General features: G+C 34.8%; 2 protein-coding genes across 2 annotated transcripts; both read left to right on the top strand.

Moving 5' to 3' along the window:
• Positions 1 to 9,918: 9,918 nt before the first annotated feature.
• LOC121206005 (uncharacterized) lies at positions 9,919 to 11,122 on the top strand. Its single transcript, XM_041076158.1, has 2 exons — positions 9,919 to 10,261; positions 11,082 to 11,122. The coding sequence occupies exons 1-2, from the start codon at positions 9,919 to 9,921 to the stop codon at positions 11,120 to 11,122; spliced, it is 384 nt and encodes a 127-aa protein (XP_040932092.1).
• A 5,994-nt stretch (positions 11,123 to 17,116) lies between these two features.
• On the top strand, positions 17,117 to 34,990 carry LOC107888860 (5'-nucleotidase SurE). The gene is made up of 10 exons (XM_016813109.2): positions 17,117 to 17,574; positions 17,692 to 17,786; positions 17,879 to 17,943; positions 18,016 to 18,059; positions 18,202 to 18,279; positions 19,006 to 19,047; positions 20,286 to 20,419; positions 33,817 to 33,926; positions 34,334 to 34,393; positions 34,550 to 34,990. Exons 1-7 carry the CDS (start codon positions 17,423 to 17,425, stop codon positions 20,344 to 20,346), a joined length of 537 nt encoding a protein of 178 aa, XP_016668598.2. The 5' UTR covers positions 17,117 to 17,422; the 3' UTR covers positions 20,347 to 20,419; positions 33,817 to 33,926; positions 34,334 to 34,393; positions 34,550 to 34,990.
• Positions 34,991 to 72,089: the final 37,099 nt, after the last annotated feature.

The raw sequence follows: 72,089 nt of genomic DNA on the forward strand, positions 1-72,089 counted from the left end.
GATGCTCGGAGGAGAGAGTTTCTAAATCTGACTCGGGGGGATAAATTAGTGGCTGAATATGAGGCTAAATTTTTGCGATTAAGCTGTTATGTGCAAGGGATGGTGGCAACCGAGTACGAGTAGTGTGTTCATTTCGAGGAAGGCCTTAGGGATAGTCTATGGGTTCTGATAGCTCCACAGAGGGAATGATATTTTGCTACATTAGTTGATAAGGCAAAGATCGTTGAAGAGGTGAAGCGCGTTGAGCGCCAGAACTGTGAGAATAAGAGAAGTAGGAACAAGAGTGATTTAGAGCCCTTAAGTTCCTTTCTGAGGCCTAAGAAAAAGGCCAGAGTTGATGGGCCAATTAAAGTTGGAAGCCCTGTTGCTGCTATTGGACCGCAGCCCTGTACTTATTGTGGGAAACGCCATCAGGGCGAGTGCTGGAAAAGGACTGGGGCATGTTTGAGATGCGGATCATTGGAGCATCATATCAGAAATTGCCAACAGAGGCCCGATCAGGTGCAAGCTATGAGTATGGGTACTACACAGTCGCCTAGTGGTGTTCAGTAGCCACTGAGAGGCCGGGGTCAGGCTAGAGGTGGCAATGGTTTGGGTCGTGGTCAGAGGGCATCAGGCAGAGGTGTTGGTCATACTGAGGCAAGGCAGCCAGCTCTAGTTTATGCTGCACGTCGTCGAGAGGATAGAGATGCCCTAGATGTTATCACGGGCACGTTCTTTATCTGTAGTGTACCTTATACTTCACTGATAGATATAGGATCTACTCATTCCCGTATAGCTTGTAACGTGTCTAAGACTTTGGATATCTTGGTTGAGAGTACTACGAGTGAAGTTACTATACAGAGTCCTTTGGGGCAGTCGGTGAAGGTAAATAAACAGTTCTGAGATATTCCTTTGGAGGTTCAAGGGGTTATCATTTTGGCGGATTTGATGGAACTTCCTTTTAGATAATTTGATTTAATATTGGGAATGGATTGGTTGGTGAAACATCGAGTGAGCTTGGATTGTGCTAGTAAACAGATGGTATTGAGAACTCCGGAGGATGAAGAGGTAGTTGTAATTAGGGAGTGTCGGAACTACTTGTCGAATGTGATATTTGCATTAAGGGCTGAGAAGTTGGTTTGTAAAGGTTGTGAGGCATACCTAGCCTACATTACTATTTCAGATTTTAGGGTTTCTTCTGTTAAAGCTATCAGAATGGTTAAGGACTTTCTGAATTATTTCCTGATGAGCTACCTGGGTTACCTCCAAACTGTAAAATTGAGTTTGGCATTGAGCTCCTGCCTAGTATAGCTCCGGTGTCCACCGCCCCTTATAGAATGGCACCAAATAAGCTGGTAGAGCTTAAAGCTCAGATTCAAGAATTATTGGATCATAGGTTCATTTGCCCTTGTGTGTCTCCGTGGGAAACACCAGTTTTGTTTGTGAAAAAGAAGGACTGATCCATGTGTATGTGCATCAATTACCGATAATTGAATAAATTGACCATTAAGAATAAGTACCCCCTACCGAGGATAGATGATCTGTTCGACCAGTTTCTTGGAGCTTCGATTTTCTCTAAGATTGATCTCTGATCGGGGTACCATCAATTGAGGGTTAAAGAGACTAATATACAGAAGACAACGTTTAGGACTCGTTATGGTCACTATTAGTTCCTAGTGATGCTATTTCGACTGACTAATGCACCAGCGGCTTTTATGGATATGATGAACCAAGTGTTCCATCCCTATCTGGATCAGTTTGTTGTGGTTTTTATTGATGACATTCTGGTGTATTCGAGGACTGAGAATGAACATGATAAACATCTCAGAGTGGTTCTGTAGATTCTGAGGGAGAAACAACTGTGCGCTAAGTTAAGTAAGTGTGAGTTCTGGTTACGAGAGGTAACATTTATTGGCCATGTGGTATCTGCTGAGAGGATTAGGGTTGATCATCAAAAATTGAAGCTGTTCTGGATTGGAAGCCACCTAAGACTGTATCTAAGATCCGCAGTTTTCTGGGACTGGTAGGATATTATCGGTGATTTGTTAAGGGATTTTCATTGATTGCTGCACCTTTGACTAAGTTGTTGCGTAAAAGGGTGTTGTTTAACTCGATTGATACGAAGCAGAAGAGCTTCGAGAAGCTCAAGAAAGTTCTGACTGAGGCCCCTGTCTTGATACAGCCAGAGTCTTGGAAAGAGTTCACTGTCTACAGTGATGCATCACATGTTGGGTTGGGATGTGTGTTAATGCAAGATGGTAAGGTCATGGCATATGCGTCTCGTCAACTTAAGACTCATGAGGTGAGTTATCCGACACATGACTTGGATTTGGCTGCGGTGGTATTCACACTAAAATTTTGGAGGAATTATTTGTACGGTGAGAAGTGTATCATTTGCACTGATCGCAAGAGCCTCAAGTATCTCCTCACTCAGAAGGAGTTGAATCTTAGGCAGCGTAGATAGATTGAGCTACTAAAAAACTATGACTGTATGATTGAATACCATCCTGGGTAGGCCAATGTGGTGGCAGACGCACTGAGTCGTAGAGCTATGACTGGTCTGAGGGTGATGTTTGCTCGCCTCAGTTTATTTGATGATGGTAGCTTGTTTTCTGAGCTCCAAGTTAAACCGACGTGGATGGGTCAAATTAAGGGTAAACAATTGGAGGATGAGTCACTGGGTCTTCGTTTTTGACAGGTTGAGAGTGGGGATACTGTGGATTTTGGACTGAATAGTGAAGGGGTGCTCTGTTTCTGTGAGAGAATCTGTGTATCGAAGGATACCAATTTAAGGCAGCCTATACTGCGAGAGGCGCATAATAGCCCTTATGCTATGCATCCTGGTGGAAATAAGATGTACCGATACCTTCGTGAGTTATATTGGTGGTCGGGCCTTCAGGGTTGCTTCAACCAGTTAAAATTCCACTTTGGAAGTGGGAGAGAGTAATTATGGACTTCGTTAGTGGGCTGTCCCTAACGCATACTAAGAAGGATTCAGTATGGATCACCGTGGATCAATTGACCAAATCTACCCATTTCATACCAGTTCGTGCTGATTACTCTTTGTAGAAGCTGGCTAAACTGTATATGTATGAAATAGTGAGACTACATGAGGTACTAGTTTCCATAATATCTGATAGGGATCATCGCTTCACTTCTCGAATTTGGAAGAAGTTGCATGAACCACTGGGTACAAGGTCGGTCTTCAGTACTGCGTTCCATCCTCAGACAGATGGTCAGTCAGAGAGGGTGATTCAGATATTGAAGGACATGTTAAGGTGATTGATTTCCGAGGCAGTTGGGAGGATTACTTACCGCTAGCAGAGTTTGCTTATAACAATAGCTATCAGTCTAGCATACAGATGGCAGCTTACAAGGAATTATATGGTCGCAGGTGTCGTACTCCTTCGTGTTGGACTAAGTTGGGTGAGCGGCGTGTTTTTGGGCCCTGAAGTAGTTTCTGATACCGAAGATAAAGTTAGACTAATTCGGGATTAACTGAAGGCGGCATTAGACAGACAGAAGTCATATGTGAATTTGAAGCGTAAAGAGATTGAGTATTCTGTGGGGGACTTCGTTTTTCTCAAGGTCTCGCCCTGGAAGAAGGTACTGATGTTTGGACAGAAGGGCAAGTTGAGCCCTAGGTTCATTAGGCCTTACCGCATACTAAAACGTGTAGGACCGATTGCCTATCAGCTATAGTTACCTCCAAAGTTAGATCAGATTCACGATGTGTTCCACATCTCTATGTTGAGGCACTACCGCTCTGATCCCATGCATGTTATTTCGGTTGAGAAGATTGAGGTTAGACCAAATCTGACTTTTGAGGAAGAGTCGGTTCAAATATTATATTGTGATGTAAAGGTTTTAAGGAGGAAGTCTATCCTATTGGTTAAGGTTCTTTGGCATAATCACAGCTCTAAGGAGGCCACGTGGGAACCTGAGGAAGCGATGCGACAATAATACCCTAATCTGTTCTGATCAGGTAAATTTGAGGTCAAAATTTTCTTTTAAGGGGTAGAGTTGTAACTACCCAAAATCCTTAAGTTTATTTTCTTATGTTTTTGTTACACAAATGCATGTATGCTTCAGTGGTTAAGTGTCCTGGTAAGAGTCTGAGAAGTCTTGGGTTCAAGCCTTGGCTTGTGCAAAAGTTCTGTTTTTGATATGAATAAATCCTGTCTCTAGTTAGTAGGCTTTTAAATAAATAGGGGTAAAGCATGTCAGAAAGGGCCTGCTGGTCTAGGGGATAGGTGGCGTGTTGTTGTTCCATGAGGTCTGAGGTTCGAGTCCTACTTTGAGCAGTGGGAGTGTTTTATTTTACTGCTAATGTCGTGTGGGAGTTCTAGTCAACCTGAACTACTGAAGAGTTGTGCTGGAATTTGAATTAAGTGGTTAAGGGAGGAGTGGGCGGTATGGAGGGATTTGGGGAGAAAAATATGGGATTTTGAATTAGTGGGAGAGTAGTTCCGAATTTTAACTTTAGCTCAGAGAATTTCGACTGTGATTGGAGAATTTTGAGGAGCCAAGTGAGGGGTGTGTTTTGAGGTCATACCAAATTAGGAGTCTCATTTTGGTCAAGAATCGGTCATAGCTCACCTTTTTACCTTTGGTGCCGAAATTTTGCTTCTTTTTTCTTTTCTCTCTGTTTATCGTTTTATCTTTTTATCTCTTTTTGAGGACGAATATTGCTTTCAGGTATCTTCTCATTTTTATTGTTTATTTCGAATTTGCACTTCTCTCGAGTTCACTTACTGATCGATTACCTTACCTCTAACGGTCGTTCTCTCTGTTTTCTTTGCTTTTGTCGAATATCTCTTCTTCCCTCTTTCCCAATCCGTTTTCCTTTTTGACTGAATACTGCTTCTTCTCCCATCTCTCAATTGGTTTACTTTGGCTGAATATTCTCTCTATTTTCTCTCTCTTGATTCTTTTCTCCTTTCATCTTTTGTTTTGGTCGAAAACTCCATCTCTATCCTTTCGGTTTTGGCAATTATTCTTTGATCAATCAGGTTCAAGTGCACGGTTATTATCTTTTCTGTCTCTTTCTGCCGTAATATTCTTTTACCTAACACCTTTCTTTGCTGTCGAATTTTGCTAGAGGTGTGGTTGGGCTAGCCTTTGCCTTTGTTGTATCGTGTGCTTTCGGCTTTCTTTTGAGGTGTGGGCAGATTGCTTCTTTCTCCTATTCTGAGTTTGGCACCTTAAGTAAGTTGTTATGCGGTTGGTGCAAAATATTGGTGTGATCAATAATGGTTTAGGTTATTAAGTTTCGTTTGTATTGTAGGTTATCTCTAAGGGGTTTGTAATCAGTCTCTTGCAACGGGTTAAGTGTTTGAGCCTCAATCGATCGATCAAGGGAAGTGATAAGTAACATTTTGGATAAGTGATATAAAAAGGGATTGTTTAATCCTGTTATTAAGGGACTGAAGGTCTATCGTGTTTGAATCTAGGTTTGGAGCGCTTCTGGACTATTTGCACACTTTCACAATAAGGTTTGTAAACACAATCTCAACTATGGAAAACGCAAAAAGCCGGAATAAGTAAATCATGACGCTACACAGGCATACGCTCGCTCGTGTGATGGCCCGTGTGACTAAACATGGGTGTTTGATCGTTGAGGCCGGCCATGAGCGATTTCATGGGCCAATGTCATTTTGGGCCATTTCGAGCCGAACTGGGCCGTGTGGGCCTCACCGGTATGTGGGCCCTATACGGGTTAACCATACGGACGTATGGAGAATATTGGGCCAAGCTGTGTAATCCACACGGCCAAAGTCATTTTTAGGCTATGTGGGCCACACGAGCGTGTGGGCTCCCATGGGCCCGCAATATGGGTCGTGGGCCCATTTTTACTGTTTGACTGTTAAGGTTGCACTGGTCACCCGAGACGATTGTGGACCTACTGTTGGGTCGGTAAGTGTACCTAGACCCTCTAGTTGATAAAATGGCTATTATGCCCCTAGTTGATAAAATGACTGTTATGCCCCTATGAGAAGTATGATTATGTTTGAACATGTCATTTTAAACATATTGAATACATGTATGATAGTATGACATGACATGACTTGATGCATGATATGTTGCATGGGGATGGGGTTTATTATGATTGGAGTAAGTATATTGTACTAGCAGCTCTGCTGCTGTGATATCCCGAATTAGGACTTAATCAGAATAGTGGTTTTGGGACCACAAATTTGAGATATAAATAATTATTTTATGATTATTTTGAGGTCTATGATATGATTGCATGATTTTGTGAAAATTTCGTGAAGAAATTCTATGCATAAAGTGCTTAATTTGAAGTTAGGGACTAAATTGTATAAGTTACAAAACTTGCATTCTAGAAGTTTCTAGTACGAAATTGCTTTGAAATATTAATTAGGAGGTCTTAAAATCAATTTGACCAATTTCTAAGTTTATGGACAAAATTGGACATGGATGAAATTTTTTAAAGTTTAATAAGGAAGGGCATTTTGGTCATTTTGATATTAAATGAAATAAAATGGGAAAAATAACACAAAAATGATCATCTTCTCCATAAGTTGCTGCCAAATTTTGCTCTCCACCATAGCTAGGGTTTCAACACTTTTAAGCCTTGATTGTAAGTGATTTCAATGCTCGTTTTTAATGTTCTTTATATTTTTGAAATCCTCGTAGCTCGGTTTACCTATTTCTACCAATATTTTGAGCTAGGGTTTATATTTAAAAATTTACCCATGAATGATATGCATGAATTTTGATGTTTTATGGTAGAATATGAAGCTTGAGATTGTGTTAAACAACTTTTGCTAAGTGATTTTACGTAAAAACGACTAAAATGACATAATCGGTAAAAATACCTAATGTTCATAAGTACATGTTAGAGTGAGAATTGGATGTTGCTATAGAAGGGAAAAATGATCAGAATATCATAAAACATAAGAAAATAGGATGAAGTTCAATTTATGAGATTTGGGGCAAAAGTGTAAATATGTGAAAGTTTAGGGGCAAAATTGTAATTTTACAAAATATGATTTTGGGTTGATTTGAATAATATGAGTCCTAATTAGGCTATATTTGAAATGATAGAGCAAGGAAAATCGAAATTCGGGCTAAAATCGGTAAAATACCAAGTTGTGGACAAAATGGTAAAAATTACCATTTTCGCATACGAGGTAAGTTCATATGTAAATATTGTAATATAACTGTTATTTTAAATCATTTAATACTATTTATACGATATTATGATTGTTATCATGCAATTCTATGCTTTGTGGTCATTGTTGGACAACATGCAAAAATTTTGTGAATTATGTGAAAAATGTGAAAGACTACCGAAGTATCGTCATTGATATTCCAAGGAGAATGGTAAAAGAGTATGAACGAGGAAAGTCCCATTGAACCTTTTGGGCATCCGAACTCGTTGAGTTGAGTCCGAGTTCACTTATGGATGCGAACGCCCGAGCTCGTTGAGTTGAGTCCGAGTTCACTTATGGATGCGAACATCCGAACTCATTGAGTTGAGTCCGAGTTCGTGAAATGTAACTAGGCATCCGAACTTGTTAAGTTGAGTCCGAGTTGAGCCCCAGTTCGCTTATGGGCGGGTTACATGGTAGCTTGGCTATATATGTGGCACTTATGTGCAAACTTTCCATGTATCCGAGTTATATTCCAATGTGTTCAACAGGTAAAATTCTAGTGAAATGGAAGAACACTCAAGATGCAAGTGACATATTGGTAAGTGTTGTGGAATAGGCACTTTGGATAGGTATGTACTTAACGCTCGGGTTGAGACTTGATACGACAACAATAATGTAGTAAGACGATGCATGATGAATAGAAATGTGATATATGTTTTGGTGATATTATGCTAATGTTGGTTGGTATAATTGCTTTGTTAAGTTATTTGTTATTTGCATGTGAACTTACTAAGCATTTATGCTTACTCCTTCCCTTCCATTCCTTATAGTTTTGACAAGCCGGTATGGAGATCAGGACGGTCGGAGGCACGCTCACACTATCAATGGACCATCTCGGTATGGTGGCTTGCATATTTTGGGAATATGGCATGTATAGCATTATAATCCTTTTGTGTATATAATCTTATGATATAGCTCATGGATGGCATGGAAATGTTTGAAAATGATTAGCTATTGGAGTGGCTAATCGAGATTATATTTGATAACACGTATGCTTTATGTGCTAACTAATCTATGGATATCCATAAAATGGTGAAATTGGCTATAAAATAGAATCACACAGCAGCAGTGATGTGAGTTTAAAAAATCACTAAAAATAGTAGAGATAGAATTAGATAATGAATAAAATATTTAATTGAATCTTAATTAATCTATTTTCATGTCGGAGTAACAAAATAGGCAAAAGAGTTGTATTTTATGAAATACTTATGTTTTGGTGAAACAGGGTTAGAGTAATTTCTAAATCCCCTGTTCTAAATTTTAAAATTCACCATAAATTTTACAAAAACAATAGGAGTTTTAACTTACATGTATGAAATCCTTATTGATTCTAGTTTTATGAGAAACAAACGGCATAGTCATTGAAACTCTGGACAAGGATATATCTGATCTGTAATACACAGGGGTCAGAGTAGCCGAACCCTGAAATAGGGGAGATATTAACTAATAAACTGTACTAATTGGCCCAACCAAAAAATATAGAAAAAAATTTATTGAGTGGATATATGAGTCTATTTGCAAGGAAAATTTATGTAATTGGATTTCGAGTTTTGTAACTCGAGATATGAATTTTTTAGTGACTGTGACGCAATTAGCCAGCTTGTCTAGAAATTCTAAAATAAATTGTTTGAGCTATTTAATTAATGAATTAAGTCCGTTAACACCTCGTGCTCGACTCCGGCGATGGTCTCGGGTATGTGGGCGTTACAACTGCAAATATTGTTTAATGCCGCAACTGGTACTACTTGGAGTGTAAAGATGGGTGGGTTGATTACACCACTACATGGAGTGTAGGGTTGGATGGAGATGGAGTGTAGAGGCTGGTTGGGTAGGATTTCTTCATTGCATATATGTACCATTATTGTTACTGAGATGGGCTCAGGCCCAAACTAATACTGATATTGTAATGGGCTAATGCCCTAACTGAAATTGAACCATTACTGAAATGGGCTTAGGCCCAGACTGTATATGCTTACTGTTTGGTTATTTGATATGGGGTTACACACTGAGTTTTCATAAACTCACCCATCTGTTTATCTGTGCAGGTAATCCCCAGTCTTAGGCAGATCGGTTGCTGCGATGGACTCAAAGGTGGCCACACAACCGCACATACTTTCACATTTGATTTTTAAAGTATAAGTAATTTTATTTTGGGTATTTTTATTGTAATAAGGCCTTTATGGATTTTTACTATAATAAGGCATTTATTTTGGGTATTTTTATTTGTTTTGATTTATAACTGCTAGCAATAGAGAAAGACGCGAGTTTTCAAAAAGATAACTATTTTTCAAAAACACCACAGATATGCAACGTGTTTTAAGAGCTTTCGCAAGAAATAATATTTTCAAATACAAATATACTAATGACGTTTTAATATGATTAACCTTTTGACAAACAACTCACATTTTGAATTAAACGAACGTCTTTAAGATCAAACAAGGAGGTTAAATAGAGAATGGGTTTTCATCAAACATTACACTTACAAAAGAACACTTTAATGTGACATCGCTAGATTCGGCCATAACTTTCAAGTCGAGTTTGGGGTGTTACACAGATGGCACCTTATGAGGCACTGTATGGTCGTAAGTGTCGCACTCTTTTATGTTGGACTGAGTTGGGCGAGCGACGTGTTCTAGGTCTTGAGTTAGTATCAAAGACTAAGGATAAGGTTAGACTGATTCAGGATCGTCTGCAAGTGGCATCTGATAGACAAAAATCCTATAAGAATCTAAAGCATCGAGTGATTGAGGATTCCATGGGGGACTTCGTATTTATCAAGGTCTCGCAATGGAAGAAGGTACTAAGGTTTGGTCGTAAAGGCAAGTTGAGCCGTAAGTTTATTGGACCTTATCGTATTCTAAAGCGAGTGGGACCAGTTGCTTATCAATTGGAGCTACCTCCAAGGTTGGACCTGATTCATGACATGTTTCATGTATCTATGTTGAGGTGCTATCGCTCTGATCCTTTTCATATTGTTCCTATTGAAGAGATTGAGGTGAGGCCAAACTTAACCTTTGAGGAGGAGTGGGTTCAGATTCTTGATCGTGAAGTTAAGGTTCTACGAAAGAAGTCTATCCCTCTGGTGAAGGTTTTGTGGCGTAATCATAGTACTAAGGAGGCGACGTGGGAGCCTGAGGATGCGATGCGTCAGCAGTATCCTCATTTGTTTTGATCAAGTAAATTTCGAGGACGAAATTTTCTTTTAGGGGGTAGAGTTGTAACGCCCCAAAATTCTAATTCTTGCTTTCGTGTATGTGTGACACAAAAGTGCATAGCTACTTCAGTGGTTAAGTGTTCTGGGTGTGTGTGTGAGGTCCCAAGTTCAAGTCTTACTTCGACAAATTTTGGTATTTTTATAAATAAAGCATTAACCTTGTGCAAAGGGATTAAGTTTAATTGTTGGTAAGTTTATATCAGAATGGACCTACTGGTCTGGTGGTTAAGTAGAGTGTTGGAGTGTTGGAGTGTTGGAGGTCCTGTGTTCAATTCTTTGTGATGGCGTGGAGATAGTATTTTACTTCAATTTCGACTAAGAGTTGTGTTGGGGAAAAATTCTGAGTAGTTGTGTTTTAATGGGTTAATAGGGAGTGATTTTAGGAGATAATTAGAGAGGTTATCAGAAAATAATCTGATTTATCTTTTTGTTGCAAAAAAAAAATAGAGTTTCGATTTTCTCTCTAATTTCCCAAACTATTTCTGACGTTTTTTTGTTCTTCTTCTTCTTTTCTCTTGTTTGCCGATTCTTTCCCCTAATTGCTGCCGAAATTTCCATTATTTTTCCCATTTTGTTTCTTTCTTATTTTTTCCAATTGATTTGGTTGTTCATCGTTGGTTGCTCGTGTTCAGTAATTAAGGTTTTGTTTATTGTTAATCGTTCTTGGTTAATCTCTAATAGGGGGATTCTTTTTTGGTGTTTAGGAGCTAATCAAGGGGCTGGTGGTTTTGAATCGACGCTGTGATTGTGCGAAGTCGTGGTTACTCAAGCGAGGTTAGGGATGTAACAGCCCAATTTAGACCATAATCGGAACGGTGGTTTTAGGACCACGAATTTAATTTAGAAAAATATTTTAAAACTATTTTTTGTGTTTATTATGTGTGAATTTATATGTGCTAAATTTTCGTGTTTTAATTTTACTGTTTGGATGTCGATTCAATAAAAAAGGCTTAATCGCGTAAAATGAAAAGTTAATAATTAAATGTGAAAGTTTCAAATTGAACTTGTCTTTCTAATAGGAAGTGTTTATAATGCAATTAAGCCATAATTATTACTGATGGACAGTTATGACTTTGTTTTATAATGATTTTATATTATTAAATAAAGGTTAGTTGTGTAATGAAATTAATAATATATGTTAAATAAAACATAAAAAAATATAATAAACACATGCACTCATCTTTTCCACCATAACCGAATGCTAAAAGAAAAGAGAAAGAATAAGCTTTGAAAGTTTCAGCCATTTGGTAGCATAATCAAGGTATGTAACTAGCTCAGTTTTTGATAATTTTTACATTTTTTATATTGTTGCTTCGAGTACTACAAAGCTCATGCTTGAATTTTTTATTTTGATGAATTTTTGAGTTGTGCCATTGTTGAGAGCTTGTGATTTTTGTTTTTTGATGATGAAATATGAAAGATATGTTTTAGATTAACATGTCTTGTATTGGAGTTTTTGATGATTTTGAGTAATTAGGACTAAATTACAAAAATAATAATTTAAGGGACTAAAATGTGAAATAAATAAAATATATGGACTTGTATGATTATGGGTAAAATTTCAGCCCAACATAGGTGTAATGAAATTTTGCATATTTTGTGTTTTGTGCAATAGGGACTAAATTGTGAAAAATGTGAAATATCAGGGGTAAAAGGGTAATTTGCCCATTTGTGTGTTTTTCGATGAATTTGATTGAATATTTGATTTAATAAGTTTAATTTATATTAATTTAGATCAAGAAAAGAGAAAATCGGATTTAGATTGGGGGAAAACTAAAGTTGTCGACTAGCCGATCCGTTCATATTTTTCATCGTCCGAGGTAAGTTTACAAGAAAATAGACGTGTTTAATTGTAGTTAAATGATAAAGATATATGCTGTTATGAAATGTTAGAATTTATATTTGTTATAGCCGAATATGAAAAGGCTTGGTTACTACATTTCTGAATTCGTTTCGATCGAGTTACGACGTTCGAAAGCCCCGTATAAACCTTAGGAATAGTTAGGATATATATGTTATGACATAGGATTCCGATATATGTGTGCGAGTAAGACCATGGCATCGATATGTGATTCCGATATATGTGTGCAAGTAAGACCCTGTTTGGGACAGTGGTATCGAAATGTGATTACATGTAAGACCACGTCTGGGACATTGGCATTGTACGATATGTGTGATTATCTGAGTGTCCTATCCAATTCCAAATGGTTCACCGGGCAAAGCTAAGTTGTGATCGAATGTATAAAATGAGCTAAATGGACAAGTATGGGTTAGTTTGTTGTCTACTTGAAATATGGTAAGTATATGACTTGAAACTTGTTACAAATTATGTAAAATAAAAATGTGGATTTCATGTGAATTTAGTATGAATATTCGACCTTTGATACAAATATATATATATATGTAAATATGACCATGCATATTCGGCCAAATAAGAGGTACATGTTCATAATGTTTTATTATGATTTTCGAGCTTATTTTTATGAGTATATGTATAAATGATTAAATAATGACTTCATAGCTTTGAAACTTGAATGACATTTGGTTAATTTTGCTTATGTGAGTATTCGGCCAAGATATGGAATGTGTATGAAAATGTATTAAATATGTACTAGAAATTAAAGGTTAAGCTTGTATCGTTAAAACAATTCGGTTTAGTTTAAAATAAGACATTTATGTCATTATGCTATTTATTTGCTTATGACTTACTAAGCTAAGTTAGCTTACTTTGTGTATTTATGTTTACCTCTGTTTTATAGATTTTGGATTCAAGTTACGAGCTCGGGGATCATCAGTAAAGTCTTTCACACTATCGACCGCCTTCGGTATTTTATAAACTAAATTTTTGAACTTATGGCATATATAGGCTGGATTATATTTTGAGATGTTGGATTTTGGTTTATGTATAAATCTAAGCCATGCAAAAATGGCTTGATATATATGTTTGAATTTTTGTTATGTTTGTTCATGGTTTATTTTCATTTTGGTTAAAGTGCTTCATGCTATGAATGAATGGTATTTATGTGATGCTTGGTATATAATATGATTTGGTAAGAGATAAATGTATATGGTTTATAACTACTACTATTAAGAACAAAAGATTATCATATAGATTCAAGATTGAGGAATGTGTTTGATTTGTGAATTGTTTATGTAAATACGTATTTGGCTAAGTGATAATATATGAGTGATGGATATGAATTAGTTGTGATTCGGTAATTATAATCTTTTAAGATGATGAATGGTTTGATATTTTATTTGGTTTGATGTGTAAAGAATGTTATATTGGAAATGTTATGTAATGAAGTTATCAAGGATGTTCGGACATATACATGTGAATGTATATATTGATAGTTTTATTAAATAGTTAAAGGTATATAACAAATTAGTTGAGTTATCTATGTGAAATTTTGGTTGGATTTATGTTATATGGAATTTTGCTCATTTTGGTTAAAGTAAAGTGTTTATAAAACGGTTTATGCTAGTCAAGTGAATAATAAAATATATATACTGGATATGATCATATGAAATTCGGTCATTTGGTATGCTTGGTTGTAGTTGTATAATATTATTATATAACCATAAAGTATAATTTAATTCAAGTTGAAATGTGTATGTGAAAAGTATATGTTCGTATACGTATATAGTGCATTGATGTTATTCTAGAAGATTAAATGCTATATTTAAAAGTCAATAAATTCGATTTATGATGATTAATATTAAGTATCACTTGAATTAATAAAGTTAGCCAATATAGTACACAATTATGTGCACATAATTTATGATTGATATGCATAGATTTGGACGTGGTGATATGTGCATGGTTGAAGTACAAATTAAAATGCTAATTTTTATTAAGTGTTCAAATATTATTAAATAATAAATATATGTTTTGAGTGATGTAAGATTAAAGCAATAGTGGTATAAATTTGGAACATAGCTAGTGATAAGTAAATATGATATATGATTGACATGAGACAGGTTATGATATGATTCGTAATGAATTTTGAAATTAGTTACATGTGTTAACATTTGGTTGATTTAAAAGGTTGAGCAAGTATATGCAAATAAAAAAAAATTGTATCTCGTCCAGTAATACCCCGTAACCTTATTCTGCCGACGGATACGAGTTAGGGGTGTTACAAGGGATGCTTAGGAGTGCTTACGCATTGGAAACGATACCAGGTCTGTACCCGAAATGCAGAAAAAGGGATTCGGTGAAAAGCTAAAATTGCTTGCTGTCAAGAAATAAGAGAAATAAGAGAAAAAAGAGAAAATGATGCAAATAAAATTGTAGAGAAAGGAAATAAAGGTATTATAAACTTGGAAATCAACATTTGCTCTAACATAGTTCTGGACAGCAGCAGTTGTCTAACTTTGAAAAATCATCAAAAATAGTGGAAATTGAGTTAGATGTTGAATAAAAAATGAAATTGAATTTTGTTGAGTCTAGTTTTTCATGGAAGAAACAATGTAAGCAATGGAATTGTAAATTATGAGATATAATAAATTTTGTGAGACAAGGTCAGAATGATTTTGGGTTCCCCTGTTCTAACTTTGGAAAATCATCAAAAATTGTAAAAAAAAATAAGGGGCTTAAATTCATATTTTTAAATCCTTAATGAGTCTATCTTCAAGAGAAACAAACGGAAACATCATCCAAATTTTGTATTTTTAGTAAGGAAAGGTTGAAGCTGTCAAACAGTAGAATAGGGATAAATTTAAAGATTTTACTGTACTTATTTGATAAACTATAAATCCTGAAAATTTTATAGTAGAAAGGTATTTGAGTATAGTTACAAAAACATAAAGCAGATCTTAATTTGGAATTTTGTAACTCAAGATATAAATAATTTAGTGACAATGACTCAAGTAGACACCTTTGAATGAACATATAAGTAAATAGTGAAAACATATATGAATATTTAGCTAGCATGAGTTACATTAAAAATGGATCACATGGCCAAGGCCAATTTGGGCCGAGTGGGCCACACAGGCAGATCACATGGGCGTGTGAGCCCATTTTTACAGAAATGTTTCTAAGGTTGCACGAGTCGCCCAATTCGACTGTGAACCTACTATAAGGTCTGTAAGCGCTACTTAGACCCCTAAATGTGTGAAATTGACTGAATGATATCTGTAGTGAGCATGTTAATATCTGAACTAAATATATGTACTGAAATTGCGTAATAGCATATCATTCATTGTATGTTACATTGCATTGGGTTGGGGGTTGTTATTCGTAGGAAGTATACTGAAAGGCTTTAAGCCTAATTTACTGGCAGCTCAGCTACAAACTATTGTTTTGTGCCGCATTCGGTACTACTTGAAGTGTAGGGATGGGTGGGTTGATTATATCCCCACATGGTGTGTAGGGTTGGACGGACATGGTGTATAGAGGCTAGTTGGGTAGGATTTTACTACTGCATAATTGTTACTGCTACTGATATTGTGATGGGCTAAGGCCTACTGCATTTTTCACACTGTACTGAGATGGGCTAAGGCCCAAACTGTCACAAATACTGAAAAGGGCTTAGGCCCGACTGTTCAACTGTGCAATGTGAATACTGATTGTTTTTTTTTTGTTTCTGCGGGATTACACACTGAGTTTACGTAAACTCGTCCTTTTTGTTTAATGTGCACAGGTAATCCCCAGACTTAGACGAATTAGTGCGACGGAGGACTCAGCGGTGACTAGAGTAATTTTTGGACTTCATGGTTTTAAATTTACGATTTATAATTTGATTATTATTGATTATTTGGGTTGTAAAGGACCCTCTGGGACTTTGATTTTAAATTTGGGTTTTTATTTATTTATTTTACTTTATGGATTTCTACTGGCTGGTTGTAAGAAATTCGGTTTTCAAAAGTTAAAATATTTTCTAAATGCATGATCACTTAGACTGTTTTATTAAAGCTTCCACAACGATAGATATTTCAAAATAAATATTTTAAATGAATAAAGACAACTTCCTAAGTTCTAACAAAGGTTTACTAAAGATAATAACATGGAATATTTTCGTCGTAACAATGAGGTTTCGAAAACACTATCATGTGACATTGCCAAATACGGCCATAATGTCTAGGCCGGGTTTGGGGTGTTACAAATAAAATGTTTGTGTCTATTTCTTTTCGATGCTTCAGTGATCCTAATACCAATGCACGAGTAGAAAAATAAAAAATTCAGACTATTTATATAGTTTTATTATGTTGGTACCAAGTTTCAAACTATTTATACAAATATTTCAATGATCCTAATACCAATGGACGAGTAGAAAAATAAAAAGATGCACTTTTTCTTTTCGATGCTTTGTGCCTATTTATTTATTTAATAAAAACTTCGTGTTTAATACAATTCATCAATTTTAGATTATAACACAAGTAAGAAATTTTATATAAAAATTATGTAAATAACAAATGAAAATTATTATTTTTATTAATTTGTATTTAATAATAATTATATTAAAATATGATTAAATTATTTATTATTAAATTATATTTAATAATAATACTATTATAATTTAATAACAATAACAATAATCTTCTATTTAAAAAAAATCCATTAAGGGTATTCTGGTCATTTAAACCTTTTTTCTTTATGCTATTATAATATCTATTCCATTCAATCAAATACAAGAACATTATTACAGCTCGATTCCATTCTATTCAACCAAACAATTAAATTACTATTTCAGCTCTATTCCATTATAATTTTATTCCATTCCCCCAACCAAAGGTGGTTTAAAGGTTAATGGCTTTGATATTCCCACAACTACTCTCAACATTGTAGCATAAAACATTAATTAGATGACAAACGGAGATTACTATAAATTCCAAACTCAGCATTCTTAGCCTTTTTAGGGATTTACATTTAAGGTAGGGTATAGATAGGACTGTGGTAACCGTATACAACTAATTAATTTCGACTGGCTGGCTCCTATGAGGCTCCGCCTATGTGGATAGCGGGAATTTTATTAAAGAAAAAAGCACATTGCCTATAAATTGTGCAAGAAGCGAACACAAATAACATACAAAAGAAAAAGAGATGGAAAGTGGAATTGATTCAAAGAGCAAAGGCGAGAAGGGAACAATCTTGGTGACCAACGACGATGGAATCCAGGCACCTGGCTTGAATGCTTTGGTTAGCGTCCTCGTTTCCACTCATCGATTCAACGTTCTTGTTTGCGCTCCTCAGCTGTACGTAAAAACACGCAATGTTTTCTTCTAGGTTTATCCTTGATTTGCTTTAAGATTGGTGAATGTTGGATATACCACTATTTTAGGAAAATGAAAAATAGTATGAGCTAATTGTAGGGAGATGTCAGCTGTTAGTCATAGTATTACATGGCGTCAACCACTTCGTGTGGAGAAAGTTGAAATGGATGGAGCCACTGCTTTCAAGGCTTCTGGTAATTTCGATGCTTCATCCCATGAATTCTACTTCATATTTTAATAGATTTATGCTTCCTTATGCGTATAATGTTTTCTTTTTGGGGGTTAGGAACTCCGGCAGATTGTGCTTCTTTGGGAGTCTCCTCGGTGCTGTTTCCATCAGTTCCTGACCTGGTAGGCTGGCACTTCCCTTAAATAGAATTAAACACGTTTTAACATGAATACGATAGCATGTATGTTGAACAGGTTATCAGTGGCATCAATCAGGGCAGCAACTGTGGTTATCACACGTAAGTAATATATGATAAATTCATATGATCAAGTGCTTTTTTTTTTATGTTTTCGGTACAAGAGTTGGACCAAATTAAGTTGGGTTTGCTACAGATTTTGATCATGAAAATACTTAAATCCTGTCTATCAATAAAACTGCAGTGTTTATTCTGGTACCACTGCCGGTGCTCGAGAAGCATTCCTAAATGGCGTTCCAGCTATCTCCATATCCTACGATTGGTATTAATGAATATTTTTCACTATTTTTCCACTACAATGAAATTTCCTTTCGAATTTAAAATTTAATTGAATGGGGTGTATTTAGTTCATATTTTATATATATTTTTAACATGAAATATTATTTGATGTATTGTCTATGCATAAATCTTATGCATTATCAGTAAATAATAACACGATACTTTGTTATTAAATTAAACAAGAAAATATAAAGGACCTCAACAGGGGCTAAGTTAGAAATTTTGTTTAGAAGGTCGAAATTAAATTTTAATTTTTAATAGCCTATATCTTTATAATTTTTAAAGGATTAAACCAAATTTTTATTATTTTTAGGGGGCCAAGTGCAATTTTACTTTTATTAATTTAAAATTTTAAAATTTTTAAAATGTCTAAATGAATAATTTTCTATTTTAGAGGGTTAGACCTCTATCATCCCCTAAATACGCCACTGGACCTCAAAAAAATTCTAATAATTTTATTTCAACATTATTTGTAACTATTATAAATAAATATTAATAATTTAATTTTTAAGTATCTGGGATTTTTAAAGAAAACAATTATGGTCAAATAATATTTTTTTTATAAGATGGTCAAATAATAACTTTAACATTGCGTTGAAATAACTAGTTAAATCCTTGTTTTCTTTTCCATTTATGTTTCTCCATGTACTCTAAATTAATATTTACTTTTATCAGTGGTATTTTATTTTTATCTTTTTTCCTCTTGTAGTTATGGTGGTCTTAGTTTTGAGGAATTCGAGAAGATGCTAAGGTAAAAATATTTTATCTTTATTTTAATTAAGAATAAAATTTAATTTATACATGCTTTTTAATATAAGATATCATACACAAAATTTTATACCTATGAAATATTAAATTTAATTCAATTTTTACATAACACTAACAATATTATCTATATGACATTATTTTCTTTTAAATATGCAAAAATTGTTAATGTAATATTTTATTAAATTTAAAAAAATGAATAAATTTAAATTATTTTCACTTTGAAAAACAAATTATTTTTAGGTTTACAAAGTACAAGTTTTTTTTATCATTATAGCAACGTGGAAATAATTTAAGTTTAATCATTTGACTTTTAGTTTAATAAAGCATCATATTAGCAATTTTCAATTAACATAATGGAAATTATGTTATATAAATAATGTGTTAGTGAAATATGAAAATCAAATCAAAATTATTTTTTTTGTATTTAATTATACAAAATTAAATTTCGTATATAATATTATGCCTTAAATCAAATTTTATATATAATTTAATATTTATCCCTTAATTTTTTTTAAACTCAAAACTTGGCTGGAATATTAATTAATTTGATTTCTGATTAACGAAATATTGGTTAAACTATTTATAATTAGAAATTTAAATAATAATTAATATTATTGATTGACTCTTAGTTTAATTGATATTATTGTTATTGTACCAATTAATAAAAACATAGATTCGGGTGCTTCTTAAGCATATATTATTTCTACGATGATGTGTGATGATATATAGAAAATCACATCAAATATTAACCCTTTAAATAATAAATTATAGCCATCAAAATTAATATATAGATTTAATTTATATTTTAAACATAAATTATTTTTTATAAACAAAATATTATAATAAAAATGATTATAATTATTTTATTTACAGTAGATTATGAAAATAAAATAAAAATTCATGACTGCAACTAAATATACTTCCGCAATTTGAATCCTGGACAAACTTTTGTCCCTCCATCATTATGAAAAAGATCTTATAGGTTTAGCTTTTGATGTAGAGTAATTAAGCCTTCGCTGCTCAAAATGTTTACGGCTAAAGGAGTCATCCGTTCAGTCTTGCAAGTTATGTTCTTTAATTTTAACTGATTTAATCTTATATTACTATTTAAATTATTATTAAATTATGGTACAGAATTATATAATAATATACTAATAAAAATAATATAAAAACAAATAATATTTTGATTCAAATGGTAAAGTTAAAGTATTAAAATTTTAGGTCTTATTTGATAAGCTGCTGCAAAGGCTTGCTTGCCAATAATAAGTGGAATAATAGCTGAGATCAAGAACAATACTTATCCTCAAGGTTGCTTTTTAAATATGGACCTCCCCAAAGACGTTGCCAATCATAAGGTATGTTTCTTACTTGTAGCTTATAATTTTTTATTTTATCATTATTCAAATTATGATACATTCATTCATGATGTAAGTGAAAATTTATGTAAAAAGTTTAATAAATATTGATATAGTAATTAAATATGACTTTTATTGAAATGATAAATAATAAATTTAATAAAATTTGATATAACAAATAAATAAGTGAGTTAATAAAGATCATAATTTATTGGATTTGAATATCTTCATACGCTAGTATTTATCTAGATTTTATATAAAAAGATAAATTTATCTTCAACTTAATATCTATTATATTGTAAATGTAATAAAATTTTAGTAACTTTATGATTGAGTTGGGACTCACTTGATAAGTAACACCAATTCAATCAATATATTAAATATAAACCTTATTTGAGAATGCTCCAGGGTTGGAAAAGCACTTTTCCACCCTAAAAACAATGCCAAATACTTGACTTTGGGTTTGGAAGAGTGGTGGAAAAATGCTTTTCTATCCAAACATAAAAGCTAGAGTTTAGGTGTTTTTTATTTTTGACTTTTGTGTTTTGAAATGCAAACTATCAAAAACTCTTATTTATATTAATTATTTAAAATGTATTTAAAATTTTGGATTAATTTATTTTTTATTTGTTTATATTAAATTATTTAAATATTATTTATTATTATAATTAAAATTTTAAAATATTTCATTTTAACTAAATTTACAAATAATTCATTGTTCATAAAAAAATATTTAAATATATATTATGTAGAATTATATTAAATTATTTAAATATTATTTATATTAAATTATTTTTAATTTTTAACATCATGTGTAAATTGGATATTTTAAATTTTACCGTAATTTTTTATAACAATGCCAAACACATTAATTTAATAAATCAAACTTTTTTCACAATACTTTTTAAAGACACTTATTTCAAATCGAGCTTTTTAAAAGCATTTCTTAACCCCAACAATAATGTCAAATTAACCCATAGTAAATATAATGGTATCTTCTGCTCTTCCTTTACTAGAGAATTTTAAAGAAAAATTGTCAATCTTATAAGTTATTTTGAGTTTTTTTTCGTTTATCAAATATGTCGTAACCATTTTTTTGAAAAAACGGGTATCGACTTGGAGAAAAAAACGAAAACAGGAGTCGCCACCAATCTTTTTAGGTGTGATCGGATCACCTTAAGTTAATCATTTTAATAAAAGTTAAGATTTACTAAAACGATAATTTTTGGTCTACGAAAATCAGAAAATGAGTTCGGGAGTCAGTTACGCATGAGGAAGGATTAGCACCCTCGATACGCCCAAAATTGGTACCTAGTTGATCAATTAGTGTCTTAGTGTCGAAAATTTGAAAACTTGAAAGAATTTAAAATACGATCCCTCTTTGTAAAGAAAATGCTCAAATGTTAAGGACCTTCTCGTCTCACAATATAAAATGTCACATCCAGTAAGTTAGGACACGACATCTTGAATTTTCGAGAGCGAGCTTGCCTTTTATATAAAAATTCGTGTATTTCAACAGGTTATTCAGTTAGTTAAGGTGAACGAGGAAAATCGAAACCCAGTAAGTTAGGGCACGTTTCCTCGAATTCCCAAACACCGAATATTGCCTTTACTTGCAAAAATATTATTTCGAGGTAACAAAATACCATACCCAGTAAGTTAGGGCACAACACCTCGTATCTCCGAGAATAAGCATTTTTCAAAACTCATGTCGCGATTTAAAAGAGTATTCCGTTATTTAGGTTAAAGGAGAAAAATCGAAACCCAATAAGTTAGGGCACGATTGTCTCGAATTACCAAATACGGAATATTACTTTTATGAAAAAATTATTATTGGGTTGGATATAGTGATAATAAGAATAATATTAAAGTAAAGTAAACAATAATACTATATATAAATATATATATGTATATAATAGAAATACACACTACTATATAATAATAATAAATATAGAAATACAAAAAGCAAATATAATAAAATATTAAATTAAAGTAATAAAAAACAATACTATATATAAATATATATATGTATATACATAAAAATATACACTAATATATAATAATAATAGTAATAGCAAAAATAATGAAAATATGAGTAATATTAATAATATATTAGAATACAAAAGTAAAGTAATAACAATAGGGGTGATAATAATAATAATAATAATAATAATACAAACAATAATACATATATATAATAATAGTAGTAGTTAGAAATAAAAAATAATAGAAGTAACAATAATGATAGTAATAATATAAATAAATATGGAGAGGGCATATATAATATAATAATATAAATAATAATATATACATGAGAAATAATAATAATATAAATAATAGTAAAAATAATAAAATAATAAAACAAAGCTCTCAACTCTCTTTCTCCCTCTTTTCTAAATCCGGCCGTTGGTCCGGCTTTGCTTCGGTCATGGACCCCCACGGGCCGCCATCGGCGCCACCGTACACGGCGGCCGGACGTCAAAGAAAACTTTTTTCGGTAATGAAAATATGGGTAAGCTTCTTACTTTTATTTTTACTTTCGTATAAAAAAACAAAATCAAATTGAAAGGAAAACAATAAACAAACAAAGAAATAAAGATGAGAATAGACAAAAGAAACCTCTTTTGCTTTGATCTTTGATTAATCTCCAAAAACTAGCCTTTCCAAGAAACAAAAACAACCTTCTTTCCAGAAAAACAAAAAAACACCTCCAAAAAAGAAAAAAAACCTCCTCCAAAACAAAGAACAATCCTCCTCCAAAAAACCAAAAACCCACCCCCTAAAAACAAAGTCTTGAATGGCTTTTATAGCCAAATTTTACAAGTGGAGTGGTTGGGGTGGTTTAGGTGGCCAAGGGTGGTGGAGTTGGTGGCCAAGGTGGGTGGCCAACAAAGGTGGTGGAGTAGGTGGCCAAGGTTTTTATTTATTTATTTATTTATTTTTGTGCTTGGGTTGGGATTAGGTTGGGCCAAAATTGGGTTTGGGCTTGTAACTGGATAATAGGCTAGGTTTAATTCGGGTTTGGTTTTATTGGGTCCCGGGCAAAATTTGGGTCTTACAGCTGCCCCTCTTTGCTCATTATCGTGTAACGAGAATGGAGTAAAGACTACAAAAAGACCAATTTTGCCAGGGCTCGCCGAGTCTTGAGTTCTTGATCTTCTTTAAAATGGCCTCTTGACGGCTTCAATCTGCTTCACTGCAACTCAGGAAGGCGATATCCGCTATCTTTGATCTGCTTCACTGTAAGCACAGGAATGTCAGATTTGCTATCTTCGATCCGTTCCCTATAAGCACAGGGATGCCAAATCTGCTGTTTTCAACTTGTTCCCTATAAGCACAGGGATGTCATGCTGAAATCTTCGATCTACTTCACTGTAAGCACAGGAATGTCAGATCTGCTATCTTCGATCCGTTCCCTATAAGCACAGGGATGCCAAATCTATTGTTTTCAACTTGTTCCCTATAAGCACAGGGATGCCAAATCTGATGTTTTCAACTTGTTCCCTATAAGCACAGGGATGCCATGCTGAAATCTTTGATCTGCTTCACTATAAGCCCAGGAATGTCAGATCTGCTATCTTCGATCCGTTCCCTATAAGCACAGGGATGCCAAATCTGATGTTTTCAACTCGTTCCCTATAAGCACAGGGATACCATTCTAAAATCTTCAACTTGTTCCCTATAAGCACAGGGATGCCATGCTGAAATCTTGGATCTGCTTCACTGTAAGCACAGGAATGTCAGATCTGCTATCTTCGGTCTGCTCCTCTGCAACTTCAGGGAGATAAGACTTGTTTTGATCTTCTTCCACTGAAACTTCAAGGAGATCTGCTGTGGCTTTTAGCCTCTCCAATGCCATTTCTGGAAGAAGAGGTTTGTTGAAACTTCAAGGAGATCTGTTGTGGCTTTTAGCCGCTCCAACGCCATTTCAGGAAGAAAAGATCCTCTGAAACTTCAAGGAGATCTGCTGTGGCTTTTAGCCGCTCCAATGCCATTTCAGGGAAAAAGAAATTTGTAATTTCCAGCCTGTTACCCTACTACTTAGGGGTTTAAGGCCCATCATCTTCGATCTATTTCCCAACTGCTTAAGGGGTTAAGATCTGTAAATTCAACCTGTTACCCTACTGGTTAGGGGGTTAAGATTTGTAAATCTTCAGCCTGTTACCCTACTGCTTAGGGGTTTAAGGTTTGTAAATTCGGCTTGTTACCCTACTGCTTAGGGGGTTAAAGCCCATCATTTTTTATCTGTTTCCCTACTGCTTAGGGGGTTAAGATCTGTAAATCTTTAGTCAGTTACCCTACTTCTTAAGGGTTTAAGGCTTGTAAATTTGGCTTGTTACCCTACTGCTTAGTGGGTTAAAGCCCATCATCTTTGATCTGTTTCCCTACTGCTTAAGGGGTTAAGATCTGTAAATCTTCAGCCTGTTACCCTACTACTTAGGGCGTTAAGGCTTGTAAATTTGGCTTGTTACCCTACTACTTAGGGGGTTAAAGCCCATCATCTTTGATCTATTTTCCTACTGCTTAGGGGGTTAAGATCTTCATCTTCGATCTGTTTCCCTACTGCTTAGGGAGATAAGATCTGCAATTCAGTCTGTTACCCTACCAATTAGGGGTTTAAGACCCTTCATCTTTGATCTGTTTCCCTACTGCTTAGGGGGTTAAGATCTGTAAATCTTCAGCCTGTTACCCTACTGCTTAGGGGGTTAAGGCTTGTAAATTTAGCTTGTTACCCTACTGCTTAGGGGGTTAAAGCCCATCATCTTCAATCTGTTTCCCTACTGCTTAGGGGGTTAAGATCTTCATCTTCGATCTGTTTCCCTACTGCTTAGGGAGATAAGATCTACAATTCGATCTGTTACCCTACCGATTAGGGGTTTAAGACCTTTCGTCTTCGATCTGTTTCCCTACTACTTAGGGGGTTATGATCTGTAAATCTTTAGCCTGTTACCCTATTGCTTAGGGGCTTAAGGCTTATGAATTCACTGATTCTAGGGACATCACCTGTAGAATCAGTTCCATATATCTATGCTTATGTCAAATGATTAGGATGATATGATCGAAATGAATCAAATGCTCCTAACTAGATGTGTTATGAATGTGTCAAATAATTAGGATGCTATGATTGAAATGAATCAAATGATCTTAACTAGATGTGTTATTATATGAATGTAGAAATGTCATGAGCCCTTTTTAAAAAGGCTTAAGGTATCATCGTGCGTTGTTCATTAGGACATTATCGCTGACGTATTACGCTGGCATCTTGTTCGATTGGTATTCTTGACAGAAAAGTCAAAGAAACAATCACATTTTGCTCGGAAAGTTTGCCCCACTATAATTTTAGAGTCCCTTCCACTGTACCTTTTAGGACATAAAGTTTGTGCCTCCTACTGCAATTTCAGAGGAATAACATTTGGTTTCTTCCATCCATTCCGCTGCAACTCAAAGGCATATTATTTGTATCATCTTCAATCAGTTTGATCTGTTACACTATTCCTTGGGTGTAATGACCAGATGTTCATGAATGCAAAGTATCATTTCTTTTCTCGAGAATGACCCTCTTTTACACTTAGGTTGACATCACTCGTCATTTGTCGAGGTTGTATCACTGATGAAATGTCTTGTCTTTTGGTTCAACCAATAAAGAGTCCAAAGAGATAATATTTCCAACCCTTAAGCTTGGTGAGTTCTAAACAATAGTCCTGTTTCAGGTTTTTGTATTATTTAGAAACTTCTAGAGTAATATGCAAAACTTCTTTTGTGAAAGTGTTATCAGTCCATTAATCATTATTTCAATGCAAAATGCTTGAAAAAGATCAAAACAATGAACAAGAAGGAAATTGATTATGAGCATAGCTCGAAATGGATAAATTAATCAAAGATTGCAAATGCAATAAGAATGAAATCAACTCAAAATGAATGATTTAATCAAAGATAGCAATGCAATAAGAAGAAAATTTATTTGGACATATCTTGAGAAGAATCAAAGATAACAAATTCAAAATGGGCAAAATGGAAGCTAGATGCCCCAGATATCGTAGCCTGAGCTTTTCTGTACCAACTTCTTGAGGACCTTTCTGAGTTTAATATGTGTTTAGGGGATCCGGAGTACTTTTTTGATGCCCCAAGACGTAGCATACTTCTTCATTGTTAATTCAAGCATAGCAAGACTAATGTATGCCCCACTTTGATCCAAATTTGAGCTGCCATTTTCGGGTTTTCAACTCGAATCCCTTTTAGTCTCAAGGCTCCATTTGCGGGGTTTCGCCCTGGCCTCTCTTTTTTCCGCTTCTTTTTTTTTTAGAATTTTTTTTGTGTGTTTTCGTGTTTTTGTGTTTTTTTTTGCCTTTGCCTTTGCCTTTGCCTTTGCCTTTGCCATATAACTCCTAATCTTTAAACAGACTTGACCTTTTGACATTGTACAGCTGTGTTAGACATGATTTTCTGGCACTCTTTATTGGCACCCGTTTTTTTGAAATTTGATGACTGTCGACCTAGTGACATTGGCATATGAAACAACTTTTATCCTTTTCTCGGGGTAAACGATGACCCCAAAGGTGAATCGGTATTGGTTAGAAGCTTTCAAAGAGATCGGCCCATAACCTCCATGCCCCACATGAAGGGGCACATGAATTTTCTCTCTATAAATTTGGCATTTACAGCATACTAATGCAATCCCTTTCTATGGTGGGCCAGCAGAACCCAAATCTCATAATTAGCCTGGCCATCGTAAAACCATTAGCATATGTCATTCCAAACCCTGCAACATCCTCCTGTCTTAGTAGCCAGGCGTATCTTGATATGATCATGCAAAAAATCTTTAAATTATAGGAAGTGACTCAATGACGTCTCACTTTGCCTTTGTGGTAATGCAGACTCCGATGTTTGCATCTTTCTCTTGTCATAGGCCTACTGTCTACTGTCTTTTTGTAAGAAAGGATCTGTTTTCATCTTACTCTACCATCCTTAACAAATTAGAGAGTAGTCTACATCTCTATCATCTTCAGAGTGTTGAGATCCCTTTAGGCCCATATTTCGCTCAAAAGGAGACTCGGAGTCAATGACAGCGTTACTCACATCATTGATATCTGGGGACCCGCTGAAGGCAGATTCCAAAGAAATAAATGATTCTAAGGATGATTATTTGTATGGTATGATCATGAATGAAGAATAAATGAATATTTGAAATAAATTCCAAAGAACAAAAGAATCTAAGAACAATTATTTGTACCGTATGAGATGAAATCAAAGAATATTTGCTCAAAAAGATACATTTTATTGAAATAAAGACTTAGGATACAAGCCTATTTCACAAAAGGGGTTTAATTGCTTCCAGGCTTAAAGCAACAAGCGTGTTTTGAATATTACTCTAGATTAGCTCTAAAAACTACAAGAGGTTCCTCTACAGACTAATCATTCAAAACATTTCCAGGTTTGTAAGGACGAATGCCTCACAAGTTTCTCTACTCAGGATCCGATGCTACTAATCCTCTTCTTATTTTTCCATCTTTGACAGAGTCCTTTAATCATTTGCTCTTATCATCGTGATTTGGTAACGGACTCTTTGTACCAGGGGTGTCATCAAACTTCACAATCCCCATCTCGAGGAGTCTTTCAACCGTCTTCTTGAAGGCAATACAATTTTCTATTGAATGCCCCGATACTCCCGCATGATAATCACATTGAGCGTTTGAATCATACCATTTGGGGTATGGGGGTTGCAATGGCTTTATATAATATGGGGACACCACGTGTGAATCAAATAAACTTTGATATAACTCCTTATATGACATTGGGATTGGCGTAAATTGGAGCTTTTCAAAATTTTGCCTTACACTTGATTCCTGCTTTGTCGAACCTTGTTGCCCCCTCGTAGTCACCTTTGGTTGATTGACAGTTATTGACCTTGAGTGATCTCTATTGTATGAGCTCATACTGTTCACTTCATTCTCCTTTTTCTTTGGAACTGACCTCTTGGTAGTTTCTCCAACTTCAATCTTGCCACCTCTTATGGCATTCTCAATTATCTCGCCTGCCATTACCATATCAGAAAAACTTTTGGTAGTATTCCCAATCATATGGGTGATGAATGGGGCCTTCAAAGTATTAATGAAGAGCATGGTCGTTTCCTTCTCCAAAAGAGGTGGCTGGACTTGCATCGCTATTTCCTTCCACCGTTGTGCATATTGCTTGAAACTCTCACTTGGCTTCTTTTCCATGTTTTGTAGTGTGATCCTATCTGGCGTCATATCAGTCACATGGTTATACTGTTGCATGAAAGCCTGTGCAAGATTTCTCCATGAACCGATCTTTGCACGGCTCAACTGATTGTACCACCTAGCCGATGCTCTCATTAGGTTGTCCTAAAAACAATGGATCAATAGTTGATCGTTGTTCACATAGCCAGTCATCCTTCTACAAAACATTGTTTTGTGCGCCTCTGGGCAAGTAGTCCCATTGTACTTTTCAAACTCTGGCATCTTAAATTTATGAGGAAGCACCAAATCTGGAACCAAACTTAAGTCTTTGGCATCGATCCCCTGATGATTGCCAGCGCCTTCTAAAACCCTAAACTTCTCCTCTAACCACCTGCAATGATCTTCTAATTGTTTCGAGGATTCAGTGGCCATTCTTTCCTTCTCTATTAAATCCAGATCAGGAGTAATAAGGTTGACTGAGCTATCACCCAAATTATTTCCCAACCCAGATGGGAAATTTATGGGGATTCCAGCATCCACTGGCCCATGTTGAGGCCTCACTGTGACAGATGGCCTTCTAAGAGGTGCCTCGGTTTGTAGGGGCACATGAGGTGGGGTAAAACCCGGAGGGTAAGTAGGATCTTCATTATCTTCTCCTGTATTGATCAAAGGGATTTTCCCCTTTTCTAATCCGCCAGCCAATAGACGAGTTAATTAATCCATCATGCTTTTCTGGGACTCTAACATATGGTCCCTCATATCTTGGTGTATCTTAGCCAGTTACTCTTGCATCTGCTCTTGTAATTGTTCTTGCATCTCCCTTTGCATTTGTTCTATCCTTTCTAATCTCTGGTCCATTGCTTTGGTTTTACGGCGGGTATAGTGGCTGTGTTCGGTTGCTTGATTCTCGTTGGTTTCCAGATTAATTGAAATAATTTTGTTTAATCAGGGTTCTTTAGTGAAAGTTTAATGCAAATGTTGCAATGTAATGCAAATGTATGGAATGAATGCAAAAGAAAGGAAGATGTTGATCTTGAATTCAATTCTATTAGAATAACTTTTCTAGAAAACATATTTCTTTACATGAAAATAGATTACATATGCGGTATTGCCCTTCATATCCCAAGTAAACGCTGATATTTTCTTCATGGTCGAATCTTGTAAATTCTCTAAAAGATGCCTTTACTAGTTTCTTGCTGCTTAATCTGAGCCTCGATCTCTTGCTCACTTATCTCCATGATACTCATCAAAAGTGTCGGCTCTTGAATAATCTTCGTTGGCAATTAAATCAAGTCATATATTCCTTCGTGGACTTTCAGCTTTCTCTCATCATGCCTTTGTTGGCTTGAATCTCTGGCAATTACATCATGTATTCCTCCGTGAACTACCAGCTTTCTCTCATCGTGTTTACTTGGACTATATTAAGGCGATCGCACTATAATCTACTTTATCAAGAAATTCGTTTCCTTATGACAAACTATTCTATTTAGGAATTGAATTTCGAATCAACACATTTTTTTCTTTGATGTAATGTAATGCAAATGCATGAACACAAAAAAAAAGGAAGGCATTGATTCTAAATTTAATTTCATTAGAACAACTTTTCTAGAAAGTAAATTCTTTTACATAAAACGGACTACATATACGGCTTTTCTCTTGTATTCCAAGTGAAGACACATATCTTCCTCTTCATATCCGGATCTTATGGTCGAGTCTGACGAATTCTCCAAGAGATGTCTATATTAACTCCTTTTTTGCTTGATCCAGGCTGCGACTCGTTGCTCACTTATTACTGTGATACTTGTCAGCTCCTTTAAGAAGGTCAAGATGTGATGGCTCTCGAATAATCTTTGTCAGTTTCTGTCTTCAGGCAATGAAGCGAAGTCTTGTATTTCTTCACAAGCTATCAGTCTTCTTTCATGTGTTCACTTGTATCATATTTAGACAACTGTATTATAATCCACTTTATCAAAAAATTCTTTTTCTTATGACAAACTGTTCTATTTAGCAATCAAATATGAATCAACACCTCCTTCCTAGGATGATGTAATGTAATGCAATTATAAACAAAACAAAAATAAAACACGTTAGTGCAGGATAAATAAATAACAAATAAAGCAATTCGGGTGACCACTAGGGGTTCGGAGTGGCTCTACCTAGGGTGGGCTCCTAGGTCTCTCTATATGTGGTTTGGTTCTAGAGTAAGGGTACCTGAACCAGCAGATTCCTCGATCCTCACCCATTATAGGCTCATTTGAATTGAGTTCAATTCAGGAGAATACATTTCCCTATGGCTACACGGAGATGAAAATATCACGAAACCATAGGTACGGATGTATTCCGAAAGTGATCCACTATCCTGCACGGAGGTGAAAACCTCACGAAGGCGTAGTTTCTCACTTCCACTTAAGGGTGTGACCACAACGGTCATGCAATGCAATGCGAGAAGATATATGCATAAAAACTTGAAACGATTAAAGAAAATAGGAATAAAATGATGAAAACAGTACGAAAAACGGGTGAAACGCAATGAAGTGATCGTATATCAAAACCAAATTCTCAATTTTTGAAAAAAGACAAAAGTTAATCAACTTGTGGCTTGACTCTCTTATAAAACTCCCCAGTGGAGTCGCCAAGCTGTCGTAACCATTTTTTTGAAAAAACGGGTATCGACTTGGAGAAAAAAAACGAAAACAAGAGTCGCCACCAATCTTTTTAGGTGTGATCGGATCACCTTAAGTTAATCATTTTAATAAAAGTTAAGATTTACTAAAATGATAATTTTTGGTCTACGAAAATTAGAAAATGAGTTCGGGAGTCGGTTACTCATGAGGAAGGATTAGCACCCTCGATACACCCAAAATTGGTACCTAGTTGATTAATTAGTGTCTTAGTGTCGAAAATTTGAAAACTTGAAAGAATTTAAAATACGATCCCTCTTTGTAAAGAAAATGCTCAAATGTTAAGGACCTTCTCGTCTCACAATATAAAATGTCACATCCAGTAAGTTAGGACACGACATCTTGAATTTTCGATAGCGAGCTTGCCTTTTATATAAAAATTCGTGTATTTCAAAAGGTTCTTCAGTTAGTTAAGGTGAACGAGGAAAATCGAAACCCAGTAAGTTAGGGCACGTTTCCTCGAATTCCCAAACACCGAATATTGCCTTTACTTGCAAAAATATTATTTCGAGGTAACAAAATGCCATACCCAGTAAGTTAGGGCACAACACCTCGTATCTCCGAGAATAAGCATTTTTCAAAACTCATGTCGCGATTTAAAAGAGTATTCCGTTATTTAGGTTAAAGGAGAAAAATCGAAACCCAATAAGTTAGGGCACGATTGTTTCGAATTACCAAATACGGAATATTACTTTTATGAAAGAATTATTATTGGGTTGGATATAATGATAATAAGAATAATATTAAAGTAAAGTAAACAATAATACTATATATAAATATATATATGTATATAATAGAAATACACACTACTATATAATAATAATAAATATAGAAATACAAAAAGCAAATATAATAAAAATATTAAATTAAAGTAATAAAAAACAATACTATATATAAATATATATATGTATATACATAAAAATATACACTAATATATAATAATAGTAATAGCAAAAATAATGAAAATATGAGTAATATTAATAATATATTAGAATACAAAAGTAAAGTAATAACAATAGGGGTGATAATAATAATAATAATAATACAAACTATAATACATATATATAATAATAGTAGTAGTTAGAAATAAAAAATAATAGAAGTAACAATAATGATAGTAATAATATAAATAAATATGGAGAGGGCATATATAATATAATAATATAAATAATAATATATACATGATAAATAATAATAATAATATAAATAATAGTAAAAATAATAAAATAATAAAACAAAGCTCTCAACTCTCTTTCTCCCTCTTTTCTAAATCCGGCCGTTGGTCTGGCTTTGCTTCGGTCATAGACCCCCACGGGCCGCCATCGGCGCCACCGTATACGGCGGCCGGACCTCAAAAAAAAACTTTTTTCGGTAATGAAAATATGGGTAAGCTTCTTACTTTTATTTTTACTTTCGTATAAAAAAACAAAATAAAATTGAAAGGAAAACAATAAACAAACAAAGAACTAAAGATGAGAATAGACACAAGAAACCTCTTTTGCTTTGATCTTTGATTAATCTCCAAAAACTAGCCTTTCCAAGAAACAAAAACAACCTTCTTTCCAAAAAAACAAAAAAAAAAACACCTCAAAAAAACAAAAAAAAACCTCCTCCAAAACAAAGAACAATCCTCCTCCAAAAAACCAAAAACCCACCCTCTAAAAACAAAGTCTTGAATGGCTTTTATAGCCAAATTTTACAAGTGGAGTGGTTGGGGTGGTTTAGGTGGCCAAGGGTGGTGGAGTTGGTGGCCAAGGTGGGTGGCCAACAAAGGTGGTGGAGTAGGTGGCCAAGGTTTTTATTTATTTATTTATTTATTTTTTTGTGTTTGGGTTGGGATTAGGTTGGGCCAAAATTGAGTTTGAGCTTGTAACTGGATAATAGGCTAGGTTTAATTCGGGTTTGGTTTTATTGAGTCCCGAGCAAAATTTGGGTCTTACAAAATATATGATAAAAACATTTAAAAATTGAGCAAACACATTAGACCTGCTCAATGGCTAGGCCATGGACAAAAATTTCACAAATTTGAAAGGAAATCAGTATTTGATAATAAAAAGCCTTTTTATTTAAATTTAATTATAAAATCTAAAAATATTACTATAAAAGAATCTTTTTTAATATTTTAGTAAATAAGTCACTTGCCTAAGCATGCAAGAGGATAAAAAAATGGGTTGTGATTTGATCAATTAATGGCTTTGATATTTGATGTCATGTCCACATCTTTTTAAAAGCAATCTTCCAAGCCCGGTTAAAAAATATTGAAATTTATGAAAAATAATATTTTTCATTTTTTCTTTTAGAAGAAAATAACAATTGGTGATTTATAAACATAATTTTTTTTTGAGTTAAACTAGTTAAACATAAATGCTATGGCTGTTTCTTTTGAGGGATGACAAGGCTATTGCTTCCTTTACCAGCTTATATACATTGATTTTTAAAGATTTCAAGCTTTTCTTACTTTATTTTATATTTGACTCATGATGTAATTTTACAGTTCTTTTCTTTTAACCCCTAAAAGGGATACAAATTGACAAAACAGGGGAAAAGTATGATGAAGATAAGATGGAAGCAAATACAAGTCATGGACAACCCTCTGAAATTGAACACCATCTTTTATTCCGTAGACAAGTAAGCTCTTTAATTTCCCATTTTCTTTTTAAACATTCGAGTCAATTACACCACAAACCTCGATGGAGTTAATCCTGATTTTGAAGTTTGATGTCGGTGCAATTACCACTGGCCAGCTCATATCAATTGGGGCTTAGCATAAAATTTTTCATAGACAAGTTTAGTTTTTTCTATTCTCCAACAATTCAATCATCATCTTTATATTTTTTTAAAAATAAAGAAAAATGCATGAGTTGATAATATTTGAATTTCCTATTTAAATTATATTTTTGAATGAATATTTGAATTTGAATCTATTATTCACTTTATACAAATTTTATTTAAAAATTTAAATTTCTAAATTTAAACATTTACTTTGAATTTTGACATCCCATTAGTTAAAAATGGACTTTTTTTTTCTTGTATAGTTGAGTGGATGTCAAGTGGACATAGACGACTCAGATCACAAAAGTCTTCAAGAAGGATATGTAAGATATATAAATATATATTCAATTATTTGAGTTATAATTGTCTGTCACATCAAATATCGTACATAATTATTAAACTAAATTTTAAAACAGTAATTATTAAACTAAATTTTAAAACAGTAATGATTTGATGATTTTGGTTGAATTATAATTCAGATAAGCATCACTCCTCTGGGGGTTCTCACTCATCCAGACAAGGATTGCAAGGCATACTTTGAAGATTGGCTCCCAAACCTGATTCAACAACACCAATCTCATAATCCTTTGCTGGATTAATGTTGTGGAAAGGAAATGCTGATATGGATTATTAAGGATCTACCCATCAATAGTATTTACTTTAAACTTCTTAATGTTTCGTATTTTTAAATTAGTATAATTCAGCATCAATAAAACATTAGCAAACTTTACTAAAATTTTATTTTGTGATATTAATAAGGTGGTGTGCTTGCTTATCAGACTGACTAAAGAATGCTTTGTGTAACACTCCAAACTTGGCTTGGAAGTTTAAGTCGAATTTAGACGAGTTACACCAACACATTGAAAATTGATTTTTTTTCGAGATTTTAATTTTGAAAATAAGAAATTTATTTTTATCGATTTAGGTGATTTTGTAGTTTCATGTTAGAAATTGACTAATACGGACGAAATTATCAAAAGGAAAGCAAGGCAAATCCAAGACAATTTACAAACCCGAAAGATCAATTTGCAGTTATTTCAGTGTAAAACAATCCGAGCTCCTGTATGTCGCCTGATCCTGAATCAGATCTTTTCCCATACAGATGAAGGTAAGACAAAGGGTGAGTTACCAAGCATCGCGTACAACCAGGCTCAAATATAAATAAGCAGAGCATACTATATAATTGGTAGTAACGCAAATAACTTAACAGTAGTTGTATAACCAGTACGGACAACACAAGAGTATCATAGATATTTAATCAAAACCGAATGGTACAAAGCAGAACAAAACCGAATGGTACAAAGCAGAGCAGAACTGAACAGAAAAGAACAAAACGGAGTAGAGCAGAACAAAACATGTCTGTTTATGTAGGTGCAGTATTTTTCAAACATATCAAAATGGAGATTTATCAGAAACAGTCTTCCCAAACTCCGTTAAACACAAAAATAGAGTTCTCCCCCAAACTCATCCATACAAAACACACCAAGAAAGTCATCCCGGGTTGATCCCACTAAATGTAACGCCCTAAACCCGACCTGAAAGTTTAAGCTAACTTGGACGAGTTACAACAATACATTGAAACCGATTTCTTTTCGGGATTTTAATCTTAAAAACCAATAATTTGTTTTTTTCTATTTAGGTGATTTTTTAGTTTCGTGTTAGAAATTGGCTGATACAAATGAGATTATCAAAAGAAAAGCAAGTCAAATCCAAGACAATTTACAAACACAAAAGATCAATTTACAGTTATTTCAGTGTAAAACAATCCGAGCTCCAGTATGCTGTCTGATCCTAAATCAGATGTTTTCTCGAACGGATGAAGGTAAGACAAAAGGTGAGTTACCAAGTACCGCGTACAACCAGGCTCAAATACAAATAAGTAGAGTATACTATAACTAGTAGTAACGCAAATAACTTAAGAGTAGCTGTATAACCAGTATGGACAACTCTAGAGTATCACAGAGATTTAATCAAAGGGAGTACAACAGAAGAAAGCAAAACAGAATAGAGAAGAACAAAACCGAATGGTACAGAACAAGAAGGAGCAGAGCAAAACAAAACATGTATGTTTATGCAGGTGCAGTACTTTTTAGATAGATTAGAATGCAGATTTATTAGAAACAGTCATTCCAAACTTTGTTACACACAAAAATAGAGTTCTCCCCCAAACTAATCCATCCAAAACACACTAAGAAAGTCACCCGGGGTTAATACCACTCAATATAACACCCCAAACCTAACCTGGAAGTTTAAGCAGAACTTGGACGAGTTACACCAATGCATTTAAAGCAGATTTCTTTTCGGGATTTTAATTTTGAAAACCAGAAATTCGTTTTTTTCAATTTTGGTGATTTTGTAGCTTCTTGTTAGAAATTGACTAATACGGACAAGATTATCAAAAGGAAAGCAAGGTAAATCCAAGACAATTTACAAACCCAAAAGACTAGTTCGTAGTTATTTCAGTGTAAAACAATTCGAGCTCCCGTACGACGTCCGATCCTAAATCAGATGTTTTACTAAATAGATGAAGTTAGAAAAAGGGTGAGTTACCAAGCATCGCGTATAACCAGGCTCAAATACAAATAAATAGAGCATACTATATAACTCGTAGTAATGCAAATAACTGAAGAGCAGTTGTATAACCAATTCAGACAACACTAGAGTATCACAGAGATTTAATCAAAGGTCGTACAATAGAACTAAGCAAAACAGAATAGAGCAGAACAAAACCGAATGGTACAGAGCAGAGCAGAACTCAACAGAATAGAACAAAACGGAGTAGAGCAGAACATAACATGTATGTTTATGCAGGTGCAGTATTTTTCAAATAGATCAGAATGCGGATTTATCAGAAACAGTCATCTCAAACATCGTTACACACAAAATAGAGTTCTTCCTCGAACTCATCCATCCAAAACACACTAAGAAAGTCATCTCGGGTTATACCACTAAATGTGACACCCCAAACCAGACTTGGAAATTTAAGCCGAACTTGGACAAGTTACACCAATACATTGAAAACTGGTTTCTTTTTGAGATTTTAATTTTGAAAACGAGAAATTAGTTTTTTTCGATTTGGGTGATTTTGTAGTTTCGTGTTAGAAATTGACTGATATAGACGAGATTATCAAAAGAAAAGCAAGGCAAATCTAACACAATTTACAAACCCAAAAGATCAATTAACAGTTATTTGAAAACAATCCGAGCTCGAGTTTGTCATCCGATCCTAAATCAGATGCTTTCTCGAATAGATAAATGTAAGACAAAGGGTGAGTTACGAAGCACCGCGTACAACCAGGCTCAAATACAAATAAGCAGAGCATACTATATAACTAGTAGTAACACAAATAACTTAAGAGCAATTGTATAACCAGTATGGACAACTCTAGAGTATCACAGAGATTAAATCAAAGGTAGTACAATAGAACAAAGGAAAACAGAATATAGCAGAACAAAACCAAATGGTATAGAACAGAGTATAACTGAACAGAACAGAACAAAAAGGAGTAGAGCAGAATAGAACATGTCTGTTTATGCAGGTGCAGTACTTTTCAAACAGATTAAATGCAGATTTATCAGAAACAGTCTTCCCAAACTCTGTTACACACAAAAAATAGAGTTCTTCCACGAACTAATCCATCTAAAACATACCAAGACAGTCATTCGAGGTTGATACCACTAAATGTAACACCTCAAACTTGACTTGGAAGTTTAATTCTAACTTGGACGAGTTACACTACTGCATTTAAAACTGATTTCTTTTCGAGATTTTAATTTTGAAAACCAAAAATTCATTTTTTTCAATTTAGGTGATTTTGTAGCTTCGTGTTAGAAATTGACTAAAACAGACAAGATTATAGAAAGGAAAGCAAGGCAAATCCAAGACAATTTACAAACCCAAAAGACCAGTTCGTAGTTATTTTAGTGTAAAACAATCCGAGCTCTCGTACGATGTCCAATCCTAAATCAGGTGTTTTACTGAACAAATGAAGGTAGACAAATGGTGAGTTACCAAGCACCGCGTATAACCAGGCTCAAATACAAATAAATAGAGCATACTATATAACTCGTAGTAATGCAAATAATTGAAAAGCAGTTGTATATCTAGTGCGGTCAACTCTAGAGTATCACAGAGATTTTATCAAAGGTAGTGCAATAGAACAAAGCAAAACAGAATAGAGCAGAACAAAACCGAATGGTACAGAGCGAGCAGAACTGAACAGAACAGAACAAAACGAAGCAGAGCAGAATAGAACATGTAAGTTTATATGGGAGCAGTATTTTTCAAATAGATCAGAATACAGATTTATCAGAAACAGTCTTCCAAAACTCCGTTACACATAAAAATAGAGTCTCCCCCGAACTCATCCATCTAAAACACTAAGAAAGTCATCCTGGGTTGATACCACTAAATGTAACACCCCAAACTAGACTTGGAAGTTTAAGCCGAACTTGGATGAGTTACACCAAAGCATTGAAAATTGAGTTTTTCTCGGGATTTTAATCTTGAAAACCAGAAATTCATTTTGTCGATTTAGGTGATTTTGTAGTTTCATGTTAGAAATTGACTGATACAAACGACATTATCAAAAGGAAAGCAAGGCAAATCCAAGAAAATTTACAAACCCAAAAGAACAATTCGCAGTTATTTCAGTATAAAACAATTCGAGCTCCCATACCCCATCTGATCCTAAATCAGGTATTTTTCCGACTAGATGAAAGTAAGACAAATGGTGAGTTACCAAGCACTGCGTATAACCAGGCTCAAATACAAATAAGCAGAGCATACTATATGACTCGTAGTAACGCAAATAACTTAAGAGCAGTTGTATAGTCAGTAGGGACAACTCTAGTGTATCACAGAGATTTAATCAAAGGTAATACAATAGAACAAAGCAAATCAGAATAGAGCAGAACAAAATCGAATGGTGTAGAACATAACAGAAGAAAACAGAACAAAACGAAGTAGAGCAGAGCAGAACATAACATGTATGTTTATGCAGGTGCAGTATTTTTCAAACAGATTTGAAGGCAGATTTATTAGAAATAGTCTTTCCAAATTCCGTTACACATAAAAATAGAGTTCTCCTTTGAACTCATCCATCCAAAACACATCAAGAAAGTCATCTCGGGTTGATACCACTAAATGTAACACCCCAAACCCAGAGGTTTAAGCCGAACTTGGACAAGTTACACCAATGCATTTAAAACTGATATCTTTTTGGGATTTTAATTTTGAAAAGCCAGAAATTCATATTTTTCGATTTAGGTGATTTTGTAGCTTCGTGTTAGAAATTGGCTAATGTGGATGAGATTATCAAAAGGAAAGTAAGGGAAATCTAAGATAATTTACAAACCCAAAAGATCAGTTTGCAATTATGTTAGTGCAAAAAAAATTCCGAGCTTCTATACGACATTCGATCCTAAATAAGATGTTTTAATGAATAGATGAAGGTAAGACAAATGGTGGGTTACCAAGCACTGCGTAAAACCAAGCTCAAATACAAATAAATAGAACATACTATATATCTCGTAGTAATGCAAATAATTGAATAGCAGTTGCATAACTACTATAGGCAACTCTAGAGTATCACAGAGATTTAATCAAAGGTACTACAACAGAAAAAAACAAAATAGAATAGAGCAAAACAGAACCGAATGGTACAGAGCAGAACATAGCTGAATGGTACAGAGTAAAGTAGAACTTAATAGAATAGAAAAAAATGGAGTAGAGCAAAACAGAACATGTATGTTTATGCAGGTGCAGTATTTTTCAAATAGAACGGAATGTAAATTTATTAGAAATGGTCTTCCCAAACTCTATTACAAACAAAAATAGAGTTCTCCCCCGAACTCATCTATCCAAAACACACCAAGAAAGTTATCTCGGGTTGATACCACTAAATGTAACGCCCCAAACCTGACCTGAAAGTTTAAGCCAAACTTAGATGAGTTACACCAATGCTTTGAAAACTGATTTCTTTTCGGGATTTTAATTTTGAAAACCAAAAATTTGTTTTTTGTTGATTTAGGTGATTTTTTTAGTTTTGTATTAGAAATCAACTGATATGGAAGAGATTATCAAAAGGAAAACACGGAAAATCCAAGACAATTTACAAACCCAAAAAATCAATTCGTAGTTATTTCAGTGTAAAATAATCTGAGCTCCCTACGCTATTTGATCCTATGTCATATGTTTTCCTGAACAGATGAAGGTAAACAAAGGGTGAGTTACCAAGCACTGCGTACAACCAGGCTCAAATATAAATAAGCAAAGCATACTATATAACTGGTAGTAATGCAAATAACTTAAGAGCAGTTGTATAACCAGTACGGACAACTCTAGAGTATCACAGAGATTTAATCAAAGGTAGTACAATAGAACAAATCAAAACAGAATAGAGCAGAACAAAACCAAATGGTATAGAGCAGAGGAGAACTGAACAGAACAGAATAAAATGGAGCAAAGCAAAATAGAACATGTATGTTTATGCAAGTGAAGTATTTTTCAAACAGTTCAGAATGCAGATTTATAAGAAACAGTCTTCCCAAACTCCGTTACACACAAAAATAGAGTTCTCCCCCGAGCTCATCCATCCAAAACACACCAAGAAAGTCATCTCGGGTTGGTACCACTAAATGTAAACCCCAAACCTGACCTAGAAGTTTAAGCCAAACTTGGATGAGTTACAACAATGCATTAAAAATTGATTTCTGTTTGGGATTTTAATTTTGAAAACTAGAAATTTGTTTTTTCGATTTAGGTGATTTTGTAGTTTCATGTTAGAAATTGACTGATACGGACGAGATTATCCAAAGGAAAGCAAGGCAAATCCAAGCCAATTTACAAACCCAAAAGATCAATTCACAGTTATTTTAGTGTAAAACAATTCGAGCTCCCGTACGCCATCCGATTCTAAATTAGATGTATTCCTGAACCGATGAAGGTAATACAAAGAATGAGTTACCAAGCACCATGTATAACCAGGCTCAAATACAAATTAGCATATCATACTATATAACATGTAGTAACGCAAATAGTTTAAGAGCAATTGTATAACCAGTACGGACAACTCTAGAGTATCACGGGGATTTAATCAAAGGTAGTACAACAAAACAAAGTAAAATAGAATATAATAGAACAAAATCAAAAGGTACAGAGCAGAGAAAAATTGAATAAAATAGAACAAAACGGAGCAAAGCAATACAGTACATGTATGTTTATACAGATGCAGTATTTTTCAAACATATCAGAATGCAGATTTATCAGAAACAATCTTACCAAACTCTGTTACACACAAAAATAGAGTTCTCCCCTGAACTCATCCATGTAAAACACACCAACAAAGTCATCCTAGGTTGCTCGACAACGATGACCCGCCACTTCGGGTTGCCCTGAACGATGGCTTATCAATATGCAGTTTAACTGCCAATCAAATATATGTGGTCAAGCAACTAATTATGTAGATCATTAAATACCAGTACAAAAGCTTTCTCCTTTAACATCAACCCAAGTTTCATGTATTGTGTCATGGTATGCATATGTTGAATAAGAGTAATAAGCATGTAAGACACTGCAACAGCCTGTTTTCAGTCAAATCGGAACAGTAGATTCGAAACCATAAATTTGAAGTTGAAATAATTATTTTATTATTATTTTTAGCCCTACAGCATGATAGTATTATTACATAAAAATTTCATTAAGAAATTTTAACGTTTGCATGCATAATTCGATAAAATGGACTAAATCGCGTAAAGTGCAAAAGTTGAGTTCTAATAGATAAAAGTGTTTAATAACTATAGAAATTTAAAGTAGAGGTCCTTATATTAGACCATTAATATGTTATTGGATGATAATGGCTTGGCAATTATGTAAATTCTAATGTTTTTAAAGGCTAAATTAGTAAATAGATATATAATGGTAAATTAAGTAAAATAAAAAGATGGCTATCATCTTTTTCCAACATCCACCACCAAAAATAAAATATGAAAGACATCATGGATGCATGATAGGTTCACCAAGCTTGCAAGCTCAATTGGTAAGTGAATTTTGATCCGTTTTTAATGATTTCTATGTTTTTGGAGTCGTTGTAGCTTAATCTAGCTAGCCCAAGGACTAAATTGTCAAACTGTTAAAGTATTAGGATTTCAAGATTGATGAATATTTATGTGTCTTGATGTTTGATGATAGAAAATAAATGGTTGTTGTTAGATAAACAAGTTTTGTAAAGTGATTTTGGTTGAAAATGTTAAATAGGGATTAAATTGATAAAATGTGAAAATTTTGTGGTAAATGTGTGAAATAATGAAATATATGAGCTACTATTGGCTTAGATGAAATTCAGCTGGCATGGGTATGTACTAAATTGCATAAACTTGCATTGTTATGAGCTAGGGACTAAATTGTAAATAAGTTCAATGTTTAGGGGCAAAATAGTAATTTTTCCAAATTATGAATTTTGGATTGAATAGAATAGAATAATGATTAAAGTAGTTAAATTTGATTATATATATAAATAAAAACAACATTCGAAAGTAAATCGAGGAAAAGATAAAATAGTGGATTGATCGATCAATTGTCTTATAGTAATTCGAGGTAAGTTCGTATGTTAATAAGCATTACAGTGATTGTGTTAAATACCTTATTATTGCATTCTTACTGAATACAACCTCACGAAAATACATCGATGAAGATTTGGCGACGTATGAAATCCCGGTTGAACCTCAAGAATAGATAGAATACAAATGACATGTCATTAGGGGTTATTATGTTTTGGGTGCTGGTCCCGTACTTTCTACCGATGGCTGAGTTTTTCGGCATGTGTTGCGGTTACTCATCAGCTTGTGTGAGCAGCACCATGTACTTATGTCTTGACTGCCAGCTTGTGTGAGCAGACCCAGTGATGGCTCGAGAGTGAGCATTTATATGAGATATGAGATAGAGATGGTTTCGACCATGTATTGGCACTTAGTGTATGAGATACCCGAATATCCGATATTATTCCAAATGGTTCAATGGGTAAAGTTTTGTTATGAAAGTATATGAGTTGATTCGAACAAGTACAGGTATGTACATGAATTGTGGAAATGGATTCTATGTGACTTATGATTACATGGCTAACTTTGTTGATGAATATGTGTTAGGCTTATGAGCCAAATTGAGTTGTAATATGCCTAAACTTTATTTACCTATAGTAAACTGGTAAGTTATATTTTTAAATATACAAACTTACTAAGCATAATTGCTTACTCTGTGTTATTTTTTTCGTGTTTTATAATGAATCAGAAGCTCGTTCAGATTGGAGGTTGTCAGAGATCTCATCACACTATCAATCAACTATCTTGGTACTTTTGAAATTAATGTATTTTGGTTATATGGCATGTATAGGTCATTTGACTAATGAAAGCCTATATGTTTTGCTATGTAATTAGCCATTTAATGTGGCTTGATTTGGTATATGTTGGTATGTATATATATATGTGTGGTCAGCTTCATCTTGTATGATTTATGATTGCCATGGAATGCTTTGATTGTGCATTTGTACATTGGTATTTAATAGATGGTTTTGATACGTGGTAAGCATGTTATGTTTAGGTAAGATAGTGCATATATGCAATTGACCACTTAGGTATTTTTTGAGGTGAATTTGGTATATATTTAGATGATTATTAGAGATACTAAAAGGCTTATAATTGTTGGTAATGAAATTGTATGGTTTAGGCTTGGTTGTGATTGGTTTGAATGTATATTGATGGTATGGTTATATATTATTTGGTAAGTGTAGGTGGTTGTAAAATTTTGGGTGAAGAAAGTGGCTTGGAACATAGCCTATTTTATCCATACGGGCAGAGAGACGAGCGTGTGTCTTAGCCGTGTGTGACACACAGGTAGGTGATACGGCTGTGTGTCCCTTATAACTTCTATAGAAAACAAGTCAGAGAGTTACATGGGCTCATCACACGAGCGTGTGGTTGGTCGGGTGACCAAAGTCAGTGAGTTATACGGGGTCAGACACGGGCTGGGACACAGCCATGTGATTCCATTTCGGATGCCCACGCGGCTTGAGACATAGGCTTGTTTCTTGGTCGTGTGTCTGGCCACACGGGCATATGTTCCCTGCACATAAAAAATTTTCAATGTTTTCTCAAAACTTCTATGAGTTCTCGATTTAGTCCTAAATTGTTTTAAATTTTTATTTTGGGCCTCAAGGACTTGTATCAGAGACTATATGATTGAATTTAAATGACTATTGCTTGAATAAGAGAAATGAACATGAAAATGTATGATTGTTTATGTGATAAGTCTGGTAATGCTCTGTCACCCTATTCTGGCAACGGATACGGGTTAGGGGTATTACATTTATTGGTATCAGAGCTACAGTTTAGTCGATTCTAAGACTAACGTAGCTTATGTGAGCCTAGCTATACATGCCATATTTAACCTGTGATAGTGTGATATCTCTTGACAGTTTTTAAATCCTGTTTTCATATAGCCATGGATTCCAATCAAGTAGACTCTAGTGATATAGAAAGTAATGAGCCAGCCTCCGTTCATGGAGCAGCGCCGTCTAAATCTAGACCCGTATTTGAGGGTCATAGAGGTGAGGCCAAGGAAGCCTTTTTCCAAATAATGAATGAGTGGTCCACTAAGTTTGTCTACACGAATCTAGCTGCTTAGCAACCTCCACCCCGAATTATTCCCTAATTGGTTAGCTTTTCAAATTCTTGAACTCGTAGGTTTAAGCAAACCGTCTATGGATAAAATTCGAAAGTATGGGGCCGAAGAATTTAGAGATATAGTTGATGATGACCTTGAGAGAGCCAAGTTTTGGCTTGAGAATACGATTCGAGTTCTTGATGAGTTATCTTATACACCAACAGAATGTGTTAAATGTGCGGTATCTCTTCTGAAAGATGCTGTATACCAGTGTCAGAGTACTTTAATTTCTGTGGTACCGAGGGAATATGTTACATGAGAATTCTTTTAGACCGAGTTGAGAAAGAAATTATAAGTCAACTATTTCTTGATCAAAAGTGCAAGGAATTCTTAGAGCTGAAATAGGGTCGTATGACCATAGCCGAGTATGAAAGAGAGTTTGTTAGACTGAGCAAATATGCCCGAGAGTGCATTCCAACCGAAGTGGTTATGTGTAAACGGTTCGAAGATGGGTTGAATGAAGACATCAAGCTTTTAGTCTGGATTCTTGAACTGAAAGAATTTATTGTGTTAGTTGATAGAGCACACAAGGTCAAAAAGCTTAGCAAAGAAAAAAGAAGAGCCGATTCTGAGGCAAGGATTCGAGAAAGAGATCGACATGTAAATCATATCATTCTTCGTCTAAGAAATCAAAGGATTTTCATAATCGTGGGAAGCACACTCGAGTCCAAAAGCTTAAGCCACTTCCGTGGCGAGCGTTAGTAGTGTCAAGGCCAACAAACCTGAGTTTCAATGGTATGGTAGATGACATTTTGGAGAATGTTGGATGAATAAGAGAGCCTGTTTTAGATGTGGCTCACAAAAGCATTCCATACGGGATTGTCTTGAGTTACTTGAGAAAGGCAAACTTCTGACTGCTCGACCAAGCAATACAGCTGGAAGAGGGAGACCACTCCGAAATATTGGAAATGTGAGTGGTAGTAGAGGTGCAACAAAGGATTCTGTTGTGAGATCTGAGGCACGGTCACCAGCTAGAGCTTATACTATTCGTACTTACGAAGATGCATCAGTCCTAGATATTATCACCGCTACTTTTTCTCTTTATAACACTGATGTACCTGCATTGATTGATCCTGGATCAACCCATTCTTATGTGTGTACAAATTTAGTGTCTACTAAGAGTTTACTTATCAAGTCCGCTGAATTTGTGGTTAAGGTATCGAACCCCTTAAGTATTCAAATTGATAAAGTATGCAAGAATTGTCCTTTGATGACTCGAGGTTACAGTTTTCCAGCCAATTTGATTCTTTTACCATTTGATGAGTTTGATTTGATTTTGGATATGGATTGGCTGACTTTGCATGATGCGATTGTGAATTGTGGACAAAAGCTTATTGTGTTAAAATGTTAGAACAGTGAGACTTTTCGTATTGAATCGATGATTTGAATGGTTTGCCTATTGTGATATCGGCTATGCTAGTGCAGAAATATGTGAGAAAAGGTCATGATGCTTACCTTGCGTATGTACTCGATACAAAAGTGTCTGAATCGAAGATTGAGTCAGTGCCAATGGTTTGTGAATATCCAGATGTATTTCTAGAAGATTTATCTTGATTGCCACCGATCAGAGAGGTTGAATTTGTTATTGAGTTAGTACTAGGAACATCACCGATATCGGTAGCTCTGTACAGAATAGCTCCGTCAGAGTTGAAAGAGTTGAAAGCTTAGTTGCAAGAGTTAACAGATAGAGGTATTACACGACCGAGTTTCTTGCCCTGGGGTGCACTAGTTTTACTCGTAACAAAGAAAGATGGATTAATGATTTTGTGTATTGATTATCGACATCTTAACAAGGTTACAATTAAGAATAAGTACCTTTTCCCGAGAATTTATGATTTATTTGATTAGTTGAAAGGAGCAAAAATATTTTTAAGATTGATTTGTGTTCTGGATATTATCAGTTGCGGGTTAAAGATTCTGATGTGTCGAAAACTGCATTCAGAACCAAGTACGGACATTATGAATTTCTTATTATGCCATTTGGGTTAACTAACGCTTCTACCGTATTTACGGACTTGATGAATAGAATTTTTAGACCGTATTTAGACAGATCCATAGTTGTATTCATTGATGATAGATATATTCCCAAAATAAGTTTGAAGATATCGAACATATGAGGATTGTGTTACAAACTTTGAGAGATAAACAACTTTTTGCTAAATTCAGCAAATGTGAGTTTTGGCTCCGAGAAGTTGGATTTTTGGGACACATTGTTTCAGTAGAAGAAATCAGAGTGGACCCGAGTAAGATTTCAGCAGTTATTGACTGCAAATCACCAAGAAAGATATCTGAGGTTAGAAGCTTTCAGGGATTACCGGGTTATTATCGAAGATTTGTTAAAGGGTTTTCAATGATAGCTACACCGGTAATTCATTTATTGTAGAAAGATGTGAAGTTTGAGTGGTCTAAGAAATGTTAATAGAGTTTTGATCAGTTGAAAGAACTATTAACAGAAGCATCAGTTTTGGTTCAGCTTCAGTTAGGTAAAGAATTTGTGATTTTCAGTGATGAATCATTAAACGGTTTGGGATGTGTTTGAATACAAGAAGGCAAAGTGGTAGCTTATGCTTCCAGACAGTTAAAACCGCATGAAAAGAATTATCTGACACATGACTTAGAGTTGGCCGCTTTTGTGTTTGCATTAAAGATTTGGCGACACCACTTGTTTGGTGAGAAGTGCCACATATTTACCATCACAAAAGTTTGAAGTATTTGATGTCACAGAAAATTTTGAATTTGAGATAGCAAAGATGGCTCAAATTGTTGAAAGATTATGAGCTAGTGATTGATTATCATCCAGGGAAAGCAAACGTAGTCGCGGATGCTTTGAGCAAAAAATCTTTATTTGCTTTGAGAGTGATGAATACGAAATTGACACTGTCTGATGATGGATCAATTTTAGCTGAGTTATAAGCTGATTTACGAGGCTCAAAAATGTGATCATGCATTACAAACTAAACGAGTACAGTGTGAGTCAACTGCTAATTCTGAATTTTAAGTCAGACCCGATGGTTGTTTATTATTTCGAGATAGGGTTTTTGTGTCGAAGAATTCATAGCTTATACAGAAAATTTTGCACAAAACACACAGTGGTTGTTTGTCTGCTCATTTGGGGAGTACTAAGATGTATAGTGATTTGAAACAGATGTACTGGTGGTCGGGCATGAAACATGACATTTCAGAATTTATGTCGAGATGCTTGATTTGTCAAAAGGTTAAAGTAGAACACCAAGTACCATCAGGACTATTACATCCAATAATGATACTGGAGTGGAAATGGGATAGATGTATGATGGATTTCGTATCGGGATTACCCTTATCTCCAAAAAAAAGATGTTATCTGGGTTGTTGTTGATTGGTTGACGAAGTCTGTACGTTTTATTCCGGTACGTACTGACTTCTCACTTGATAGATTAGCCAAATTGTATAATTCTGAGATCGTGAGATTACACGGAGTGCCAGTCTTCATCATTTCGGATAAAGATCCATGATTTACATCACGATTTTGGAAGAAGTTGTAAGAAGCTTTAGGTATGCGGTTGCATTTTAGCACCACATTTCATCCTCAAATAGATGGTCTGCCTGAGAGAGTGATTCAAATTCTCGAAGATATGCTTCATTGCTGTGTTTTAGAGTTTGAAGACAACTAGGAAAAATATTTATCATTGGCTGAATTCACATATAATAATAGTTTTCAATTGAGCATAAAGATGGCAACATATGAAGCTTTATATGGTCGCAAATAGTGAGTTACATGGCCTGGGCACACGCCCATGTCCTTGTCCGTATGAATCCTACACTAAGATGACCACACACGGCCTGGACACACGCCCGTGTCCCTTCCCATGTGGCTCGAATTTGATGAACAGTGAGTTACACAGCCAACACACGGCTTGGGCACAAGCTAATGTTTCTAGCTGTACAGCATCGACAACCACATTTTTTTGCATTTGGAATTTGAAAAAGTAGGGGTTTTCAGTACACACTTGATACAGATTCGAAGTAGAAAAAATAAGGATTAGGTGCCATCCTTAGATGACAAGCAATCAAATGGTTAAGTCACAGTCAAATCGCTAAAAACTAACATTCCAAATTCAAAGTTATGTCGAAGAACTTTCGATACCAAAACTTTAAATCGAACTTACTGGCCAATGAATTGAACTAGAAAGATAAGTCAAATCCCGTACAGAATCATCATAACATAACGTAACAAAAGAAAAGGTCACTTTGATAGGAAGAAACCAAAATAAAGAACTAAATATCGAGAACGATTGATAGAAGAAACATAGCAAAAAAAGAAAGAACAAAAATGAAAAGAAAAACCCACTAGAGGTTTCTGGAAGGTTTTAAATAACAAACCGAAACTAACTACCATACAAAAAATTCAAAATGAAACATTTCCTATTGATTTCGCCGGAATTCGAGCAGAGGACCAAGGAGTATACAGAAGCTTAGCCATTGATCCAGTAGGCTCATGCTTGACATCAATTGACATAATTTAACTTATAAACCCAATGTTCAAATATAAGGGTTTAAGCAAAATAACAAAATTTCCAGAAACATGATTCAAACACTTAACCATTGAACCTCACACACATACCCCGAACACTTAACCACTGAACTAGATCAATGTACGTGTCATAAATTTCCAAAATCTAAACTCAAAATCGAGGGATGACCACTCTTGGTTTCAAAACCCAATTTCTTCTAACCTGATTTTTGGGATGTTACAACACTTTCTCTCTTAAAAGAACTTTGTCCCCGAAATTCCCACAGTCTCATCAGTTCCTAAACCATAAAATCATTATTATTCCTATTCACACAGACTGTCATGCTCGTTGCGCAACTCAAGTTTAATACAAAAAATAAACAATATTTCTAACAACTTTTTATTCATTCACGAAAATTATCACAGTAAAACATCACATACTCCTCTTATATCGTGGATTTCGATCAATAACTCTCATACTCCTCTTATAGTTCAGAGTTGCTCAAACGTAGACTCTTGATCCACAGATTCCAGTTGGGTCTCATCGACCCTTACTAATCACCGAACACAACCCGGACACCACAGCGCCCACATTTCTTTGGTATCACCCTAGATTTGAGTGTCTTTACAAATTCATATATTCTCAGATTGGGCTCACTGCCCCAACTAGAGGACTTGACTCGAGTCGTTTGGTTATATCGAACTCGCACTTGCACAACAAGGCTACATGTACTCGTTATACTAATCTACAATTTTAGAATTTTACGAACTAACTTAAGTTTATCAACAATCCTAAGTCTAAAGTTTTAGCAGAGGTTTCCATAGATTTTCCACAGTTTTAGCTAGAATAGAGTAACGAAACACTATAGTATGTGTTAGCTCATTTTACATAGCTAAGTAATGATACTTATAGATCAGCATCGGAGTCTCGGGTTCTCTGTTTACAAACTCGAAAATAATTAAAATCTAAATATACACTTTTTAGAAACCTCAAATTTCTAAGTCAGTTAGAAGTCTCATTTATTTCAAACATTTTAAAGAAGAATTTTGAACCCGAAACCACATCCCGAGTTTTTCTAACCTGGATCTGTTACAACTAAATGTAACACCCCAAATCCAACCTGGAAGTTTAAGCCGAATTTGGACAAGTTACACCAACACATTGAAAATTGATTTCTTTTCAGAATTTTAATTTTAAAAACCAGGAATTCATTTTTTTTACTTAGGTGATTTTGTAGTTTCGTGTTAAAAATTGACTAATATGGACGAGTTTATCAAAAGAAAAGCAAGGCAAATCCAAGACAATTTAGAAACCCAAAAGATCAATTTGCAATTATTTTAGTGTAAAATAATTCGAACTCCCGTACGCCATATGATTCTAAATCAAATATTTTCATGAACAGATGAACGTAAGACAAAGGGTGAGTTACCAAGCACTACGTATAACCATACGAAGCATTGCACATAACCTGACCCAAATACAAAAAAGCAAAGCATACTATATAACTTGTAGTAACTCAAATAACTTAAGAGTAATTGTATAACCAATACGGATAGCTCTAGTGTATCACAGAGATTTAATCAAAGGTGGTACAACATAACAATGCAAAACATAATATAGCAGAACAAACTCGAATGGTACAAAGTAGAGCAGAATTGAACAGAACAGAATAGAACGAAGAGAGCAGAAGAAAGCATGTATGTGTAACATCCCAATTTTGGGCTTAGTCGGTCCAGTGGTTTCGGGACCACAAATCCGATGAGGAAAATTTTATTTTTAATACATTTTTATGGTATACTATTTCACAGAATGATTTATTGAAAATTTCGTTTGAAAATTTCGACGTTTGGGCACTCAATTTAGTAAAAAGGACTAAATTGTAAAAAGTATAAAAGTTGAGTTTTACATGTTAGAGGTGTCTAATTGTCATGAAATTTTTAATGGGAGGTCCTTAAATGATAATTAAACCATTTTATAACTTGTTGGACAAAAATGGCATTGGTTGGGTAAAATTTGAAAGAATAGTAAAAAGGGCATTTTGGTCATTTAGGGGTAAAATGAATTAAAAGACAAATTTCAAACCCCAAATGTGTCCCTTTCTTCTTGATATAGTAGAATGTACCAAGAGCAGCCATGGTTAGGGTTTGGCCAAGCTTTGAAGCTTAATAGTAAGTGATTTCGAGCTCCGTTTTTAATGTTCTATGTATTTTTGAAATCCCAGTAACATGATCTGCTCATTTCTACCATTATTTTGAGCTAGGACTTATGTTTAAAAATTTACCCATGAATGATATGCATGTATTTTGATGTTTAATGGTAGAATATGAAGCTTGAAATTGTGTTAAACAACTTTTGCTATGCGATTTTACGTGAAAACGAGTAAAACGACATAATCGGTAAAAATACCTAATGTTCATAAGTACATGGTAGAGTGAGAATTTGATGTTGCTATAGAAAGGAAAAATGACCAGCATGTCAATAATTTTAATTTTCGAACCTTGGGGTAAAAGTGCAAATATGCAAAAGTTTAGGGGTCAAAATGCAAATTTGTAAAAATATGATTTTTAGACCCATATGAATAGTGTGACTAATTAATTGGCTAAATATGATATTATAGATCAAGGAAATCGAGATTTGGGCTTAAATCGGGAAAATACAAGGTTATGGACTAGAATAGTAAATTGCCATTTCTGGATCCGAGGTAAGTTCGCGTGATTTGATAAGCCTATTATTCATGTTATTACTGATATACATGAAATATAATTTGTTAGAATTGTATTGAATTTGATGTTAATAGAAATTTGATGGAATATGATATTTAAAAGAAATGGGTGATTACCGAGAATATGAGATCTTGCATATAATTGTCCTGTTTGTATGAGTGGTTGTGATAAGAGATAGCACAGGTACGTACTCGAAACTCATGAGTACATGTTTGACATGTGAAATGAAATGGACTTGTGAAGAGAGTGCAAATGAAATAAGTTTTAGTATTGTTCAATTAATAGACACAAATTGTGATTTGTGGTTGATGAATTGAGATTAAATGAGGAAATCTCAATTGAACCTTCAGAATGAAAAAACGTGGTGCTAAGTGGATATACCACGGTTATAGGTGTAACATGGTGCTAAGTGGATATACCAGAATTACGCATATTGATACATGTAACGTGGTGCTAAGTGGATATGCCACGGTTACATATATTGATTCATTAACGTGGTGCTAAGTGGATATACCACGGTTAAACATGTAATGTGGTGCTAAGTGGATATGATACGGCTACATTTATTGATTCATTAACGTGGTGCTAAGTGGATATACCACAGTTAAACATGTAACGTGGTGCTAAGTGGATATGCCATGGTTATACATGTTAATTTGAAAAGTGGTGCTAAGTGTGTATACCACAATTACTTGTTAGCCCAATAGTGTAGAGCTATGTGCTAAAACCACCGGATATTGTTAGTTTTCGAAGTGTTCACCGGGAGAAACAAGTTTCCTAAATGAAATTTAACGTGAAAAAAAATGTGGGATAATACCGGAATATGAATATATGAGTTTTGAATTATGAGTTAGATATGTGATTGAATTTCTGATAAGTTGAATATGGATAAGTATTATCTTGAAAGTTGATAATAAGAAATTTTAGTGAAGGAATGAAATTTGGGATAAACAGTCTAAAACAACAGTAGGGGAGTGAATTTTGAAAAATCACCAAAAATAGTTGAAATAGAAGTGGAATGAGATATGGAATTAAATCTTATTGAATCTATTTTCATATAAAAGAAATAGAGAAAATAAAGGATTCTTTATTTTGAGATATTTATATTTTTGTAAGACTGGTTCAGACTGATTTCGTGATCCCCTATTCTGAATTGCAAAAATAGTTAAGGAACATAATTTATATGTTTGGATTCCTTATTGAATTTATTTTCAGAAGAAAGAAATGAGAACCTCATTTGAATTTGGTAGAAAAAGATAATTAAATTTTAGTGAAGCGTGGTCGAAGTTGTCAAAAAGCAAAATAGGGGAGACTTTAAATAATAAACTGTACTTATTGGCTGGACCAAAAATTATGAAAATTTTACGGTTGAAACATATATGAGTTTAGTTTCTGTAAACATTTAAGGATCTTAATTTAGAGTTCTGTAGCTCCAGATATAAATGATTTAGTGACTGTGACTCAAGAAATTAGCTTAACCAGAACATGTTTAAATGTACAATTGAGATAGTTTTATTATGGAAAGCATGTTAGTAAATTGCTTATTATTTTCATGCAAGCTTACTAAGCGTAAAGCTTACCCCCTCCTTTTCATTTCTTTTAGTGTTGTCAGGTTAACTCGGGGTTGGAGATCGTCGGAGGCAACATCACACTATCAAGCCAACACCTTGACAGTGTAAACACATATGCTAGAATTATCAAGTGAGTGGCATGTATAGGGACCTAGTTTTATAGCATGTGTTATTATAATTTGGCCAAATATATTGGTCTTTAGTGAGCTAATGATTCTGACTTATAAATCTAGCTATTCATGTTATGTCTGATATTGGTTATATGCATATGCTTGTTTGCCATGCATGGTTGGTAATATGTTATGTGTTGTTGTAAGAATGCCATGCTTGTGTCTTGATTGTGAATATATAGTTACTCAAATATGCCATGTCAATTGCTATGAAAGTGTATAAGTGTACGTAGGTGATTAAGGGTGACAGTTGGCCTGGAAAATATCCTTGAAATTGACAACACGGCCCAATCCACATGGGCGTGTGACTCTTCGAAGCAAGAAAATTAGTTAAGTTGGATTTTCAAAGTTCTTAGTTTAGTCCCGAACCACCCCAATGTATGTTATAGGTTTCGAAGACCTATATAAGGGACGATATGCATGTGTTTGAGATGTTTTAATTTTTGGTGAAATTTTGTGGCCCGATTTTGCATGTTGTGAATGTTTAAGTCTGGTAACGCCTCAAACCCTGTCCCGACGTTGGATACGGGTGAGGGGTGTTACAGTATGTTTATGCATATGCAGTATTTTTCAAAAAAATTAGAATGTAAATTTATTAGAAAAAATCTTTCCAAACTCTGTTACACACCAAAATAGAGTTCTCCCTTGAACTCATCCATCCAAAACACACTAATAAAGTCATCCAAGGTTGTCTGGTAACGATAACCCGCCACCCCGGGTTGCCCGGCAATGATGACTTATCAATATGCAGTTAAACTGCCAATCAAATTTATGTGGTCAAGCCACTAATTACGTAGAGCATTAACTGCTAGTAGAAAATCTTTCTCGTTTAACATCAACCCAATTCCATGCATTGGGTGATGACATGCATATGCAGAATTAGAGTAATAAGCATGTAAGACATGCTATCTTTCAATAACAGAATTAGTAAACATGAGAATCCATGTTTTGTAAAATAGACTTTTCGAACTATAACAGATCATATCATATTTTTCTGAAGTCACGTGCTTGGTTATGGAACAGAATCAGTAACAATCGATCTAACATATTTAGATATCACATATTCTCCATCAAAAGAATAATGCAGAGGCGTACCAGCAAACTTAACAAATACACATCGTACCTAGATAATTCGCACACATTGGATAGTAGCATATTATGTTCTGACAGATTCTATTCATTTAGGATCAAAGATAAAAGACATACATGCATATCACACACCCATTTCGTCTACCTGTGTGATTCTAAATCCTAAATAGTGAATCACATGGCCTGGGCACATGCCCATGTCCTTACTCGTATGGCTTACATGGCCAGGGTACACACCCGTGTCCCTGGTTGTGTGGTCTTAAATCATAAACAGTGGGTTACACGGCCTGGACACACATCCATGTCCTTGCCGATGTGGTCCTAAATCATAAACGTGAGTTACAAGGCTTGGACACACACCTATGTCCTTGCCCGTGTGGTCCTAAATCATAAATAGTAAGTTACACGGCCTAGATACATGGCCGTGTGGCTCAAATTTGATTAACAGTGAGTTACACGACCAACCACATGACCGTGTGGCTCACATGGCTTGGGCACATGCCGATGGCTCTGGTTGTGTGGTGTCGACAGCCACATTTTTCTGCGTCTAAAATTCGCAAAAATAGTGGTTTTCTGTATGCACCTAATATAGATTCGAAGCAGAAACAACAAGGATGAGGTCCCGTCCCTAGACGACAAGCATTTTTCCAATAAACGATTAACACACAGTCAAATCGTTAAAAACTAACATTTCAAATTCGAAGTCACATTGAAGAAATTTCAACACCAAAACTTTAAATTGAACTTACCGACCAATGAATTGAACTAGAAGATAAGTTAGATCCCATACAGAATTAGCGCAACGTAACGTAACAAAAGAAACGGTCACTTTGAAAGGAAGAAACCAAAACAAAGAACTAAATATCGAGAAAAACTGACAGAAGAAACATAACAGAAAAAGAAAGAACAAAAATCAAAAGAAAAACCAGCAGGAGGTTTCTGGAAGGTTTTAAGTAACCAACCAAAACTAACAACCATACAATGATATTCAAAATGAAATATTACCTATTTCTTTTATTAGGATTCAAACATAAGAGCAAGGAATATACAGAAGCCTAGCCATTGAACTAACATGCTTATTCTTGACATCAATTGACAAAATTTAACTTATGAACCCAATGTTCAAAGGTAAGGGTTTAAGCAAAATAACAAAATTTCCAGAAACAAGATTTGAACCCAAAACCTCCCACACATATCCCGAACACTTAACCATTGAACCAAATCAAGTTACTTGTCATAAATTTCCAAAATCTAAACTCAAAATCGAGAGATGACCACTCTTGATTTCAAAATCCAATTTCTTCTAACTAGACTTTTGGGATATTACACCTTGATTATTATTAATTTACAAGTGAAGTTTCATATCTAATTTTCTTTCATTCCAATTAAATTTTTATTTAAAAAAATAATATTAGGTAAAAATTATTAAATCGGCATATAGTTGCTATTCCTCAGTGTTGGATGCAGCATAGATCGCATGCATAATAATAACAATATAGAATAGTGTTGTCCAAGGTTTTTCAAATTGAATCAGCGGTCAAGTCAATCATATTATTGATTCTCAGTTTGATTAATTTATTTGGTTCAATTAAATAAATCATTAAATTTTTTTAAAATTTTAAAATATTAAAAATAAAAGAAACCAGTTCAACTATTAATTCGATCGGTCCATATAATTCGCAGATCAACCAATCCAACCCTTATTTCAAACTAGTACTCTAATCCAATCCATCCGGTCCAATTATGAAAACAATCTTATTGCTTTACATTGGGGTTAAAAGGATTTCAATTAAGCAATTATTTATTTAATTTTTTATTATTGTAATAATATTAATATTAGTATAATTATAAAAATTATATTTAAAAAATTTGTTCATTATAGTATGTGGATTAATTTTTTTAAATACATTATTTAAAAAATATAATTCTTTTCTGAGTAGATTGAATATAGATTTAAATCAAATTTTAAGTCATCATGCAAATGAACTCTTTTAAATATATGTTTAAAAAAAATTAAAATATTGTTTGAACAAATCGAATATAAATTTTAAGCAACATGGAAGTGAACAAACAAATCAATTATTTTAAATACTCTTATTAAAATAAATTAATTAAAAAAATGAATTTTTAATTTTTTTTATCATGTTAAATATAAATTGTAAATCAAACTCTCGAGCTATCAAAACAATCAAACATTTTTTAAAAAAAAATTGATATTACGTTTATGACGGATCATCTAAATAAAACAATTTGTCAATAAAATCATATTTTAGATTTTTCTCTAGAGGTCTAATACATATTTTAATTTACTCTTGAGTTAACATGCTTACTATCCCTCTAATTATACCATTTAAAAAGTAAAAAGAAAATAAATAAAATACTTGAATATTTAAAATTTAAAATAAATTTGTTCTTATTTATTTTTTAGGTAAAGTATAGACTTGATTCAATGATTGTTTTTTTTAAAAAAACTTAACAAATAGTTGTTTAATTTATTTCCAATCAGATTGAATATGGATACTAAACAACTTATAAGATAACATATAAATCAATCCTTTTAAAATACAATATAAAAAGTAATATAAAATATTAAAACTAAAATTTTATAATAGAATAACTAAAAGATAGTAATTTAGAAAAAAAGAAGAAGTTATCTAGTGTATGGAAAGATGAAGATTTTTATTTGTTCATATGTTCATGGTTGTCTGAGAACCTAAATTCTCTTTTTAGGACTATAATTTATCTAATTACTATAATCAATACTTGTTGATAAAATCTTTTTTAATATCGATAATATATATATATAAAAGCACAAAGTTGAAAAAATTGTTGAATCGAGAATACCTTTTATTGTTAATTATATTACTAAATTGACATTACAATAATAATTTATTAGTATTAAAAAGTGATAGTAATGAAAGTAATATTAATTATTATGACAATATATTAATATAAAATTAAATAATTTGATCATATTTTTTAAAATTCTACTTAAAAAATAACATATTATATATTAATTAATAAAACTATAAACCTATAGGCTCATTGAATATAATTGGGTAAATTTTTTAATTAAATAAATATAATTTTTATATATAAATATTATTTTATTTTTAGTATGATAATGATTAATAATGTTAAAATTAATTTTTATAATTAATAAAAATTAAACATGTGAAATTAACATTATTTATATATAAATAAAATTAATATATTGGTAATCTAACCTATAATGCATAAATTTATTTATTTATTCTAAATTTGTATGAAATAACTAAAAATAAATATATCTTATAATTAAATTGAATGTTAAATTTTATAAATATTAATTGCATCTAATCAAATCGGTTCCATTCAACACAAATCCTGATTAGAAAATTAGTATGATTCATATCTATTTGAAAAATTAATATAAAAAGAAAACCAATAAATTAAGAATTAGTGTTCTGTATTATTTATGTTTCTCATATTTTTAAATCCATAAAATCAACAATATAATATATTATTTTATTACGTTTGTATTAAATATTGAATATAAATTATGTTCATAACAAATTATTAAGATAAAATAATTATAATTATACTTATTTTATTAATAATATTTTTATTATTAATATAATAGTTATTATTCCTTAAGGAGATTTTGGATTCATATTGAATTAAACTTATTATTTTAAATTAATTATTAATTAATCAGTGTTACAATTATATATCAATTAAAACTAATATTTATCACTACAAATATATACATTGGTAAATCATTTTCATTCAAAAAAATTTTATAGAAGTATTGAAAAATTTTACATTTTAGCATTATTTAATAGATTTTGTATGATTTTCATTATTATTTGAGATTTTTAGTTATTATTATTTGATATTCAATAGTTTTACTATTATTTGATATTAATAATATTTATATAATTGTGAATGTTGTTTGCTATTGTATTGTGAAATATTATGTCAAAGACAAAGAAGTATTAAAGTAATAGTTCTTTGTAGGCGAAATTTTGGCTCATAGTTTGCGGATAACCATACGCCAATATCTACACTTAACCATCTTTTACCCATTTCACTCAACTGGCAGGTCTTAAACTTTTCACCATGTTTCAAATCTCATTACACAATTTCTTTGCAGTTGTGGTTAGATACGCTTCTCAGAACAATATTCGATGGACACTACTCTTGACGAGTTCCTTTATAGGACCCAATGACTATCAAAACATCTGTACATCATATCTTCAAATTAGTCCAAACTAACATACTTGCTTAGAAGAATAAAATGTTTTAATTTGAGCAATAAAATCCTAGATAACTTTAATACAGAACCTAAGAAGTTGCAAGTTTGGCAGGCAGTTACACTACCCCATATTCCACTACATAAGGTTCCTATCATAGCAGGTCATTAAGGTGGATTCCTTAGTTGGTTACTCTTGTTGAGAATTCTATTAGAAAATGTCTCACAGACATACCCAAATCTCACGCAAGGCAGACTAGCCTCTCACCACTTGACCATTACATAATTCACTTTACGAATTTCCTAGAGATTTCGCCACAAAGGCTTTCTAAGGAATTCACCAGAAAGGCTTTCCATAGAATTATGTGTTTATTGTTTCAACGGATCATATATATGGATGCCATGAGGTTTCTCCTACATGGTCTTATACATTCACGCCCTGTTGGTGTATTATCATATGATGTTATGACCATGGACTTTCCACATATGTATTTCATGATTTGCCAATCTGGTTAGCATTATAGCTGTCCTACAGGAGGCAACACAATAACTCTCTATTTTCACAGTGATTTGCCTATTTAGTTATCAATATACTGCCCTACCAGAGGCAACACAAAGGGATCTCTTTCTAACCTTTTTATATAACCTAAAATTGTTAGGTACTATTCCCGTATAACAGAAAAGTATTAGTAATGACTACAAACATTCCAAAAACAACATCTTATATCACACAACGTCATATCATGCCACACATTGTTCACCTTTTTTTTGTATTTGTAGATATCTCTTAAACACACATTTGCATAATTACATAACATACATGAGTCAGGTGTAGAGACTCACCAGAAACCTACCTTAACTTTGACCAAAAGCTTCCGTTTCAAATATCTGTCCCAACTAGCAGTAACAATTGTACAAGATCATAAGATTTCCATTAAAATTCACATTATAGACATTTACTAACATTTCAACTACATGTGACCCTTATATAGGGTCTTCCTATATGTAACACCTTTAACCCGTATTTGTCGTCGAATTAGGGTTACAGAGCATTACCATATAAACAAAACATTTAAACATAAATTTCATACACTATGATAAACATATCATAAGGCAATCATACATACACATTCTGTCCCTAAATCGAGCCTTCGAGGCCTTGAAAAATTTTAGAAACAGTTCAAGACTAAATTGGAAACATTTGGAAAGTTTAAGAAAAGTTCACAAAAATTTGAAAATAGGGGTCACACGGTCGTGTGGCTAGGCCGTGTACCTCACACGATTGAGACACATGCTCATGTATCATGCCGTTTAACCTTCGAACTAAGGACACACAACTATTTCCCAGCCTTTGTCCTTACCCATGTAACTCTCTATGTAGGGTTATATGGCTGTGTCCCACACCCGTGTGCTAAGCCGTGTAACTCTCTTAGTTACCCCACACGCCCGTGTTCTAGGCCGTGTAACTCACTCACTTGCATACAAAGGAACTCTCAGATGACACACACCCATGTCTCAGGCCGTGTTGACTTAAATTTTCCTAAAATCAAGCCATTTCCTACACCATTTCATGCATGAACATATAGGTATTTTTTGCACATTTACAAGGCATCAAGACCACATCAAAACGTACATATATTTGCCATTCCAAAAGTCCTAATTCAACTAACCAATATGCCATTCAAAGGCATCTCAAATGCAATCATCAAGACTTACCTAAAAATAGCAACTTTACCTAATTTCAAACATCAATAACTAGTTCAATACTTTGCAAAACATACCATAACTTGACCATAATCATACCATATGAGCCATTCAAAGCATACAACATAAGATAGCCGCAAAGACACAAACTAGCAAGGCATCAAATGTACCAACAAAGTTAACTTACACAACTTATACATACCAAATCATCAACTAAATATTCAACTAAATACCATTACAATCCCACCTATACATGACATTACAACCTTGGCCAAAACATTCAAAATCTACCAATATTATTGTTGGATAGTGTGATAGATCTCCAACGAGCTTTTAAACCGATCGAGCTTCCAATAATCTATAAAACATAGGAAAGAAATTATGTAAGCAATTAATGCTTAGTAAGTTTGCAAAGATCAAAACATAACCTACCATTTCAATTTGCATAATTTAAAGCATAAGTACATTAGAGTCCAAACCATAAGCTTGTTATAAGCCTATACATCACCATCAATACAAAAGTTAGCACATTGTACTTAAATCATTTGAACTAACCACATGATAAGTCATTTTCATATGAAATACATCATTTGATTCATGCATCCTTTCCATAAACTTATGCATAATTCCATTTAAAACTTACCATTTCAATTCCTTTTCTTACCCATTTAACCATATAGAATTTTATTAGATACTCAGGAAAGCTGACACGAAGTGTGCCTTTACATAACCGTAACCTTTCCTGTACATCATTGCTCACATGAGCTGTGGGTCGGAATGTAAGCTATACGATGCTGCTCACATGAGCTGATGTGACAACCCAAATTAGACCCTGGTCGGAATGTGGTTTTGAGACCACATTACCGAGCCAAAAATTTATTTTCGTGTTTTAATTGCATAAATTGTTGTGTGACAGTGAATATATGAGAAATTAAATGCTTAATATTAGCATTAGGATTGTGAATTAATTCAAAAAGGACCTAGTTGACGAAGTTAGAAAAGATGATAGATGAATTATAAGGATTAATTAATAATAGGGTGAGGAAGCATGGCTTTGCATGTCAAATTGCCCATAAAATTCATGGTGGCCGGCCAAGGAGTGATGATGCTCCACTCATTCTAATTTAATATGTTTTCTTTTGGTGAACAAATGATGGGGATAATAATAGGAAAGGGAACAAAAAAAAAATGGGTGTCATACTTGCCATCTCCTAGCCGAAAAACCAAGAAAAAGAAGGGAAAAAAACTTGGAAAGAATTCGGCCATTGCTTGTGCCTAGGAGGAGTGTTTAATGTTGTGGCATGAAAACGAGGGAGTTTGAATGCTTAATAAGGAGGGAAGAAGGAGTGTTCATGTTTTCTTTCTTTTGCAATTGTTCTAACTAGAGGAAGAAGAGGAAGCAAGATTCGGCCAAGGTGGTCCTTTAAGTGGATTAAGGTATGTTAATGCTCTATCATTGAAAATTTTTGTATATTTGGAGTGGCCATCAAGTATAGAAGCTAGCTCATGGCAAATGTTTTTTTTGTAAAGTTAAGAAGATGACATTCGGCCATGGATGGTTGTATTTCTTTGATGTCGTTTTTGATGCTTTAGGGTATTGAGGGTTGACTATAGATGAGGTGAGTTTCTTGATTTAAAATTTGATGGATGTTAAGCTAGTTAGGCAACCAAAGGTTCAATATTTTTGTTATGTGGTTATATGTGCATTTCGGCCATGGTCTTTGTTTGAATTTGAGATTTGTAATGTGATTTTCCTAAATTGTCTATGAATTTTTGGTTGTTGATTTCATGGTAATGGTATATTGAATCCATGACTTGAATCCATGAAAATTTAGTAAGGTTGCAGTCGGCAACTTGCTTGGAATTAAAAATTGATGTCTAAGCTTAGGTGATTTCGATGATGATATATATATATTCATAAGTATATTTAGTTGATTCGGCTTTGGTAGTTGCATGAGGTTATTAGCCGAATATACTAACATACATATACATGTGAAATTGGATTGTAAATATTTAGCAAGGTGGTTAAACTAGTTAAATTATTGATTTAGCTCAAGGAGTTAAAGGAGGTGAATCGAGCAAAGGCAAAGAAAAGGTTATCGAGTAGCCGAGTTGGAACCGTCTTACCCAACACGAGGTAAGTCATTAAGCATGTAGTTGGTGTTATTTCAAATGGTCATAATGTTTATGTATTGATGCTGAATGGAATGAATAAATATACATATATATATGCATGTACGTATATGATGATGAAATTGTTGAATGAAAAGAAAAGAGGTAAGATGTACTGAGTTGTTGATCTCGGCACTAAACGTGCGGGATAACCATTTATGACCATGAGATTGGCGCTAAGTGCGCGGGATTAAATTGTATAGCACTAAGTGTGCGATATGACTATGTTGCACCAAGTGTGCGAAATGAATATGATGCACTAAGTGTGCGAATTGACCATGCGGCACTAAGTGTGCGAGTTTGACTATGTAGCACTAAGTGTGCGATTTGATTACGTAGCACTAAGTGTGCGAGATGATTATATAGCACTGAGTGTGCGGGCTCAATATACATTCGTGAATCATTATGGACACTATGTGTGCGACACTATTGAGTCGATCGCGGACAGCGGATCGGGTAAGTGTCTTGAGTACATGGCTAATAGGTGCTATGCTTATACTTGGTGTTGAGCTCGGTAAGTTGAACCTATGTGACAAATATACTTGAAGTCGCGTACATAAAATTTATCGTAGAATGGGTGAAAGGCCGTTTAGTTGTATGTTTGTAACGAAAATAAAATGATTTATGAAAATGCCTCGAATATCCTATTGATGAGTATGTGGATTGTGAATGCATAAATTGGTATGAAATTGAATCGATAGGTTGGAGGAACTATGGTATGGTTCGGTATGGATGGAGTAAATTGTCTCGTTCCATTTTGTTTCCTCTTGTGATAATGTTATTGATGGATGGTAGTGCATTGCTTATGACTTACTGAGTTATAAACTCACTCGGTGTTTCCTTGTCACCCATTATAGGTTGCTTGGACTCATCTATTTTTGAGGGGTCAGCCGTCATCGAAGTCATCACACCGGATAGCAAGTTTTGGTACTTTCTTCTTAGTTGGCTTAGAAGAACATTTTGGCATGTATAAGCTATTACGTTGTGTTTGAATTTTGGCATGTAAACTTTAAGCCATGCGAAAATGGCACGAATGTTCGATTGAGTTGGATCAAGGGTAGGCATGAGATGGACCTAGTCACTTTCGTAACAGATGCTGGCAGCAGCAGTGTCATGAGATTGAAAAATCACTAAAAATAGTAGGAGTGGAATTAATTGATGAATAAATTATGTAATCGAAGCTCGATGAGTCTGTTTTCATGAGGAAGTAACGAAAAGATCATATGGGCAGTATATTAAGAGATAATCAGATTTTTGTGGGACAGGGCCAGAACGGTTTCTGGATTCCCTGCTCCGACTTTGAAAATTCATTACAAATTAACCAGAGATAATTAGGGGTCGTACCATATATGTACAGATTCCTCTCTGAGTCTAGTTTTCATAGAAACAAACGGCATCAGTATTGAAGCCCCGTGAAGGGAGATATCCAAGTCGTAATGGGCAAAGGTCAGTGTAGTCAACCCCTGCAACTTGGGAGACTTTGACTAATAAACTGTACTAATTGGCCCGACCAAAAATTCTAGAAAAAAAATACATAGATGGGCACATGAGTCTAGTTTCTGGGAAAAATTACGAAACTGATTTTGAGTTACGAAACTCAAGATATGATTTTTAAAACGACTAGTACACAGATTGGGCAGTGTCTGGAAAATAAATTTTGTAAGGGGTTAAAGTCAGTTAACACCTCGTGTTCGACTCCGGTGTCGGTTTCGGGTTCGGGGTGTTACATTTGATTGGTATCAGAGCTATGGTTTAGTCGGTTCTAGGACTACCATAGCACGTATGAGTCTAGCTATACATGCCATAATGTTAATGTTTAAAAGGGTGATGACTTCTGACGGTTGAAATGTTTTTGTTTTGATTAGTAAATGGATCCCGGTGAAGAAAGGACCCTAGAGGATGACGTTGAGAGCGTAGCGGCTGCTCCTGCACAAGGGACGCCGCTGTTGAACCTCAGTCATCTGCGAATAATCAAGGTGAGGGGGCTAAACAAGCCTTCTTTACCATGATGAATGAGTGGGTCGCGCAATATGCCCGAACCAACCCGGCTGTCCAACAATTCCCAAATTTGAATAATCCACCCCAAGAGCCTGTAATGCCATCAGTCGCTGATCCTGTGAGGCTGAGTAAGCCACCTGTAGACTTGATTAGGAAGCGTGGGGCCGAGGAGTTCAAGGCCATAGTAACTGATGATGCCGAAAGGGCCGAGTTCTGGCTTGATAACACCATTCGGGTGTTCGATGAATTGTCATGCACACCCGATGAATGTCTAAAATGTGCTGTATCTTTGTTGCGAGACTCAGCCTACTATTGGTGGAGGACCTTGATTTCCATAGTCCCGAATGAGCGAGTAACTTGGGACTTCTTTCAAACGGAATTCCGGAAGAAATTTATTAGCCAACGGTTCATTGATCAGAAGCGTAAGGAGTTCTTGGAACTCAAGCAAGGCCGTATGACTGTATCTGAATACGAACATGAATTCGCAAGACTCAGTAGGTATGCCCGGGAGTGTGTAGCTGATGAGGTTGCTATGTGCAAAAGATTCGAGGAAGGATTGAATGAAGATTTAAAGCTACTAATGGGTATTTTGGAAATAAAAGAATTCGTAACACTAGTCGAACGAGCCTGCAAGGCGGAAGAACTTGGAAAGGAGAAGAGGAAGGCTGAATTTGAAGCTAGAGATTACCGTAAAAGATCGACGGGTAAAGCTCCGTTCTCAGCTGTAAAGAAGTTCAGGGAGGACATTAATAAGTCAAGGGCGACTGCGGGAATTTCCATCAGGGCAAGACCATCGATGGGCTCCCGAGCTACTTCGGTAGCTAGTGTGGGCAATAATCGTCACGAGAAACCTGAATGTCCCCAATGTGGAAGACGACACCTAGGTGAATGTTGGGGCAAGTCGACTAGCAGGGCCTGTTACGGATGCGGTTCGAAGGACCACTTCATTAGAGATTGCACGGAGCTGGATGAGAAGAATAAGATTCAAGGTGCAAGACCTAGTGGAGTGACATCTAGAGGTAGACCACCGAGAATTTTAGGAGGCAGGGGTGGTAGTCAGAGGGGGGCTTCTGATACGGTCGATCGAGCTGAGAACCGTACTCCTGCTAGAGCATATGCCATTCGCGCACGAGAGGAGGCATCCTCCCCCGACGTCATCACTGGTACCTTCACTCTCTTTGATACTAATGTGATTGCATTGATTGACCCTGGTTCTACTCATTCATATGTATGCGAAACCTTAGCAACCAGTAAGACTCTACCTGTTGAGTCTACTAAGCTCGTAATTCGAGTATCAAACCCTTTGGGTCAATGCGTACTTGTTGATAAAGTGTGTAAGAGATGCCCTCTAATAATCCGAGAATCCTGTTTTCCGGCCGATTTGATGCTTTTGCCGTTCGACGAGTTTGATGTTATTCTTGGTTTGGATTGGTTAACCGCGCATGATGCGGTTGTGAATTGCAAAAGCAAGACTATCGACTTGAGGTGCGCAAATAACGAAATAATCCGAGTTGAGTCTGCGGACTTAAGGGGGTTGCCAGCTGTAATATCAGCAATGTTGGCCCAGAAATATGTAAGGAAAGGGTGCGAAGCATACCTCGCTTATGTACTTGATGACAAGGAGTTAGAAAAGAAACCCGAATCGGTGCCGGTGGTCTGTGACTACCCGGATGTTTTTCCTGAAGAGTTACCGGGTTTGCCGCCTGTTCGGGAGGTAGAGTTTGGTATTGAGCTTGTACCTGGAACTACGCCTATTTCGATCGCTCCGTATCGTATGGCACTAACCGAGTTAAAAGAGTTGAAAGCTCAGTTGCAAGAATTGACGGATAGAGGTTTCGCTCGACCGATTTTCTCACCTTGGGGTGCACCAGTATTGTTCGTGAAAAAGAAGGACGGAACCATGAGGTTGTGCATTGACTATCGTCAACTGAATAAAGTGACGATAAAGAATAAGTATCCGTTACCGTGTATTGATGATCTGTTCGATCAATTAAAGGGAGCATCGGTGTTTTCAAAGATAGATTTGAGATCGGGTTATTATCAGTTGCAGATTCGAGATTCGGACGTACCCAAAACTGCTTTCAGAACGAGGTACGGTCACTACGAGTTCTTAGTGATGCCGTTTGGGCTCACTAATGCCCCTGCGGTGTTTATGGATTTGATGAATCGGATCTTTAGGCCGTATTTGGATCGGTTCGTAGTTGTGTTTATTGATGACATCTTGGTCTATTCAAGAGATGAGACCGAACATGCTGAGCATCTGAGGCTAGTGTTGCAAATTTTGCGGGATAAGCAGTTATATGCTAAGTTCAGTAAGTGTGAGTTCTGGTTAAGAGAGGTTAGCTTCTTGGGTCATGTGGTATCCGCGTCGGGTATTCGAGTTGACCCGAGCAAAATTTCAGCCATACTTAACTGGAAGCCTCCGAGAAATGTTACCGAAGTCCGGAGCTTTCTAGGGCTCACCGGTTATTACCGACGATTTGTCAAAGGTTTCTCGATGATAGCCACACCAATGACGAAGTTGCTTCAAAAGGATGTTAAGTTCGAATGGACGGAGAAATGTCAGAAAAGCTTCGATCAACTGAAAACTCATTTGTCTGAAGCTCCAATTTTGGTGCAACTCGAATCGGGTAAAGAGTTTGTCGTTTATAGTGACGCATTCCTACTTGGGTTGGGTTGCGTATTGATGCAAGAAGGTCGAGTTGTGGCCTATGCGTCGAGACAATTGAAGCCACACGAGAGAAATTATCAGACCCATGATCTCGAACTAGCCGCCATTGTGTTTGCATTGAAAATATGGCGACATTATTTGTTTGGTGAGAAGTGCCATGTATTTTCGGATCACAAAAGTCTCAAATATTTGATGACTCAACGAGACTTGAATCTGCGACAAAGACGTTGGCTTGAGTTGTTGAAAGATTACGAGCTTGTCATTGATTACCACCCGGGAAAGGCTAATGTGGTTGCGGACGCCTTAAGCCGGAAATCACTGTTTGCTTTGCGAGCGATGAATGTACACTTGTCTGTTCTACCTGACAATGTGTTAGTAGCTGAATTAAAAGCCAAACCATTATTGACTCATCAAATTCGTGAAGCTCAGAAAGTCGATGATGAATTGGTTGCAAAACGAGCTGAGTGTGTTCCGAACAAGGAATCGGAGTTTCAGATTGATGATGATGGTTGTTTGAGGTTTAGAAGTCGTTTGTGCGTTCCAAGGAATTCGGAACTCATTCCGATGATCCTGAACGAAGCCCATTGTAGCCGAATGTCAATTCACCCGGGGAGCACGAAAATGTACAACGACTTGAAACGTCGGTTTTGGTGGCATGGTATGAAGCGAGACATCTCTGACTTTGTTTCGAGATGTTTAATATGTCAACAAGTGAAAGCGGAACATCAAGTGCCTTCAGGGTTACTTCAGCCGATCATGATACCCGAGTGGAAATGGGACAGAGTCACAATGGACTTTGTGTCTGGACTGCCATTGTCCGCAAGTAAGAAGGATGCGATTTGGGTTGTTGTTGATAGGCTGACTAAGTCAGCTCACTTTATCCCCGTGCGTACGGATTTTTCATTGGATAAACTAGCCGAATTGTATGTTTCTCAGATTGTGAAATTACATGGAGTACCTATTTCTATCGTGTCGGATAGAGATCCGAGATTCACCTCGCGATTTTGGAAGAAATTGCAAGAAGCTTTGGGTACCAAGCTGCATTTTAGCACCGCTTTTCATCCCCAAACCGATGGTCAATCCGAGCGGATAATTCAGATACTCGAGGATATGCTGAGATGCTGCATCCTTGAGTTTAGTGGTTCATGGGAACGGTATGTACCTTTGATCGAATTCGCTTACAACAATAGTTTCCAATCAAGTATTAAGATGGCACCTTACGAGGCTTTGTACGGTCGTAAATGCCGTACACCATTGTTTTGGACTGAGCTCGGTGAAAGTAAAATTTTCGGAGTTGATTTGATTAGAGATGCCGAACAGAAAGTAAGGGTAATCCGTGAAAGTCTGAAGGTAGCCACAGATCGTCAGAAATCGTATGCGGATTTGAAAAGAAAAGACATTGAATATCAGGTTGGAGACAAAGTATTTCTCAAAGTTTCACCCTGGAAGAAGGTGCTTAGATTTGGTCGTAAGGGCAAATTGAGTCCGAGGTTCATCGGTCCGTACGAAGTATCCGAACGAGTTGGACCCGTTGCATACCGATTAATTTTGCCCCTGAGCTCGAAAAGATTCACAACGTTTTTCATGTCTCGATGCTTCGACGATATAGGTCCGATCCATCGCACGTAATTCCTCCATCGGAGATCGAGATTCAATCTAATTTAAGTTACGAAGAAGAACCAGTTCGTATTTTAGCACATGAAGTAAAAGAACTACGAAACAGGAAAATCTCATTAGTGAAAGTACTGTGGCATAAACACGGAATTGAAGAAGCCACTTGGGAACTTGAGGACTCTATGAAGGATCGATATCCAAATTTATTTACCGGTAAGATTTTCGGGGATGAAAATTTCTTATGTGGGGGAGAGTTGTGACAACCCAAATTAGACCCTGGTCGGAATGTGGTTTCGAGACCACATTACCGAGCCAAAAATTTATTTTCGTGTTTTAATTGCATAAATTGTTGTGTGACAGTGAATATATGAGAAATTAAATGCTTAATATTAGCATTAGGATTGTGAATTAATTCAAAAAGGACCTAGTTGACGAAGTTAGAAAAGATGATAGATGAATTATAAGGATTAATTAATAATAGGGTGAGGAAGCATGGCTTTGCATGTCAAATTGCCCATAAAATTCATGGTGGCCGGCCAAGGAGTGATGATGCTCCACTCATTCTAATTTAATATGTTTTCTTTTGGTGAACAAATGATGGGGATAATAATAGGAAAGGGAACAAAAAAAAAATGGGTGTCATACTTGCCATCTCCTAGCCGAAAAACCAAGAAAAAAGAGGGAAAAAAACTTGGAAAGAATTCGGCCATTGCTTGTGCCTAGGAGGAGTGTTTGATGTTGTGGCATGAAAATGAGGGAGTTTGAATGCTTAATAAGGAGGGAAGAAGGAGTGTTCATGTTTTCCTTCTTTTGCAATTGTTCTAACTAGAGGAAGAAGAGGAAGCAAGATTCGTCCAAGGTGGTCCTTTAAGTGGATTAAGGTATGCTAATGCTCTATCATTGAAAATTTTTGTATATTTGGAGTGGCCATCAAGTATAGAAGCTAGCTCATGGCAAATGTTTTTTTTTGTAAAGTTAAGAAGATGACATTCAGCCATGGATGGTTGTATTTCTTTGATGTCGTTTTTGATGCTTTAGGGTATTGAGGGTTGACTATAGATGAGGTGAGTTTCTTGATTTAAAATTTGATGGATGTTAAGCTAGTTAGGCAACCAAAGGTTCAATATTTTTGTTATGTGGTTATATGTGCATTTCGGCCATGGTCTTTGTTTGAATTTGAGATTTGTAATGTGATTTTCCTAAATTGTCTATGAATTTTTGGTTGTTGATTTCATGGTAATGGTATATTGAATCCATGACTTGAATCCATGAAAATTTAGTAAGGTTGCAGTCGGCAACTTGCTTGGAATTAAAAATTGATGTCTAAGCTTAGGTGATTTCGATGATGATATATATATATTCATAAGTATATTTAGTTGATTCGGCTTTGGTAGTTGCATGAGGTTATTAGCCGAATATACTAACATACATATACATGTGAAATTGGATTGTAAATATTTAGCAAGGTGGTTAAACTAGTTAAATTATTGATTTAGCTCAAGGAGTTAAAGGAGGTGAATCGAGCAAAGGCAAAGAAAAGGTTATCGAGTAGCCGAGTTGGAACCGTCTTACCCAACACGAGGTAAGTCATTAAGCATGTAGTTGGTGTTATTTCAAATGGTCATAATGTTTATGTATTGATGCTGAATGGAATGAATAAATATACATATATATATGCATGTACGTATATGATGATGAAATTGTTGAATGAAAAGAAAAGAGGTAAGATGTACTGAGTTGTTGATCTCGGCACTAAACGTGCGGGATAACCATTTATGACCATGAGATTGGCGCTAAGTGCGCGGGATTAAATTGTATAGCACTAAGTGTGCGATATGACTATGTTGCACCAAGTGTGCGAAATGAATATGATGCACTAAGTGTGCGAATTGACCATGCGGCACTAAGTGTGCGAGTTTGACTATGTAGCACTAAGTGTGCGATTTGATTACGTAGCACTAAGTGTGCGAGATGATTATATAGCACTGAGTGTGCAGGCTCAATATACATTCGTGAATCATTATGGACACTATGTGTGCGACACTATTGAGTCGATCGCGGACAGCGGATCGGGTAAGTGTCTTGAGTACATGGCTAATAGGTGCTATGCTTATACTTGGTGTTGAGCTCGGTAAGTTGAACCTATGTGACAAATATACTTGAAGTCACGTACATAAAATTTATCGTAGAATGGGTGAAAGGCTGTTTAGTTGTATGTTTGTAACGAAAATAAAATGATTTATGAAAATGCCTCGAATATCCTATTGATGAGTATGTGGATTGTGAATGCATAAATTGGTATGAAATTGAATCGATAGGTTGGAGGAACTATGGTATGGTTCGGTATGGATGGAGTAAATTGTCTCGTTCCATTTTGTTTCCTCTTGTGATAATGTTATTGATGGATGGTAGTGCATTGCTTATGACTTACTGAGTTATAAACTCACTCGGTGTTTCCTTGTCACCCATTATAGGTTGCTTGGACTCATCTATTTTTGCGGGGTCAGCCGTCATCGAAGTCATCACACCGGATAGCAAGTTTTGGTACTTTCTTCTTAGTTGGCTTAGAAGAACATTTTGGCATGTATAAGCTATTACGTTGTGTTTGAATTTTGGCATGTAAACTTTAAGCCATGCGAAAATGGCACGAATGTTCGATTGAGTTGGATCAAGGGTAGGCATGAGATGGACCTAGTCACTTTCGTAACAGATGCTGGCAGCAGCAGTGTCATGAGATTGAAAAATCACTAAAAATAGTAGGAGTGGAATTAATTGATGAATAAATTATGTAATCGAAGCTCGATGAGTCTGTTTTCATGAGGAAGTAACAAAAAGATCATATGGGCAGTATATTAAGAGATAATCA

This window comes from Gossypium hirsutum, chromosome A09 (assembly GCF_007990345.1).
Source record: "Gossypium hirsutum isolate 1008001.06 chromosome A09, Gossypium_hirsutum_v2.1, whole genome shotgun sequence".
Taxonomy (NCBI): Eukaryota; Viridiplantae; Streptophyta; class Magnoliopsida; order Malvales; family Malvaceae; genus Gossypium; species Gossypium hirsutum.

What these genes read in the sequence shown, in the direction of transcription:
- LOC121206005 (XM_041076158.1), top strand. Translation starts at nt 9,919, where the DNA reads ATGGGGGACTTCGTATTTATCAAGGTCTCGCAATGGAAGAAGGTACTA. An exon ending in TCTGGTGAAGGTTTTGTGGC is followed by an intron (nt 10,262 to 11,081) that starts GTAATCATAGTA and finishes TTTGGTGTTTAG; the next exon opens with GAGCTAATCAAGGGGCTGGT.
- LOC107888860 (XM_016813109.2), top strand. Translation starts at nt 17,423, where the DNA reads ATGGAAAGTGGAATTGATTCAAAGAGCAAAGGCGAGAAGGGAACAATC. An exon ending in TTCCATCAGTTCCTGACCTG is followed by an intron (nt 17,944 to 18,015) that starts GTAGGCTGGCAC and finishes TATGTTGAACAG; the next exon opens with GTTATCAGTGGCATCAATCA. An exon ending in GAATTCGAGAAGATGCTAAG is followed by an intron (nt 19,048 to 20,285) that starts GTAAAAATATTT and finishes TTAAAATTTTAG; the next exon opens with GTCTTATTTGATAAGCTGCT.